General features: G+C 46.2%; 1 long non-coding RNA gene across 1 annotated transcript; it reads left to right on the top strand.

Annotated features, from left to right (window-relative positions):
* The first annotated feature begins 24,180 nt into the window (after window positions 1-24,180).
* LOC106740471 (uncharacterized) lies at window positions 24,181-59,115 on the top strand. The gene is made up of 3 exons (XR_001374017.3): window positions 24,181-24,289; window positions 25,431-25,569; window positions 59,009-59,115. It is a non-coding gene; the product is annotated as an uncharacterized LOC106740471 (long non-coding RNA).
* The last annotated feature ends 2,450 nt before the right edge of the window (window positions 59,116-61,565 follow it).

Below are 61,565 nucleotides of genomic sequence, written 5' to 3'. Positions count from 1 at the left end.
CTTTCTTGAAGACAGGCATGACATTGGCCCTCTTCCAATCATCGGGCACTTAACCAGAGCACCAAGAGATCTCAAAGATCCGTGCCAGGGTCTGAGCTATGATGCTTGCCAGCTCCCTGAGTACCCTTGGGTGTAACCCATCAGGGCCGGCTGACTTGAAGGTATCCAGCTTGTCAAGGTGTTCCTTCACGAGGTCAGCTCCGATGGAGGGCAAGGAATCTCCCTCGCCTGGGCTTCCTGACCCACAGTAGGCAGGGCCGTCCCATGGGACTGGTGAAAGACTGACGCAAAGTACCCATTTAGCAAGTTTGCTTTTAACTGGGTGTCAGTTGCCCCATCTGGTTTAGCAGGGGTCCAATGTTGCCCTTGCTTTTCCTCCGGCTCCCCACATATCTAAAAAAGGACTTTTTATTTTCCTTGATATTTGTAGCTAGCTGGAGTTCCATCACAGCCTTGGCTTTCCTGATTTGTTCTCTGCAGGTCCGGACCAGAGCAGAATGTTCCTCCTTGGTGGCAGTTCTAATCCTCCATCCTCTGTAGGTCTTCCTTTTAAGACGCAGGAGGTCCACCAGTTCCCTGGAGAGCCAAGGGGGCTGCTGTGCCCTTTTTGCTGCCTTTCCTCCGAGATGGGGTGGACTTTCCTTGTGCATCTAGGATTGTTCCCTTGAGGAGCAACCACTCGTTCTGAACTCCCCTCTCCATTGGGTTGTGGCCTTTTAGGGCCTCTCTGACAAGCCTCCTTAGCTTCTCAAAGTCAGCTTTCCTGAAGTTGAGGACTTCTGTATTACTGACTGACTTGCCAGCTTTACGGCAGATGGTGATCAGCTCATGGTCACTGTCACCCGGCTTCCCTTCGATTGTTAGGTCGCTGATTAGGTCATCCCCAGTTGCCAGTATGAGGTCAAGCAGCGCTTTACCTCTTGTCAGCCTGTAGACTTCGTGTGTCAGACAGAGGTCGTCCACACACGAGAGAAAGCTTTGCTACCACCCGGATTTGGCCGAGCGCTCCTTCCACAAGATGTCTGGGTAGTTAGTCTCCCATGACAACCATACACTGGGATCATGCGGCCTCAGCCAATTCCCTAGTGAACTCCTGGTCAAGGTCTTGACTCTGGGTAAGGGGTCTGTAGTAGACCCCCACCATAGTATCCCCTGTGCCGTGTTCCCCACGGATTTTAACCCAGAGGGTCTCAAGTTGTCCATCCTGGGTGCCAATGTCAGCTTGCAGGGACACGTAGATTTCCTTGACATAGAGAGCTACGCCCCCACCCCTTTTGTCCACTCGATCCCTCATGTACAGGGTATAGCTGTATATACCCATGGTCCAGTCATGGGTAGAGTCCCACCAGGTCTCTGTTATCCCAGTGACATCATAGTTATTTGCATGTGCAGGAGAACAAGTTCATCCTGTTTATTCCCCAGGCTCCTGGAATTTGTGTATAGACACGCAAGTGTCCCCATGGGGGCCCTTGCCCTGCCTACATTTTGTTTAAATAAAGCTTTCCTCCCCTCCCTCTCTGGTAGTGCATACGCATTTATTATTTCCATTAATTTCTCTGACTGCCAGTACCATTCTCTGTAGTTGACTGTATATAATATAATCCACCCTTTTTAACCTTATCTTGGGGTTTTTTACCAGCGTTGCTTTATTTTCACTGGTACCAGACCACCAAGATGTATGGGTTTGTAGGGGGTCTGTTAGAAAAGCTAGGGCAGATACGGAGCTAGGGCTAGCTTCCAGGATCAAAGATAATAAAAAGTCCTTTTTTAAATATATAGGGAGAATGAAGACAGCACCGGGTAATGTGGGGCCCCTGCAGGATATGCTTGGCAATCTGTTGGTTATGCCAGAGGAGAAAGCAGACCTCTTTAACAAATTCTTTGCCTCCATTTTCCTGTGCAGGGGCTGGGACTCCCCAGCCAGGATTCCAGATGGACTCGGGAGAAAAGCCTCCAGGCCTAAGGTCGGGGAGGACAAGGCTAGAGAGCTTCTGGAGGGGCTGGATGTGTTCAAATCAGCAGGTCCAGATGCTCTCCACCCCAGGGTGTTGAGGGAATTTGCAGGGGTTACTGCGGGGCCCCTGGCATGGCTTTACGAGCGCTCGTGGTGCTCTGGCCAGGTGCCAGATGACTGAAAGAAAGCCAGCGTGGTCCCCATCTTCATAGAAGGGAAGAGGGAAGACCCAGGCAACTATAGGCCCATTAGTCTTATTTCAATCCTGGGGAAACTCTTTGAGAAGATCATCAAGGAGCACATCTGTGATGGGCCAGCAGCAGAGATGATGCTCAAGGGCAACCAGCACGGTTTTATTAGGGGCAGGTCCTGTCAGACCAACCTGATTGCCTTCTACGATCAGGTCACAAAAGCATTGGACACAGGTGTTGCGATGGATGTAGTCTTTCTGGACTTCAGCAAGGCCTTTGACACTGTCTCCCACCCCATTCTCATCAAAAAACTAGGTGACTGTGGCATTGATGCCTACACAGTCAGATGGATTGCTAATTGGCTGAAGGGTCTTACTCAGAAGGTAGTGGTGGACGGGTCTTTTTTGACCTGGAGGGAAGTGGGCAGTGGAGTCCCCAGGGCTCAGTCCTTGGGCCCGCACTGTTCAATTTCTTTATTAGTGACTTGGATGACGGGGGAAAAAGCAGCCTGTTTAAATTTACTGATGATACCAAGATTTGGGGTGAGGTGGGTGCTGCACTTGGGCAGTAGGAACCAGCAGCACACTTATAAGCTGGGAAACTCCCTTCTCGAGAGCACGGTGGCAGAAAGAGATCTTGGAGTCATTATTGACTCCAAGATGAACATGGGCTGACAATGCGAGGTCATGATCAGAAGGGCTAACTGTACCTTGTGTGCATCCACAGATGCATCTCAAGCAGGACCAAGGAGGAGATCCTCCCCCTTTATGCGACACTGGTCAGGCCGCAGCTGGAGTACTGCATCCAGTTCTGGGCACCGCACTTCAGGAGGGATGTGGACAGCGTTGAGAGGGTCCAAAGGAGGGCCACTCGCATGATCCAGGGACAGCAGGGCAGACCCTACGAAGAGAGGCTACGGGACCTTAACCTGTTCGGCCTTCACAAAAGAAGGCTGAGAGGGGACCTGGTGGCTGTGTATAAACTCACCAGGGGGGACCAGCAGGGTTTGGGAGAGATCCTGTTCCCCCTAGCGCCCCCTGGGGTAACAAGGAATAATGGCCACAAATTGGTAGAGAGTAGGTTTAGACTAGACATCCAAAGGCATTACTTCACAGTTAGGGCAGCTAGGATCTGGAACCAACTTCCAAGGGAAGTGGTGATGGCTCCTACCCTGGCGGTCTTTAAGAGGAGGCTTGATGTCTACCTGGCTGGGGTCATTTGAGCCTGGTTTTTCCGTCCTGCCCAAGGCAGGGGGCCAGACTTGATGATCTACAAGGTCCCTTCCCACCCTACTTCTATGAATCCATGAATCTATGATCCCCACTTTGAACAACCTGTGCCAAGTGTCGCTTTTCCAGGTGGAGTTGGCTGCATCTTCTCTGTTCTCTCCCACCGATTTCTGGTAGTAGGACTGGAGTTCACCCAGAAACATTTTAATACAGTCTGTTTCCTTGAGTTCTGTGTGTCTATACATCAGGAGGTTCCTGCTCTTCCACGCGGTGCTCCTGATGCCTATCCCAGTCTTCCTGGCAGTCTGCTGGATGGCTTTTGCTGCCAAAAGAGGCTCCATTTTCCTGCCTCTGAGCCTTTTTCTACTCCCGGGCTTCCACTCCGGGGTGGAACTCTTGGAAGGAAGTGGTGGGAAACTGCTTTCCAACTTTGAACTAGACCCAGTCTCTTCAGTCGGAGGCTTCTTTTTCCGCATCTTCTTTCCTTGTGTTTTCTTTCATTTCTCTCCCTGGGTTTTTGCCTTGCTCCCCTGCCCACTCCCTGCTCTGTCGGCTTGCTGCTTACTTTCTCCTCCTCCCCCAGTTCCATGTCCGAGTACTCAGACACTCCCCCCTCCTCCTCTTCTTTTCCCAGACTGCTGTCCTGCTTCTATCACTGATACTGCGCTACTTTCTTTCTCCTTCTTTCCCCCCTCCCCACAGGGTTTCTTCCACCACTTCCATCCCAATGTTCTCCCCTTCACTTCTCTTCCACCTCCCGCTGTGTCTCTGGGATCTGGCTTTATTTGCATAGGTTTGGGGACACCTCCAATAAATGTGTCTCTCTTCCCCCAACTTGTGCACTTAAGGATTTCTGTACAGTTGGCAGTCCTGTGCCCCATTCCCTCACAGCCAAAGCACACAGTCAGAGGGCAGTGTGCAGCTAGATGCCCCCCCCACGTTGCACTTACTGCGCAGCTTAGGCTGCCCTTGGTAGATAATATAACCCCAGTGTGACCCCAGCTGAATCACCAAATCACCAGCAGAAGGTGTTGCACTCCCCCTGGGCTTGACTCGCATGCAGTTAGGATCACTCTTACCCTTCATGATCTGGTCCATATTCCATACTTATCCTGTACTTTCTCCACTCACATCTCTGTTCTCTGCACATGTTTCTCCATCTAGCTCTGTATATCCTCAGCTTCTAAGACATCTGTGAACATTTAGACAGTTGTTACTCTGTCTCGTATTTTCGTCTGCCAAGGAATCCTTTTTAGTTCCTTCTGCCCGCCCCCAATACTTTTTCCAGAAGTTATTATACCTTTCTCTGTTCAATAGGACAGTACCCCAGTCTTTCTGTTCGGTTAGGCTATCTGGCTGTTCAGGTATGCTGCCTGCACCTCCAAAATATCAAAAAGTACCTTCTCTGTGAATTTGTATCTGTCCATCTTGCCACCTGGCTGAGTCCCATCATTAATTAACACCGCTTTAATTCTCGGCCACTCTCTTTTCTTTTTCTGTTGTAGCTGCTGCTGCTTGCTGCCTCTTCCTGCCCTGTTGCTCCTGGTGGGCCAGCCTTCCCTCTTGTCCTCATGGGTTGCTGCCTCATGCTGGATGCTTCTTCTGATGCTTTTCTCCCCACTGCCCTGTTTCTTCTCTTGGTGCTTCTGCTCTCCACTGTTGTGATTTCATTCCTTTTGTTGGAATCCTTCTTTCATCTGCTTCTGCTCCTTCTGCTGGTATCTTCTTGAATGCTGTTTTTCCCCCCCTCAGTTTATTACTGTTGTCCATTTTTTATTCTCCTTTCCAGTTTCTTTTTTCCCTTCTATTTCATGATTGTAAGCCTCTTCTTTCAGTGTTTTCTCAGCTGGGGCTTCAGCTCTGTCATTTCCATCTTTTTACCCAAATGCTCTATCAGCCTTTGCTTTTTTCTTTATAACATTTCATCAAAGTAGATATAGTTATTATACTTGATCTTAACATAAAAGAGGCTGCCCAGAAATCTATAGTAGCAATCTTGTCTGCTTGAATAGAATTCTAATGACTTACTATCAGGAGTGTAAGTTGTAGCCGTGCTGGTCTAAGGACACAGGCAGACAGGGATCTTTGGGTTAATCTGGTATCTTTTATTAGAGTAACTCAAACCATTGGAAAAATTCTTCTTAGCAAGCTTGTGGGTACAAACTTTTTTTTTTTTTTTTAAAGGAAAATTTTTCATGTCCTAAGTCAAATCAGCCAAATCGATTCCAAACCTGTGAGTCAGTCAGGAACTGTATGTAGTCCTGCTGCTGACAGACATCCTTCATCCTGCTTGGCGCTTCAGATGCTTCCAAATCCTTTGGCAGGCGTCCTATGTGTAGGCCCAAGCCTGGAAGCTTGGGGTTCAGATGCCTCCAAGTTTCCCTTGTCCACAGCTGTAAGGCTGTAGAAGCAAGCTAGGGAGGAGTTCCCCATTTTCATAAAGTTGGCATGCAGCCAAGATCCTCCCACTGGAAGCTGGCCAGTGGAAAGCTAACTATGAGACTCTCAAGTCATACAGAGTCCTGTCTGGAAGTAGATAAGGTTGCAACCTTCCACTACACAGTGCCATTTTAATTGTATTAACTTGGTCAGGTTACTTCCTCTGCAATCATGGTCATAGTATTTCCGTTGCCAGATAAGTAAACTTTTAGGTACAAATTTATTTATTTTTTGGGGGAAAATTTTGCGGGCATCCTAGGTGCAGGCCCAAGCCCAGAGGCTTGGGGTTCAGATGCCCCCAAGTTTCACTTGCCCTCAGCCATATAGCCGCAGGAGCAAACTAGGAAGGAGTCTCCCATTTCTATAAAGTGGTCGTAAAGCCAAGATCTTTCCACTGGAAATGAAAGTGGGAGGTGTCCCAGCCACCAGTCAGGGGTAGAAAGGTAAGAAAGGTTTATTGACTTAACAAACACACAACTACGCATAAATAATAATGCTACAATGATAGACAATAATAATTCGCGTTGACAGCTTATCGGCAGTCCCCTCTGATGCCTGATGTATGACAAGTTTTTCTTCTGCAAAGCTCAGTGAAGTCAGGTGTCCCCGATCAGCGCTGTCCGAGGGGTACTGGGAAGGACCCTGGTATTCAGTCCTCAGGCTCCTCGAGATCCATGGGACCACCAAATCCAGGTCAGCAGCTAACCTTAAATCAGCAGCTTTTTTTTACAGAGCTGCATCTTCCTTCTAACTGGTTTCCAGATGTGCTAGCCAATTTATAACTTTTGAGCTATGCTGATAACTTACAGCCATCCAGATTCTCCCATTTTATAATTATTTTTAGGACTGACCAATAGCAGTACAAGCCTTGCATTTTTTCATAAGGTTAATTTTTACTACGCCACACGGCCTACTACTTCTACAAGGCTTTGTTAAATTTACTAGGCCTTGCTACATACAAGGCTTCATTAGTCTTTAACTTTAATTAGGCTGTCCATGAGTGCTACCCAATGCTAGAAAAGTAGTTCTCCCCAGTGACTAGGAAAACTGCTTTAGTGGTCATGGTATTGCTTTTGGGCACAAACATTGTTTGCTTTTTTTTTTTTTTTGAAAAATAAAATTATATATAATACTAATACACACACACACACACACACACACACACACACACACACACACACACACACACACACACCACCATGTTGCATAAAACTTAAACCACATTAAGAAACTATGCACCCGTTACAATAAATGCACCTGCTCCCCTGAGTCCCCGCGCACCCACCCACTGCCCTTCCCTAACCCAATCGCAGTTCCTTAGTCCAAGCCCTGATTTGGGGCTTACATTCTCAGCTCATTTACTGTCTAGAAAGGCAGCCCAGCCGCGGAGCCACCCCAGACCCTCTGAGTGCCTAGGGCCAGGACAGTTCATTCACTGTCCTTGTCACTGTCGATGTCGCTGTCACTTCTGCTGCTGCTGATCCTGTTGCTGTCTTCCTTGCTGTCTCTGGGTCCAGTTGCGTCATTGTCCTTTTCATTCTCCCTGTCCTCATCCCCTCCCGGGGGGTCTTTGAACACCCTGTGCCAAGTGTCCCTTTTCCAGGTGGAGTTGGCTGTGTCTTCTCCATTCTCTCCCACCACTTTCTGGTAGTAAGAGTGAAGTTGCTCAGAAACATTTTAACACAGTCTGTTCCCTCGAGCTCCATGTCTGTACATCAGAAGGGTCCTGCATTGCCACGGGGCACTCCTGACGCAGGACACAAACTGGTCAAAATGGGCTGTTGGAGCTAGTTCCCTGTCCCTCTCTGCATCTCCACATCCTCACTGGGAGTACGGATTGAGCTGTTAGCCAGTTCAAGTCTCTGTGGTCCTTTCGTAGGTCCTTATGGAAGATCCAATCTCAGACGGCTTGGCAGTAGTCTTTGGGAAGCATCTCCACAGTCGATAGCTTGCAAATCCTTTTCACATCTTTCTGGTATGGGCAGTACCAGAAGAGATGGTGGATTGTGGTTGTTTCCCACCAGTAGGATTGCCTGGGGAAGTTGAATGGGCTTCTCTGCCCCACATTGTTTTCCCACACTTGCATTAGGAGGGTCTGGTAGGCTACTTTCCATGTCAAGTCTTTGTGGTCCTGCAGGTCTTTGTGGAAGATTTGTTGCCACACAGCCTGGCAGCTGTCACCAAGTCTATGGGTGATATGGTGTCTCTTGTCCTTACCACCTCTTACATTTTGCAGTGGTTCGTCAGGGTTGATGGGGTCTCATCAGGCAGTTTGTATTTCTCCTAGAAGCATTTCAGGACCTCAGACCCATGGGGACTCCATGGTCCATGGGCCTGAATTGGTCATCCTGTGCAATTGCTGCTGTTGCAGTAGTTGTCCTACAAAATACTTTACAAAGAGGATGGTTTGCAATTTTGTTCCTGTTGCCAATTTGCAAATCCAGCTGATGTACTTGGCCCAGAGGAACATCAGGACATCTGTTTTGCTTTGTCCAGTGTGGTCCTTGCCACTTTCTCCTGTGTGGAGTTCCAGAAGGTGCTCTTTGGATTCTGTGGATGACTTGTTCTGTGCAGGGAGAAGACTAGGACATTGGTAGTAACACCACCTTCATGAGTGCTATATGCCTCCCCATTGACAGGCAGTGCAATTGTCATAGTCCCACTTTTTCAGAGGCAAGCCCTCCAAAGAGAACAATGAGGATGTTGACAATGATGACAGATACGATGCCAAGTGAAAGGACTGAACAAACAGGAGGAGGATTTGGGAGGAGGTGGTGACTGAGGTAGGTCTTTGCATAATTGTGATGGTTTCAAGGGGAAACTGAAAGTGATGGGTGTGCAGTCACACAGGAGCACAGGTTCATGGTGTGGTCTTTGTAACGCGACTAAGAATGAGGTAATGGGACATCGTGTTTTTGGACGACTGTCAAGTGAACCATAGCAGTCACAAAACAGGTTGTTAGAGTTACAGTTTTATTTTTATATATATATTAGCAAAAAAAAAAAAAAATCCTGCAGAGGTCAGATCACCTTGAATGGTATTGTGCACTGAAGGGTGGAGCCCTGTCCAATGCACTGCAAACAGGCTTCCCCCTCCAAGAGTTTACTATAGCCTCCCAGTGGATGCATCTTGGTTACGTGCATATTTTATGGAGATGTGGGAATTCTTCCTAGCTTACTCCTTTGGCCTGTTGGCTAAGGGTAAGTGAGACTTGGGAACATCTGAACCCCAAGACCTCTGGGCTTGGTCCTGTATGTAGGATGCCTACCGTGAATTTGGGAGTATCTGAATCCACAGACTGGAGTCTGGAAGGTAAGATACTTGGCAGTGGTAGTGCTGTAGGAGTATCTGAAGCCCCAAGCTGAAGAGTCTGGAAGGGAAGATACTTGCCAGTGGTAGTGCCACATAGATTTGAATGATTGAGCTCTGCTCAGTTGATGGGATTTGGAATGGATTTGGCTAATTTGGCCTGAGACGTGAAATAAATAACAATAAAAACAAAGAACAAAAAACCCTTGAATAGTGGCAGCCTCCTTGAAATGATTGAGCTCTGCTCAGTCAATAGAACTCAGAACTGATTTGGCTAATTTAGCCTGAGACACACAATGTAAATACATTTTAAAAAAAGGTGTTGTGTGGATAGGGCCCCTATCAGCAGTAAGGGGCGGGGGCACCAGGGCCCCTCGCTCAATCAGAGGCATGGGGAGGGGCTGCCATGATCAGCCTGTGAAAATGGCGGCTAACTTTGCAATCTCCCTATGAAACTGGCCGGCTGCCTCCTCAAGTTGGGTAGACCCCTAATCATAGCCCTCTCTCAAACTTAAAGAAGTGCTTCTATCATGCCCCTTCCCCTTTGAAAGCCCAATCTTTATTGTGTGAGCTAAACATCATTTTGTTCAGACTGTTTTGAAGCAAGCTAACAGAAGCAGACTTCACAGTTTCCTGGAAAGGGCCATTAGATCACTTGAGCTGACCTCCTGTGTATCATATACCATAATGTTTCATCTTTATATTAAGTCCAAAATGTGTAGCCTGCAGTACCTAGGGGACTAAACTGTGTTCTCCAGGCAAAAAACAAGAGATCAGTACCTGGGTTAGATAAAAGAATGATTTAATGTCAGAGACCCCTGCACTAGCAGGCAATTGATTAGGTGAGATATACCCAGGTGTTTCCAGCAGGCAAGCAATGACCCCAACTGCTGAGAATTGAAAAACCATGAAGGTCCCTGCCAATCTCAGATCAGGGAAAATTCCTTCTTTGACTCAGATGTGGGATTCAGTATGTCCCTGAACATGTAAGCAAGATTCATCTGCTAGGAAATGGAGTCTTGTCTACACTGCATATTGTATCCAGGGTGGCCCCAAGCACACCGTCCTTTGCCCTACCCACCTGTGTTCAAAGACATATACTAAACCTAGATGTTCATTGGTAAGGTTAAAAAATATCCTTCTCTGGTTGCTCTCCAGGCCTCAGTGTCCAGTGATCTTGAGAATGTCCTCTGGGGGTGATTCTGGAGCAGCTGTATCAGTGTATTTCTGGGCTTGGAGCGTGTCACCAGGTATGGGTGGATGAGGTGTGGAAAGAGCTTACTCAGGTCCACCCTACTGCTGTGGTGTAGATAAGCCCCCAATGTACCATGTCAGGCCATTGTTCCACCTCATCCAGTGTCCCATCTCCAGCTGTAGCTAATCCCTGATGCTTCACATCATAGGCACAGATTTTTATTTTTGCCGGGGGGAGGGGACATGTGGAACACATGCATTTACATATTTCAGGTGACAGCCCTCTTCGCTAGGGGGGAGGGCCCCCGGGCCCCCATGTACTTGACTTCTCTGATTCAGATTAAAGTAAAAAAAAAAGTATATTTAAACAATTATGCACTGGGGGAAAAGTCCTTCTTGATCACCACAGGAGACTGTGAATCCATGAAGCATGAGATTGAATGAAATCATTATTTTAATGCAGAACTGTTGGGAGTATGTTGAGGGCAACGCAAGCAATCCTGTTCTCCCCAAAGCCCATTTCTTCACATATAGAAAACTGCCTCCTATTTCCATGTTGAATTTCTAATCATTGGATCTTGTTATGCCTTACCAGTTCGGGAGCCCATTACAGAAAACTGTATGAAGGCTCACATGCAAAAAGAATGAACGAACGAACTCTAACCAGAACAAAGAGGCCCAAACTGCTTTTTTATCCAGTATTGCTGTATGTTTTTTTCATAAACATTGTCTGACTGTATTCTTCTACCTCCCAGCCACTGCGAAGTGACCATCTTTGGGTGGGTGGATGCGGCTGTGTGCCAGAGTGAGGATTTAAGGGCATTCTGCAAATAGCAATATGTGCTAAGATGCCATTGGATCTGTCAACAAGTCAACGTATACTCAACAATTATGGGCTGAAACTGAATCGGTGTTTTACTGAAAATTTTCCAGTTCTCTAAGCCATTCAGACACCCTGTTCTTATGTTTTAGGAAAATTAGAAGTCAACCCAGAGCAAAGAAGTCAAATTCTTTATTGAAAGGTCATTGAACAACATAGGGTCTTTTAAAACTAAAGGATTTTGTTTCTCAGTTTCTTCAAAACATCTTGTCCTCTTCCTGATGCTAAGTATGACACAAGAAATGTGATAGTTGTTGCGAAACATCTATGCAAGACTGCTCACAGTTGTTGTGAAACTTCTATTTGAGGCAGCGCCACGTGTTTGCCATTGTATACATGTCATGAAGGTGGGATAGAAATGACAAGCTGAACCCAAAAGTAACTAAAATTTCATAATCTAGTGGATTTCATTTATGCCTACTTTGACGAGATGCTGAACTGTTCCTGTGAGCTGTCCAGTGCACTCAATTCCTAGTCAAATCAGTGGACGTTAAGAGTGCTTAGTATTCTGCAGGAAGGTGCTCCGTATCACAGAGGATGAAGCGCATGGTGCTGACTCTGAACATCTTACTGATTTGACAAGTTCCCTAGGAAGAAAGAAAGGTTGAAAAGGAAATTATATATTTTTCACATCATCATAAACCCTACAAACACTGATATATTTATGATGCTTGAACATGAAAATGTTGTACGTAGGTGTGAGCTTTGAAAATTACTGTGATTCAGAGAGCTTCAGGCATTGTTTTTGTAAATTTCTTGTAGCTTCAGAGACAGAAGAAGCGATAATGTGAAAAATTATAAATAGATCTAATAGAGTGTTATTTCAATATTCTGAACTGCAGAAAGCTTTGTCAATGTGCGTGACTTATCTCTCCACTTTTGTAAGACACGATGCACAAAAAGCTGTCTAATGTGACTGTAAGTCACAATATTTAGTTGCTTAAGATATAGTGTGATCTATAGCACCACACATTTTTTAGTTTTACAACCTCTCTCTCTCTTGGATTTGGAATTGTGAGCCTTTAAAAGGAGATTACATACCTAGTTATTCTCAAGTAATATGTCATTTAAAAATCATTTGTAACTGTGAACAAAATGTATTAAGAGTACATTTTTAGAATGTACTCTTAATTCATAGTTTGCCTATGAATTATATTACAGTTTTTGTAGTGTGTGTAACACCAGAAGAGTAAATCACCTATCAGGGTAAATTCAACTATAACTCTGAAGTTGTAATAGTTCCTTTGTACCTTTCAATATATGCTACTGTAGGGGTGGCCAACCTGTGGCATGCATTCCACAAATGGCATCAGCAGCCTTTCTATGTGGCATGTAGCAGATCAGGAAAGGGATGGGCACCACAGTAGCAGATATAGCAAAAGCAGAAAACAGAACAGCAGATTGGGAGAAGAGCAGAATGCAGAGCAGCAGATCAGCCAGGGAGCACAGGGCATGGAGCAGAAAGCAGAGCAGCAAATTGGGCAGAGGAAAAGGATCGGAATAGCTATGGTAGGGGGTGGTAATTTGTGGCAAGCCTGCCAAAAAAGTTGTCTTTCACTGTGCTTTTCTATATCCTGTGATAAAAGGAATTTTCCTTTTTGTGTGTCCTGTAATAGGGAGTTTCAGAGAAGAAATGTTCCTGGAATAGTTTCTGTGGTTCACCCTTAACTTCAAATGTCAATAGGCCAGAATGTCATCTAGTATAAATCAATGAAGTTTCACTGATTTCAGTGGACTATGCTGATTTATGTCAGCCAAGGTCTCTGACCCTTTGTTTTCTGTCACGACTCATATTTTCGTAAAGACAAGTGTTGTCAATTTCCATTCTGAAAATTATTTTTGGTTCCTAAACTAAAAGGAGTGTACGAAGAAAGTCATTGAGCTTGTGAGAAGTGTCAGTTAGACAGCTCAGGAGATTAAACTTCTCTGTCTGTTTAAAGTCCAGGAAGGGCAGAAGCAGTAGAAGCCAATCCTGTCACCTTGCCAGTATAGATCAGTATTTTTTGGAAAAATCTTCTCCATAGATTCAGACTGTAAAGCCAGAAGGGACCATTATGATCATGTGGTCTGATCTCCCATATAAAGCAAGCTGCTCAATTTCCCTGAATTCTTGTTTGAACTAGATTGTATCCTTTAAAGCATTGATTTAAAAATTGCCAACCTTTGGTAAGTTGTTTCCATGGTTAATTATCCTCACTGTTAAAAAATTGCATCTTGTTTCTAGTTGAAATTTATGAAGCTTCAACTTCCAGCAGTCAGATTTTGCTAGACACCTGTCCATGAAATTGAAGAACCCATTATCAAAGTTTTGTTCCCTAAATATGTACGTATAGACTATGATCAAGAGACATTCCTTTATATTCCCTTTGATAATCTAAATAGATTGAGCTTTTGGAGTCTTCTCTCCCTGGAGAGTAAAGAAAGAGTAATGCGTTCTCCAGGCTATATCAGTCAGTGGCCTCTCTAATGAGGTTATCATTGAAGATACCAATTAAGAACTACATGGAGTTCTTATTTCTCAAAAGCCACAAAACAACTATGAGAGGGTGCGTCTACATGAGATGTTTACTGCAGCGTAGACTAATTAGCTCTGCAGTAAATTTCTCGTGTCCACCCTGTTGGGCTGCAGGAATTAACTCCGCAGCACCGCATATGTAGACATTGATGTGGTTGGCTGGGGCACAAGAATGCTTCAGTGTGGGGGCTTTATGCTGGCTAGCCCCACACTGGAGCACTCTTGTGCCCCAGCCATCTCCGCAGCATGTGAACCAGGTCAGAGCAGCCTCAGGCTGGCAGACTGACCCCCGGGGCCCCCTGCCAGCTGGGGCTGCTCCGACCCCGCTCAATGTGCTGTGGTCCTGGCTGTACATGTAAATGCAGCTCCCTGAAGCAATAAAGTCTGGTGCAATATGTCCAGTAATTATTGCTTCATATTAATAGTGCATGTAGATGCACTCAGAGACTAATAATTTTTGGACACACAACCTGAACTAGATTTTATGCTGGCAAGCTAAAAGTGAAGGGACTTTATTGCTGATTGCCAAGTCACCCATTCTCACCAGGACAAAAAATGAAGCTTGGTCAGTTGGATCCTGTAGCATAGAAGTTGATAGGAGTTTTGCCATTTACTTCCCTAGGAGAAGAACTAGGCCTTAGAGCTTTTCTGTATTGCCTCTATGAGCACTGCCATGAATACATCCCACCTGCTCCCTGCTGCAGAGCAAACTGAGCATGTGCCTATAAGCATACCCTGACCTGAGCATGTTTATGCGGGGTCGGAGCAGCCCCACCTGGCAGGGGGACCAGGGGGTCAGTCTGCCAGCCTCAGGCTGCTCTGACCTGTCTCACGTGCTGTGGAGGGGATGGCTGGGGCACAAGAGTGCTCCAGTATGGGGCCAGCCAGCATAAACTGAGCATGTGCCTATTAGCATACCCTGACCCTGTCCTGCCTGACCAAACTGATTGCCTTTTATGACCAAGTAACTAAATCCTTGGATGATGGTGTTGCCGTGGACATAGTCTTTCTAGACTTTAAGAAGGCCTTTGACACTGTCTCTTACCCCATTTTCATCAGTAAATTAGGCGACTGTGGCATTGATGCCTACACAGTTGGATGGGTAAAAAATTGGCTGGTGGGGTGCACCCAGAGAGTAGTGGTGGACGGGTTGTACTCAGCCTGGCAAGATGTGAGCAGTGGGGTCCCCCAGGGCTCGGTCCTCAGGCCCACACTGTTTAACATTTTCGTCAGCAACTTGGACGAGGGGGTTGAAAGCACGTTGTCCAAGTTTGCTGATGACACTAAGATGTGAGACGAGGTGGACACACTTGAAGGGAGAGAGAGGCTGCAACTAGATTTAGACAGACTACACAAGTGGGCAGACGAGAATAGGATGGGGTTCAACATAGACAAATGCAGGGTGCTGCACCTTTGGAGAAGGAATCCACCGCATACATGCAGGCTGGGGAGTTCCTCTCTTGAAAGGCGGAAAGGGATTTTGGAGTCATAATTGACTCCAAGATAAACATGAGCCACCAATGCCAGACGGCAGTCAGCAAGGCCAGACATACCTTGTCATGCATCCAAAGATGCATCTCAAGCCGGTCCAGGGAGGTGATACTCCCCCTCTATGTGACACTGGTCAGGCCGCAGTTGGAGTACTGCATCCAATACTGGGCGCTGCACTTTAAAAAAGGATGTGGCCAGCCTGGAGAGAGTTCAGAGGAGGGCCACCCGTTTAGTGAGAGGGCTGCAGGACAGGCCGTATGAGGAGAGACTGAGGGACCTGAACTTGTTCAGCCTCAGCAAGAGGAGGCTGAGGGGGGACCTGGTGGCTGCCTACAAACTCGTTAGGAGAGATCATCAGCAAATAGGAGGAGCCCTTTTCTCCCCAGCACCACCTGGGGTGACAAGGAACAATGGTCAATATAACAATATTCTCTGAAGGAGAATAGGTTTAGGTTAGAGATCAGAAGGCAATATTTTACAGTTAGAGTGGCCAGAATCTAGAACCAGCTTCCTAGGGAGGTGGTCCTCGCCCCTACCTTTGGCAAATTCAAAAAGAGGTTAGATGATCACCTGTCTGGGGTCTTGTGAACCCAGCATTCATTCCTGCCTGTGACATGGGGTCAGGCTAGATGATCTGATCAGGCCCCTCCTGACCCTAGCTGCTATGATACTATGATACCCAAGACAAAGTCAGAGCTGGTGCTGGGCATGCACTCGGGTCACTCTAAAGTGGCTATATTACTCCCTCTTTGGGAGTTGGCATGTACAGAGCAGGAGTGGAAATGCAAGGCACATACAGCAGGACTCTTGGTTGCAGCATAGAGGTGGTATAGACATGCTTGTAAGACAGGGGTGGGCAATTATTTTGGGTGGAGGGCTTCTTACCCAGTTTTGGCAAGCTGTCGAGGATTACATGGGTAGCCCCGCCCCTTGACAGGTGCCCCATCCTCTGGTCACCATCTTAGGACCAATGTCCCAGGGCCAACACTGGTGAGGCCCAGAGCAGGGCACAGGCTAGCAGGGGTCTGTGGATCCAGGCCGGGCTGCACCAGCAGGGAGATGGGGGAGCTGGCCTGGCTCCATAGGTTCTGCCGCCTGGGACCCTGTACCCCTGCTGCCCTGGTTTGGACCCTGCTGGCGCTAGCCCTGGGACACCGGTGCGGGCCCTGTGCTCCCATGCCCGCTCACTCCCAGTGCTCCCCCAGCCCCATGGGACAGGTGGGGGGCAGTGCAGAGCCCCAAGCCCCTGCTCACTGGCAGGGAAGGAGCTAGTGCTGAGCACGGGAAAAAGTGGCCCCTCACCCAGCCCATGGCCTGCACTCCCTGCTGCAGCTGCTCACAGCCCGTGTGGTGCTGTCCTGAGCAGCGACAGGCAGCCCCACGTGGGCTGTGAACGGCTGCAGTGCAGGGATGCTTTTCCCCATGCTCAGCACCATCTTGTAACCTGCCCCTGCTGCCAGCCTGGGCCCTTCATGGGCTCCTGGCTCACCTGTCAGGGCTGCACCGCAGCAGCAGCTGTGGCACCCCGCACTTAACACGCTGGGCAGTGTTGGCTGCTGCTGCCTGCCCAGAGCTCGCATGCTGGGCAGCACAGGGGCAGTGGTGGCAGCCCCACCACAGCCTACCGCGGCATGAGCTCTGGGCGGGCAGGAGCAGCAAACACTGCCCAGCGTGGCAAGTGGGGGGGCCGCAGCTGCTGCTGCCAGGGCGCAGCCCCAACAGGTGAGCCTGGAGCCGGCGTGAGGCTGGGTTACAAGCTGGTGCTGTGTGTGGGGGAAAAGCAGCTCCTGCCCTGCCCTGTGGCTGGCGCCCTGCACTGCAGCTGCTTGCAGCCCTCCTGGGGCTGCCTGTGCCTGCTCAGGACAGCCCTGCGTGGGCTGTGAGTGGCTGCAGCAGACAGCACCAGCCACGGAATGGGGGAAGGGCCGCTTTTCCCCATGCTCCGCACCAGCTCCTTTCCTGCCCTTCCCCCCGCCCTTACCTGAGGTCCCAGCACTGGGGCAGCCATGTGGTCCCAGGCCAGAAGCCCCTGCTGGGGCTTCCAGCTGGGGGGTGGGGCCAGGTGGGCCCTGTTGCAGGAGCCCACCGAGGCTTCCCTTGGGTCCTAGATTCATAGATTCATAGATTCATAGATGTTAGGGTCGGAAGGGACCTCAATAGATCATCAAGTCCGACCCCCTGCATAAGCAGGAAAGAGTGCTGGGTCTAGATGACCCCAGCTAGATACTTGTCTAACCTCCTCTTGAAGACCCCCAGGGTAGGGGAGAGCACCGCCTCCCTTGGGAGCCCGTTCCAGACCTTGGCCACTCGAACTGTGAAGAAGTTCTTCCTAATGTCCAATCTGAATCTGCTCTCTGCTAGCTTGTGGCCATTGTTTCTTGTAACCCCCGGGGGTGCCTTGGTGAATAAATCCTCACCAATTCCCTTCTGTGCCCCCGTGATGAACTTAAAGGCAGCCACAAGGTCGCCTCTCAACCTTCTCTTGCGGAGGCTGAAAAGGTCCAGTTTCTCTAGTCTCTCCTCGTAGGGCTTGGTCTGCAGGCCCTTGACCATACGAGTTGCCCTTCTCTGTACCCTCTCCAGGTTATCCGCATCCTTCTTGAAGTGTGGCGCCCAGAATTGCACGCAGTACTCCAACTGCGGTCTGACCAACGCCCTATAGAGGGGAAGTATCACATCCCTGGACCTATTTGTCATGCATCTGCTGATGCACGATAAAGTGCCATTGGCTTTTCTGATGGCTTCGTCACACTGCCGGCTCATGTTCATCTTGGAGTCCACTAGGACTCCAAGATCCCTTTCCACCTCTATGCCACCCAGCAGGTCATTCCCTAGGCTGTAGGTGTGCTGGACATTTTTCCTCCCTAGGTGCAGCACTTTGCATTTCTCCTTGTTGAACTGCATCCTGTTGTTTTCTGCCCACTTGTGCAACCTATCCAGGTCTGCCTGCACCTGTTCCCTGCCCTCCGGCGTGTCCACTTCTCCCCATAGCTTTGTGTCGTCTGCAAACTTGGACAGAGTACATTTGACTCCCTCGTCCAAGTCGCTGATGAAGACATTAAAGAGTATCGGTCCAAGGACCGAGCCCTGCGGGACCCCACTGCCCACACCCTTCCAGGTCGAGACCGACCCATCTACCACGACTCTTTGGGTGCGACCCTCTAGCCAATTTGCCACCCACCAGACCGTGCAGTCATCCACATCACAGCCTCTTAACTTGTTCACCAGTATGGGGTGGGATACCATATCGAAGTCCTTCCTGAAGTTTAAGTATACGACATCCACCCCTCCTCCTGTGTCCAGGCGTTTCGTAACCTGGTCGTAGAAAGAGACTAGGTTGGTCAGGCACGATCTGCCCGCCACAAACCCGTGCTGGTTTCCCCTCAGCATAATTTGCCTTGCCGGGCTCTCACAAATGTGAGCCTTGATAATTTTTTCAAAGACTTTACCAAGGATGGAGGTGAGACTGACCGGCCTATAATTGCCCGGGTCCTCCTTCCTCCCCTTTTTGAAAATGGGGACCACGTTAGCCCTTTTCCAGTCTTCTGGGATTTGGCCCGTGCGCCACGAGCGTTCGAATATTCCCGCCAGTGGCTCTGCAATGACGTCGGCCAGTGCCTTCAGCACCCTCGGATGGAGCCCATCCGGGCCTGCTGACTTAAAGGCATCCAGTTCTTCCAAGTGACTCTGCACCATCTCAGGGTCTACGCATGGAAGTCTGGCGCCTTGCTGCTGCCTCTCTACAACCCCAGTGAGAGACTTGTCATGTCCCTCGCTTAGGAAGGGACACGACAACTACTGCCTCTGGTTCCTGTTATTTTTGACAGGAACCAAGGATAGATACATTTTATTTTTCAAAAATTTTTTAGGGGCCCCGCAGGCTGGATAGGATGGCCTCATGGGCCGAATCTGCCCACGGGCCGTAGTTTGCCCACCCTTGTTGTAAGATCTAAATGCTGCCAGGTATTTTGGAGGTTTAAAGCCCAGCCCAGCAGAAAACATATCAGTGGGCATATCTACACATTCATTAATGTGCCATAAGTACAGCTCATTAAGTTCAGTACCAGGTACTAAATACACCGTAATCAGTACTACTGCGCATTAGTGCAGATGAATGCTTTTTTGTGATGCTAATGCGCAATAGACTAAATCTACTGCACACTAGTGCATTAGCATGGTTTTTGCCAGCCACACTAATGCGCAGTAGAATTAGTCTTCTGTGCATTAAGCAGCTTGTGTAGAAGCATCCAGTGGTTGTGTAAAGATGAGAAAGGTTTGTGCCAGGGTGAGGTAGGATAGATTCCCCTGGGAACGCAGGCCTAAGTGGAGAAAAAGGAAAATATTTCCCCCTCCCCAAATAAATCTGAGGAAGGTTATTGTTGCAAAGACTCTGTACTTGGCCCTGGATTTAGTGGCTGCAATGTAGATTGGGAAAATGTCTATATATTTCCCTTCTCTGACTTGCTTTCCCCTTCCTTACTGTTTTCCCATCACCTTCACTTATCAACTGTTGGGTCAATCTACAGCTGTTGGTGAAAAAGTGAGTTTCTCATTGCTCTCTGAATGCTGTTAATCGGGGATTCATTCTGCCCATCTGGAGCAGTGAGTTCTGCAGTCTAGGGTCCTTTCCTTCAGCTCGAGGGGGTGTATATGCTTTCAAAAGCTAGGGTCGGTGCCTGTGCTAGACGAAAGAATGATCTAGAGATTGGTGGTGGCAGGCACTAGTCACGCTAATTAGAAGTCTAAAGCTGTTTGGGTGATTCCTAGTGTAGCCAAGCACCCTGGCTGGATACATCTAGTTTATAAATAGGAATAGGAATGAACCACAGGGGAGCTCAGTGGTGGATCAGTGCAAGGATAGGTAAGGTCTACTGTAAGGACTGTGTTCCAGGGACTTTGACAATTCACTTGATATAAGCTGCAGGCTCCTTTGCCCCCCTGGAGAAGAGGGTTGTAACTGCTGCAGACTGTAAACCTCAGACTGTTATCGCAGACTCAGATGGAGCTCAAATGAAGCTGCAGGCCTAGCACTTATTACCCAGATTTTAAGAAGATTGCATGATTTATAGAGGGTTTGGCTGACATTCCACAGATAGTGAAAGGAGTGAAATTCTGCTGAAGAGCCTTAGGAGAGCACATGCAGGTGCACACACGTGCAAATATATGTGCACATACACACACTCCATTATGTTGTGCATTTGGACTTGTGATAGTAACAGGCACTAGAATTTGACCAAAGCACCTTCCTGGGGACATCTTATGTGAGGTGTTATTGACAACATTCACACTTTTAAAAAAATTATGATTAAATATTTACATTTTCATGAACACATGAAGAGTGTATGTGTGCGCGCGTGCACACACACACACACACACACACACACACACACACAGGTGCTTTTCCTGTAGTGATTATACCACTCCTTCTATCAGAGATTTATCTCTGTATAATGTAGAGCAAAGACTAAACCCTGGTCTATGTCACAGGAGGAAGATAAAGTGAAGTAGAAGGGAAAAAATATTATATCTGATACTACTATGTTGCCTTCCTCAGTTCTGTTCCACCCTGTATTATGCAAAGGCATCTATCAATTGTAAGTAGTTTTATGTGTTTTTTTACACAGCTATAACTCAAAATTATCAGAGTAGGTTTTTTTTCTAGATTTTATAAATAAAATAATAAATATAGTAATTAGCCTTCTTGACATTAGGTTTTATATGTAAGGCCAAAATGAGGGAAGGGTAACTGAGAGGTTATATACATTTTTAAGGAGTTTTAGAGCACAGATGTGTGATATCTCCAGACATGAGCCAACTCTCTTACAGTGCTGAATTGCATCTTCCATTACTACAATCAATACCCCAAACAGCCCTATTTTTCTCGAACAAAAAGCATAGCATACATCTGGCATTCAGAGGAAAGCAGGTGAATAAATCAATAAGCAAACAAAAATGTACTTAATCATATTTATTGTGGACAGATGCAAATGAAAAAATCTCTTGTAGTCTTCATCCACTCTTTGTTATAAAGGGTCAGAAATGAAATTCCTTGTATTACTTAACTGATAATGCCTGGTGTTGCCTAATTTTGTTAACACAAAATCTATGTAAATTGTATCCAGATGTTGAATTGGGGTGCTTCAAATACCAGTTAATTGTATATCCACCAGCGTGAGATGAATCTATCAAACTCAGTTTTTTATATAATCACTGTTGTCATATCTCAGTTGAAATACAGACCTAACCAATTCTATGTGTATTTTATAGTTAGCCACCATAAAGCAGAAGTCATTTCAGAGACTAGGTGTCTTGCTCAAGGCTACAGAGGGAGAAGGAGAATTCTGGATTTCAGTCTCAGCTCCCAAGATCATTTCTGTTGTCTGCCCATTTAAAATGATAGGAAGCACTGACTGGATCTCAGGACTCCCACTTCCCAGTGAACATTCAAACTGCTAGGCTAAGTTATGATCCTGCACCTAGTATCTCTTCCTAGATGTTTCAGATTTTGCATTCCTTTCCATACAGTGGCATAATACTAAGAGGAAGGGTGGAGAGGATGCACCTCCAGACCCATCTAGCCTATAGCCTGGTTAGGACCTTCTTCTGGGAGGTGAGATACAGGTTTGAACCCACTCAGATTGAAGAGGGCCTACAACCCAAGACTTCTGTTTCCTGTGCAAGTGCTCTAAACACAAACTGTAATGACTAGAGCTGTGTTTTAGGAGTAAAGCCTCTACTCATGTATTTTTTTCAGGGGCCAGGTCCTGTCAGGGGTCATTAGACATGTTCTAATCATGCCTTCTCAGCTGGGCCCCTGAGGGTGCCCTGCCCAGTCTGGGCAACAGAAGGGCTCAATATCCAACCCATGATATCCCCTCACCAAATGGTGTTTCAAAAAGCCCTTTGGGGATGGTACGGAAGGTCTTTTGAAAACACAGCTTTACTTCTGCTCCACTCCAGCTCAGTGCAGTTCAGTGTTACTTGAGCTGCTGAGAAATAGCACTTCTTTGCATCCTGAAAGTCTGATGCTCATCTCAAATGGGCAGTGTGCCTTGAGATTATACATTTATCCACAACTGGAAGAAACTGATGTTTTCAACAGAAATGAAAGACGTGCAGTGTGGGTTAATAGCTGTGACACTCCACTATCGCTCCGTTAGGAGTTTGATGGTAAGGTGCCTGACATGAATGTTCATACAGGAAACAACTCCCAGAGTAACACTGATGTCAGGAAGAGAAAAACACCAGCCAGCCGCAGAGAGCTTTACAGCTGTTATTACTGTGGAACAAGGGAGGGATTCCTTCTCATCAATCTTGTCAGGATACATCTCTAGACCAAGTTTTCTCAAATGATTGAGCCTGCCCGGTAGCTGGGATGGGCCTGCAAATTTGATCAGGCATGTTTTATTTATAATCCGAAAATTAATGTGCAAGTGGCTTCTTGGGATTTCCTGCTTTTTGCTACTTTATTATGGATAGTAGGGCAAGGGCTAAGATTTGTCTCTGTTGATTCCTCCTAGCTGTGGGGTGCTGCAAAAAGAACAAGGAGAGTTTCTTTGCAGTCCCGGTCTTCAGAGACAGAAGCTGGGGTAGAAGCAGGCAGGTACTTGGGGTCTTACTAACATGGAGGTAAGCACAGTCTGGGCTCTCAGGGGATTAAAGACTATCTTCAAGCACTGCCCTCCTGTTAGACTCCCTTCAGCCTCTGTTCTCCTCACTTGCTTTCCAGTTTCACTGCAGGCCTGTTATTCCACGGCTGGATCAGGCTCCTTCAGCTCACCAGCATGTCAAGATAAGAGCTATTATTATTGTAAGAGCTGTAGCCTCCCCGTGTTTAATTAACAGCTGATATATAATATTGCATACATAAAAAACTTAGTCTTCATTGGAAAACTATGTTTCATATTACAAAGGCGAACACTTGAAAGCAAGGAGCTGTCAGATGTGTAGCCCTAATTATACTGTCATGCATGGCTAGCTGGGGTGCTGAGTAAGACCGGTTCTGTGGTGGGGAGGAAAAGTCTGTGAAACCATCAGTCAAGATGGTTTCATAATGATCTAGGGCAGGGATAGGCAACGTTTTTTGACCAGAGTGCCGAAAAAAACCACAATGTCTACCTTGGAAGGTGCCGAAGTGCCGACACACTTCCAACAGCTGTTTGCAGCTTCCTGGCTACAGCCGGCCCACGGAGCCCAGGCTGCTTGCAGCAAGGCTTGCAGCCTCCCAGCTGCCTGCTGAGAGCAGCCTGGGCTCCGTGGCTGGCAGCAGCTGCTTGGAGCCCGGGCTGGCAGTGGTGTGCCGAGCAAACCCCCCAGCACGCATGCCGGGGGTTGCTGAAGGGCTTTGAATCGAGGCAGGTAGGTGAGCATGGGCGGGTCGAGGGGTTTGAATGGAGGCAGGTAGGTGGGCACAGGCAGGTCTAGGGCTTTGAATCGAGGCGGGTAGGTGGGCACAGGCGGGTCCAGCATTTGGAAATGGGGGGAGGGGTGAAGCTGGTGACCTGCATCCTCCCATACAAAACACGGCACAGGTATCTCTCCAGTTAAAAAGAAGCCAGGATCTTTATTAACATGCTCGGGACCCCGGGCAGAAGCAACAACCGCGGGAGCGAGAAACAATGCCCAGGGCTGCGAAACAGGAGCTTCCTGGCCAGGAGCAGGGGGAGCCCGCAGAGCTCTGGACAGAAGAGGCGGCCGCTCAGGCCTGCGGGATCGGGGTGGGGGGCGGAGAAGGGCTCGGGGAGATGCTAAGGAGGCGGGAAGTGAAGTGCCCGCCTGCCAGGCGCCGGGCTGGGTGCCGCGGGAGTCCGAGCGGATCCCGGCCCCCTCGGCCGGGCAGCGCTTCCAGCCGCCAGGCCTCTGTGCCGGCACGCGGCGGCGGGGCTGGGCGGGGGCAGCGGATGCCGCCTGCGCTCGGCAGAGGGCGCCGGCAGCGCCGAGCCGGGAGGAGCCTGGTGCGCTCGCGGGGCTCGGGGCCGGGCCGGGCCGGGCCGGGCGGGGAAGGGAAGGGAAGGAAGCGAAGCGGGCGGCGGGGCTGCCACGTCCGCGGGGCTGAGCAGCGGCGGCGGCCGGCGCCCACGTGCATGGTGAGTCGGGGGCGCTCCGGGCCGCGGAACAACTTCCCGCAGACTTGGCCCTGGCCCCCCCGCGCCGCCAAACTTTCGGCCGGGGAGAGGAAGGGAGGGGAGACTCTGTGCGAGCGGCCGGGCCGGGGCCGGGCGGCGGGGGCTGCCCCCTGCTCTGCGCCCCCCTGCACCGCGCGGTTGTGCAGGTCGCGCCGCGCTCGCTGCTCCGCACGTGGGGGCCGGTGGCAGTGGATCGCGCTTGTGGCCCGTCAGGGACAGGCACGAGGGTGGCTGCGCCCGCCTGGCCAGTCCAGGTGCCTTCCCCGCTTCCCGCAGCTATAGTTGCTTTTTTTTGCATGTGTTGCCGGTCTCGATGCACTGCGGAGTCACCTCTCCATCGAGTCTGGATTGCTTTGCCCGGCTGAACGCCCCGGCGATTCACTGATTAACATACGTGTGTCTCTTTACGGAGCCGCGTCCGTTCAGGCGACGTTACAGGGTTCTCCCTCTCCTTTGTCTTGGGTTCAGGGTGCAGGTCACTACTTATTTTGCAGTTGGTTTGTGCTAAAAAAGTTGAGTTCTTAGGAAGAACAAACGTCAAAACGTGCTTGTCCCTTGTACCTGGTGTACCTGGTAGCTGTGTTGGTCTGAGACAAAACAACGTACAAAAAAACAAGAACTCTTGGTTCCAAAATGATACCTTAATCCCGAAAGCTTACAGAAAAGGACAGTTTTCTTGCTGTTTTCCAGTTGGTTTAATAAAAGGTATCATTTTGGAACCAAGAGTTCTAGTTTTTTGTACGTCTTCTTGTCCCTTGTGGGTTGTTTGTCAGTTCTCACTAACTGCATTGTAGCGAGCGCTGTTTTGGAGGCCCGGTTACGACATATGCCACTTGTGGTATAGCTGAGAACCTAACATATATTAAATAGGTTTCTTAACCGTGTTTGAGCTTTGGACTTTCATGTCACATCTGCGGTGTAAAATGCCAACGTCACAGTGTCGTTCACACAGCTTTAGTTGCAATTTTTACTTTGGCTTGTGGGAGATTTAAAAACGCCTCCTGGGAAGGGAAATCTTGGGAACAGAGAACAACTTTTCTTTATCCATCAGGATTCTCCAGTAATTTCCCCGAGAAATTCTGATAGCAGCGTTTTTTCCCAGTCTCTTTTTTCAACAGCTTTCTCACACTACTCAGCGAAAACTCTCTTGCTGAAGCTTTGGAACAATGAGCACAAGGTACTACTGGATATTTGGAAGCTAAGATGAGAAGCTGACATCTGCATTTTTCAGCACTGTCCAGGTAGGCGTCTGTATGCCATATAAGCAAATCTGCATGAACACAGACTGGTGGGACTGAGTTGTTTGAGACCTGGGACCTGTAGCAGTGGCTACATGGCTACATTCAGCACCTTCATACTCCTGTGCTTGGCTACTGCTGATATTGCAGTATAATTCCAGAGCAGCAGAATGGGTGGAGATTTCCGTGTGACCTTGGCTACTTTGGACAGTGGCTGGCCAGTTAGGCACCGGTATGTGGTTAGATAATGCCCAGTAGTTGTTGCTGTTTTAGAGATGAGCAGAGCAACAGATGGGAATGGCTATGTGATTGTTTCCCCAACACTTGTGGCCTGGGTAAGTTTGCTGGCAAAATATGCCAAAGAATGTTTTTCTGCCTCAGATTGTTTTTCACACATTAAATAGAAAGACAGTGAAATGTGATTGCATGCAGATAAGAGCAGCATGCTAATTAGGTGACACGATCTGGCTTATGGGACGATCAACACAATGCACTATAAATCTTTTGGCCATGGTGTCTGATACAGGGTGTATTGCAGTGAAATTATTATTTTATGATTGATTTTACAGTGCAGTTTCTGTGTTTGTTTCTATCCCCTATCTTCTCATTCACCGTCATGTCTCTGCTGCCTCCAGGCTGGACAAGTGGCTAGCTGCAGTACAGGCCACACCATGCACAGCACTGGGAGCAGCAGCTGAAAGTAGAGTCACTGCCCAGGGGAATAACCTCCATTGAGCATTACAGAGAACAGGGCTGATGGAGAGAGGTAGCTGCCGTTTGCAGTGTGGGTGAGAGCGACTGGGGACCACCAGAGCAAGGAGACATTTCTGCCTTCAAAGGAGGTTATATCAGTTATTTTACAAATGGGGGTGATGGTGTTCAAAGAACTATAGGGATATCTAGGGGTGTAAGGTCCAGCTCTCTTCAGAGATGAAAAGTTCTGCCTGGCCCAGGACTGGTAAATTGGACCTCAGCAGCACATATGATAACAACCAGCTACTGACCTGGTCTAGAGGGGTTCTTGTCCACTAATTCCTGCTCCCTGCCCTGCATCAGTTTGGGCTGCATTTATGTTGCTATAGTTGCAGCCCTGTTCCCTGCAAAGAGCTCCTGACAATGTCTTTGTCACTTCCTTATCCAGCGTCTTTCTGTGGCTCACAGAGTTGAGCGGTCTTCTTGCTTCTCCCCCTGTACTGCAGGGTGCATCCAGAATGTCCAACAGCACTTGGGCTGTGAGGAAGTGTGCACTTTAAGGTACCTGTGGGAGACTTCTTGGGCTGGAAACACTTGTCCCCTTTGTGCCTCCATAAACATTTTTATGACAGTACAAAGTGAAAGCAAACAAACATCCATGCCCTTTGTTGTGCCACAAAGGGTCAAACTTGGACCGCAACAAAAAGTATTAATTTGTGCTGCTATTTTGCAGCAGACATCTGTTTATTTTAAGGGAGGAGTGTATGGGCAAACCAGAGCTGCCTGCACTCTCCAGCTGTCCTGAGCAGGTGCTCCAAAGGCTTCAGGGGCCTGATCCAGCATGGGGAATTCCTGGGGATTGGGCCTCTGAAGCCTGAGGAGCGTGCTAGGGTTTCCCTCCTTGCAGAGATGTACATGGGGTGTGTCCCTGCAAGCAGGGAAACTGGGAGCAGCAGGGGCCTGACCCTGCAAGACAGTGAATTAGGTCTGGTTCTCCCAGTGGAGTGAGATGCATCCTGGCTCAGCTGAGCCACTTCATTTGGCAACTTCTGTTTATAGCCTTGGTTCTGTAGGCAAAGCTTTTGTATCCGTGTCAGTGGTGGTGCTAGGAGGTTATGTGGCTGGCTGTGACCAGAAGTGGGGTGGGGTGGTCCATTTGGCTCAACTTTAACTTGCCTTCTTAACTCACTTTTTTGAGTGCTTTTCTTCTACTTCCCGTGACACTTGTGGGGTAGATGTGTCAGTTCCATTATGGTCTTCGGACAGGTGGCAGATGGCCAGATCCTTGATGAGGTGTCACACTGGGAATATTGAAGGCTAATTCATGTGCTTGAGTGAGGGCATGAGCTGGCCACTGCAGGAACTATTGTATTGCCCGTCCAACCCTGGTATGCCTGTGCTGGGCACAGCGATACTGTTAGAATGGTAGCAGTTCCTAAAATAGAGACATGGGCCTTTATCCATAGATGGCATTTTACATGTGAGAGGTTCCCTTGTGTGTGGTATTCTCTAGCCCAGGGGTTCTCAGCCTTTTTCTTCTTGAGGTCCCCCCCAGCATGCTATAAAAACTCCACAGCCCACCTGTACCACACCAACTGTTTTTCTGAATACCCAGTATGGGGGGGTGGGAGGCATAGGTGATGTGTTACAGGGGCATGTGGGGGGTACATGTCCTCTCAGATTTGTGTGCCAACAGTGCACGGGACTGCAGCCTGGCTGGACTGGCACACCAGCGAGCAGGACATAGCGCAGGAGGGCGGAGTGGGGCATCAAGACTTGTTGCCACCACTGGGACCCTTGCATCAACCGTGTCACCAGCAGTGGAAGGCATAATGGTCTGGGGGCATGGGGGCCACTGCTCTCACTTCCTCCTGTCACCAGCCACTTGTGCACCAGGCTACGGCTCTACCTTGCTGCCATAGCCTGGCTACTGCTGCCGCCACTCCCCTCAGGCCACAGCTCTACCCTGGAGGGAAGGTGGGCTGGGGGGCAGTGCGGACACCCTGACACCTGCCTGTGGCCCCACAAGGGGCTGTGGATCCCCAGTTGAGAACCGCTGCTCTAGCCATGTCGCTGCCTTTGTCTTTTTGTATTACCTTTTCATTATGTTCTTGGCAAAGGTGAGTAATTCTCTTGCTGTGCACCCTATGCAGAAGAGCAAAGTCAGCGGGTGAGACCCACTGATGATCCCTGAGCTCATAATCCAGCAAATATTCTCATATGGAAGGGCCTTGCTGTCCACAGCTCTGGAAGTCTAAGAGCTAGTCTAGTATAGGGAAATCAGTGCTGGTATGACTGCTTCCACTTGGTTGTAAGCTCCTGTGTTTGTATGGGTGAAATTGTATCCATGCAGTTAAGGTGGGGAAATTTTTTCCTGATCTAGACAAACACCAGAACAACTGCTGAACATGAATGAAGGATGATGAAGTACCTTGGGTGCTTGTGGGGATGCTTTTCATTTAGTCACAGAAGTTGAAATCAGTCTTTCTGGGGTTTTTTTTGCTTTGGGCCTTCAGGTAGACCTGAGTCTTGAGGGGCTGAGAATGTGGTATGCTTTAATATTGGTCTGATTCCCTCTACCCACCAAGTCATTTAGTTTTGCACTTTTTTGCTTTTTGTTTCATCTGGTCTGTCTTACTTTCCCCCCCTGCCCCCCCTTGTTCTTTTCCTATGTCAGCTTTATCATTTGTCATGTGTACGTGTGTGAGAGCTTTGTGCTTTAAAAGTAAAAGGGTCTAAATGGTCTCAAACACTTCAGCCATTAAAAGCCTAATGGTACCTTTCACAGAGTAGGTGATGCCCGAAGTTGTTCCCTGCTTCAGTTTTGATAATACCAGTGTTTATATTTAATAGATTTGGCCAATTCATCTGTTAATATTAGCCAAAATCTAATCTGAATAAATAACTATGTTGTGTTGATTAGATTTTCCCTTGAGGTTTCAGGGAGAGGTAAGATCACTTCTTAGTCTAAATAAGGTATCCTACCTAAGTAAAAAAAGGATACATGCTGTTTAAATGAAGAATTAGCTGCAATTTGGTGTTGTCGTGATGTAATCTTGTAGCATGTGTTGGTAAAGATGCTTTGGGATCCTTCAGGTTGAAAAGGCCATTGAATGACCTTGCTGTTTATTTTCTTGGTGCTTTTTTCTGGAGGAGGCACTGTTGCTGGGATATGCAGTTTAGCAACTTAGAATTAAAGTTAGCTAAGCTTTCTGTGTGGGATATTGATAAAAGCTATACTAGAGCCAGATTAGGGTGGGTGGGTAGAAAGCAATGAATAGGTGAGCTTTCACACACCGCATTTTTAAAATGCCCTTCAGTCCAGACCTGTAGCTGCTGTGACTTGATTTTTGGTTTTTCCTGAGTGGAGATTGCCAGTAGCATCATTTTTTCCACATGTATAATATTAGGTACCCTCTCTGTAACCTAAAGGAGGATTTATTTCCTGAACCTGCTGTCTAAACAGGTGGTACAGATCAGATACACAGGGAAACTCAATGGAAGTTTCTGTCCTACAGAACAGTTTATATGGGGGTGGCGGCAGGGCGCTGCCTGAGCGTTTGCTGCTGTGGTTTGTTAATGGTAGACTTCATGAGATAGCTGAGTTCAGAAGGAGGATACAACTGACTAGACAGTGGGTGCTTGGTTAGGACAGGTAATAGCTAGCGTGGCGGATAGAACAAAGAGACAAGTACACACAATGGCTTTGTGATTTAGCCAGATGGGCACTGGGAAGGAAGCTGAGACTCACTCGTTATCAAGGCTCATAACATGTTTGATGTAGGCTGGAATTTGAGCTCGTGACTAGTACATTAAGCCATTGTCCCAGCTAGCCTCTTATCTTTGCTTTCATGATCTTCATTTCATCTTCTGTGTGAATTGCACATCTTTCCATTAGTCTTTTTTTCCTAATGATCCTTTCCTCTGCACTCTAATTGTGTTCTGGGTTTCCTTCCCATGGAACTTCTCCCCAGAACTGTTCTTTGTCACTCCTCTTTTCATTTGATTTTTCTCCTTTTTTTTTTTTCCTTTTAGGTGTTGTTTACACTTGCTCTTTCTTTGCTTTCATCTTCTTATATTTTCCCCCTTTTAACTCTTATCCTCAGAGGGAGCCAGTTTCACTCTTGGAGTCCAGCCCTTCCCTATTGATTGCCAGCTGCTTTTATTGGAACTAATTTGCATTCTCTGCTCTCATTGTGCTAGACAGAGGACTAGTGATTTTGAGTAAAGCTCTTTTCCCAAAGGCTTTGCTCAAAATTGTCTCTGTATTTCACAAAAAAGAGTGTAGACTAAAGAGCAGCATCAGTTGTAAAAGCTGCTTCTGCCTCAACCAGTGTGTTTGTGTCTTTGTCCCAAGAAAAGTAAGAATGTGGCATCCTTTGCTCATGGCACAAATAACTTGATGGAGGGATGAAGGCTGTTGCCTAAGGTTTTTATTTCCATTGTGCCCTCCTTGAAAGTCTAGCAGCTGCTTATCCAAGGCACTTTGACTGGGACTGCTCACTGCCCCACTACTGTTGTTTACAAGCACTTATCTAGCTGATTTTTTTTGGCCATCAGCAGTGCTGAAACCAAATCTATTATGGTGCAAATATACTAGGGTTAAAGAGCTGTGACTGCACTGTGGTACACTTAAAGAAAATCAGCACAGAGCAAATATTACTTTTTTCATGGTGCCTACAGCATTAAAGGCTATCATAGGTCATTACTTCCTTTGAACTTTATCCTGATTCTCATATATATATATATATATATATATATATATATATATACATATATACACACACACTTTTATTTAACCCATGTGAATTTTGGACTTCCCACTATCCTGAGTGAATGGGTGGCCATGCTTTGGACCTGTTGGGATCTTGGGTTTGGAATTCAGAGCCACGTGTCAACATCACCCTTCCATGTTTATAGAGTAGCCTCCTTATATCTTTTTTTACTGTCACTTTGTTCCTGCTTGTCACTTTCCAGGGTAGTTTTAGAGCTCAGAGAGGAGCTTTAATGTACAAAACTTAATTTAACTCACCGACCTGAAGGGCTTGCAAATCAGCCAGGCCAGGAAATTGATGCCAGTAATATCTTGCATAGTTATAGAGCACCTTTGTGTCTGGCTCTGATCCTGCAGGTATGTACAAAGTAGCCCTACTTTGAGCAGCATTACCATATTTACTCAAATCTAAGACATTGTCCTTTCCCTCTTGACATGAGTGGGAGGGGTCCCCTCATCTTGGATTTGAGTGAGGGGGAGCAGGCAGTTTATCCAGCCTGGCCCTGGCCTCAGGTTGGCATTGGAGCCATAGCCTCCGCTTCAGCCTCTGCCACCTGCCATTTGCCCCTGCCACCTCTGTCCCCCTCCCCCAGCCACTTACTCTCAGTTGTGGTTCTGGACCAGTTGTGGCAGCTCTGGCCTTAGTCCTGGCTCCAATGCCAACCCGGTCCAGGAGCTGGGGCCTGGGCCGGGGCTGCTGCCACAGTATCTGCTACTCCCTGGCTGGACAGAAAGCCAGAGCCCAAGCCCCAATGGATAGTAATTGGCAGGGGAAGGAAGTGGGGGAGCTCAGCAAATGGAGCAGGGAAGGGGGTGCAGGCATGGCAGGCGAGGGCAGGTGTTGAGAGGGCACAGGCGCTATGGGGGTCAGGTGGCAGGAGTGGCAAGTGGTGGGGGAGAGCAAGGGGCACAGGCACCTTGGGGAGGATGGGGGGGACATGCCACCCTGCTGCTCATCTCCTTGCTGCTGTTTTCCTGGCTGCAGTACCGGGGAGGACAAATTTAAGGTGGCCTTCTAGTAATTACATTTTATACCTAGCATTTTATAATAAAATTATATGTTTTTCATTTTAAAAGACTAATTATTGGAGGGGGGGAGGGTCATCTTTGATTCAAGTAAATACAGTACTTACCTGTGTCTTTACAGACCTGGGATCTGTTTGGAAACTGCAATCTACTCAGCTGCTACCAGAGTGCAACCACCCTGGAGCATAAGATCAGAGCTGGTTAACTGCGTGTAGTAACCTGGCAGGTTTTCGAACAGAACCTGAAGGATATACTGACCAGTAGGAGAGAGCTTGGGGAATTTAGGTTGGCAGACTGTAATTACCGTCATTGAATTGTAGACAATTGTTAATCAGTTTTCTTATATTCAGTCTCTTTCTCTTGGCTTACTTATTCAGTGGTTAAGCCTGATTTTGTACAGTTAAATCGCAATGTCAATCCAGTAATTGTAACCCTGCCAATTTCACCCCCTGATCATGGGGCTATAGTGTTAACATCTTAAGGCAATCGAGGAATGTAGCCTGTAACTCTTATTGCATGTGGGATTATCCCTGTATATGCATTTCAGGAAGAAGTGTGTGTGTTCGTTTGAGGAGCAAAAATGCCAAATGTGGCAGACCTATAACTGCTGAGGGAACCATGTTAAATTTCCTGTGTCAAATTCAGTCTCAGGCAGAGCAAGCCATTCACTTTTCTTTTTGAACTATCAGTTTAAGTCATGTTCCTGACTGAACTTTGCAAGTTAGACACAGATTTACTAGAAGACTTGGGGCAGGGGATGGAGACACTTCCTCTGTTTGTTCAGTTTCTTTATGCATTTGAAAAAGGAAAGGTAATGGGAAGCTCTTTTTTTGTTGATCTCGAAGCCCTGTCTGCTATATTCAAGCTATTGCCAAGTGTAATCAATGCAGCTTCAGTTGGTCTCATCTCTCAGGATTACATGGGGCAGCAGAGTAAGCAGGGTAGGGTGAGAATAGCATCAGCCCTGGGTACCAACTTGGAGGGAGTGATAATATGACCCTCTCTCCCAGGAGTCTTTCCACAGCATGTAGAACCGTGTGGCCTGGTTCATAGGGAGCTGGGCAGGGGCAATGCCATACCAAGCAGTGTACCTGATTGTGTGGAGAGGGGGTGGAGTGATGCCCCTTCCCTCTGGGAGGCTTTGCCGTGGGAGAGTCAGCCCTTTCTCCAGGATGGAGGGCAAATGGGGTACTGGGAGGAGCCTTGGTGCTGCAGCCTGTCCCAACTTGTGCTGTTAAAGCAGCAACAGCAGTAGCACCTGCCACCCAAGCAAGGTGAGCTCAAGACTCCTTTCCAACTCCCTTCGTGCCCCTTTCCCCCCATGTTCCCCTTTTGTGCTCCAGGCACTGGAAAAGCTTGAAGTGCCTCTGCATAGGGACATGTTCTGATTAACATAGAGCAGGGGTACTCAACCTGTGTCCTGTGGCCCCATGTCATCTAGACTGTAGGACTGTGCACGGGTCCAGAAATGTTGCGGCAGGGAAGTGGTAGCTCCACTCCCCTGCTGCCAAATCTTTGGATCAATGGAGAGCCTGGGGCCCTGTGCTCTGGATCTGGTGCAGCACCAGTGCCTTCTCCTCTTCTCTCCCGGGTCCCAATCCTGACATGCTGGGGGCAGCACCAGGCCCCAGCACTCAATCCCAGTGCACAGGGGAAGGCTACAGACCCCCTGGAGCCCATTCTGGCATGCAGGGAGCAGGAGCGGGTGGCTTCAGGCCCCTGGGACCCAGTCCTGGCATGCAGGCTATGGAAGGGGCAGTGTTGGACCCCAGGGCCCGATCCAGTCTGCAGACAAGCCCTTCATCACTCATCTGGCTCATGGGGCCAAAACGTTGAGTACCACTGATAGAGAGAGTGCATTTAAGTTTTCATTTGCCTACGTGGCAGGGTTTGACGCTGATATGGCTATCCCTGATTGATGGCTGCAGCTTGTTACTGTTTATTTCAGGCAGCAGACAAGGCTTGAGCCAGCTTTACCCCTTGGTTAGAGTCTTTCCCACAGTGATAAGGAAGAGAGAAATACTTAACAAAGTAGAAAACGTTGGCTGTGAAATCTGGAAATTTGGCAGGCATCCTAGGGGGAAGATGTGGTGCCTGAGACTGTTTCCCCTTCCACTTCACTTGGGTTTAAATTGACAAGATTTCAAGTTAAGCCACTGATAAGTCTCCTTTGTGTTGAAAATGTCTGTGGCGTGTTAATTCTTTTAAGTCCTGCATTTTAATAAGCATTTTTTTGTTGTGTGTAAAATGTCAGGTATAATCAGCTTGATATTTACTTGTAAATGCTTATGCTCATGCAAACCTCCACCCCCTCCCCAAATGAAGCAATATTCTGCTGAGGTGAGAGAACTAGATGGCAAAACTTACTTGTCAGTGGCTAAGCTGACCGAACTGCAAAAAAAAAAAAAGTCGGGAAAACAATACACCTGACTTGCAAAATCTGTATCCTATTTGCAGTGGAGTGGGCTGTTACTAATGCACTCGAGCTTCTAAAGCAGGGGTGGGCAAAATGCAGCCTGGGGGCCAGATGCGGCCCACCAGGCCATTCTATCTGGCCCACAGGGCCCCTAAAAAATTTAGAAAATTAATATTTATCTGCCCCTGGTTGCCTGTCACGCGGCCCTCGGTGGCTTGGCAAAACTCAATAAGCGGCCCTCCGCCCGAAATAATTACCCGCCCCTGTTCTAAAGAAATGAATCTTTGATTTTTATATATACTTAAAGAAGGATTTCAGAGTCCCAGGAGGCAGTTAGGTGTGCCCAACTTGCAGTGGGAAATGCTTACATAAATGCCTTATTTGCCTTTTAAAAACCTCCCATCTTTCCCCTGTAAGAGAGATGTGGCAGTGCTTGTCTGTTTGACTAGTGTGCATGACAAAACAGCCTTTTGCTCTATAATTTCTGGCTGTAACATCCTTTTTTCTGCCTTTACGGTGACACTGAAAAGAGCCCAGCAGCTCTTCCTCCTTTGCTGCTGGAGGCGCCTCAGCATAAGTTTCAAATGTCCATGTTCTTGCAGGGGTCTGGCTCTGGGTTCTTCTACCTCCATTTCCCTAAGTGGGAATTTGGGACACCTGATCAGTGAAGTTTCAGGCCCAAATGTGATGGGGGGTATACAGTCTGGAAGGTTTTTTGGTTTTTTTAGTATTAAAATCCATTCTGCAGATGATTTAAATATAGGGTGTGCTGTCAGCCTGCAGCTTCCTTTCACCTCTCCTTTCCTTTTTTCATCCAAGTACCCTGGGCATTTATGAGTCAGTGTCACCTTTAGGGCACCGCTGTCAGGGCCCCTGCATGCTGAGTAAGCCTCTTCTGAAACATATGTGGCTCTTCATGCTCAGGTTGCAAAAGCAAACATTAAAAATAAATAGATTTTAAACATCATCTGTTTGGAATACAGCATCATTCTATACAGGAGCTGAAGCATTTTTAAAAATGCTTATTCTAACTCTCAGGAGGCAAGGTCGAGTCCATTTAAAGGCTGCCTATTCAGACCTAGAGCCGTAGCACTTTGAAAGAGACAGCACTTGAAAAGAGACCAGGATCTTCACAGCTATGGTTCTTGCAACCCCATACAAGTACCAGTGAGCATCAGAGGAAGAATTCAGGGGAAGAACTGGATTGTGAGTGGCCTGATTAGTTAAAATGAACCTTTCCAGTTCCCTTTTCCTTTGTAATACAAAGAGTGGCAATGGCTGGAGCATTAAGCCTTCCCAGGGCATTAGACTTGAGAAGCAGACTTGAAAACTAGATGAGGGTCCACAAGAGGTATCCATTAGACTTGAGACGCTGTCTGAGTGAAGGAAATGCAGTACATTTTCAAAAATGTATTTTAGGAAAGCAGTCAACAAAATATACGCCTTCCAATGGCTAAAAATATATATTTGAACATATAGATTCCAATTTGATGCAAGCCTTTAAAAATGTATTCACAAATCCCATCACAAGGTAAGTATAAATGTTTTAATTCAAACTGTATTTGAATTAAAAAAACAACCTGTGTTGTTCATTTGCTGGACACTATTGTACTGGGTTCATGGACGGCGAAGCTGGATATACACCTCGGCTTTGTTACTGTCTTATGCTCAACATTGAGTTTCTCTGTTAAAAAATATGTGGGGTGAATTTTTACGAGTGAATGTTGTCATTAAATTGGCGTACAAAATGTAACAATGATGGATCATTAAAAAAAACTACACAACCTTAACTGGTCATTTACATATATTGTGTTTTCTCTTGGGCACTTGCATTATAACCTACTTAACTTTTATGTTTCTGGGCTATTTTTCACACTATATAATCCTGGAAAGTTTTGATCCAGTCACTTGAGAGAGAGAGTGTGTGGGAATTGGGGCATCATAATTTGTATGGAATTGTGTCTGTCTGTTCCCCCCAGAATTTTCTTTTGAAGGAGTGGGCATCCATTCCCCAAATATGTGCTGAGGATGTACTAGAGTATGGAGATGGGGAAGTAGGTGAGTCTCTGCTACTTCAGTGCTGTGTCTTTCTTCTCCTGTATGGTTTGGGGGATCTGCAGGTAGGGTTGCTGCAGCTTCCGTTGAAAATCTTAAGGCGTCCTAAAGTGCCCATTAAGTACCACAAAACTTTAAAGAGCTGTTAGCATTCAGAAGCTACCACTCTTCTGGGAGCTGTTAAGGTGTCCAGAATTCCTGAGCGGTGTAGGTTCTCCACTTAAGTCTTTCTGCCGCCTGGGATTCAGAATGCCAGAGGGCCACTTCCATAATATGGGGGGCGGGGGGGTGTTAAAGTCCCTTTGAATTCTGTTGCCAGCAATAGTACAGTGAATATAATGTTTTTGCTACAGAGCCCAGCATTACAAACATATCCAATTTTGTGTGTCAACACAACAGTGTCTGCTATGATTTGGCCAAAAAAAGATTTGACTGTAGTCAAGTGGAGCTCTGCTAGGTCTGGTTTAGGTACAATCTTAGAAATCCTATTTATGGCATGTTAGATGGGCAATGGCGGTACCGGGCCCCCCACAATCAGGTCACTCATAGTTTCTGAAATGGGAGGTTTGAGGGTCCACTTACCTACCAGGATGTACCAGGCCCCCCAAATTTCTCTCTCAGGCCCTGGCCATGGCTTGAAGCTCAAATGTTCTTTCATCCCATTAAAATCCATTTACTTTAAGACCTTATTTACATAGGTATAACAAATCAAATAATAGAGTTAGAATGGTAGCTGTAGAAAGCTAGGAAATCTTTGGTTCAGAAGACGTCATAGTTGTTTGTGGACTACAGGCGATAGCCACTCAGTACCTCGAAATAGTGGCGTGAATAAAAAACTCAAAAAAGGAGTGTTCTGAAAGTCAAGTCTTCATTGTGTAAGCTAAGGAAGACTCTTTGGCAATTAACAGTATAGGACTTATGACAGTTGCATAGTTCTGAGTGAATTAAGATTTATTGGGGCCCTTGGCTCCAGCTGGGGGAGGGACCCCTTCCCCTCCTGGTACTGCCAAGGGTGGGTTGGGCCTCTGTGCCCCGCGGGGGAGGCTGGGTGGACCCAGCTGAGCTGGAGGTGGGGTGGTACATGCCTTCCTCTCCTCCCTGCGCCCTCCCCTCCCCCAATCTCCCCCGCCATGGCCAGAGCAGAGCTGAGTGGGGTGAGGGTGGATGCAGGCTTGGTGCTCTCTGCCCTACTGCCTTTGCCCTGTGGGCCATGTGTCTCCTGCCCACCCAGCAGTGGCACAACTCACCGCCCCCACTGTGGCTGGCATGGGGCCCTGGGGCCAAAGGCAGCAATGCGGAGAGCCCCGAGCCCACAGTGAACAATCCACATCTGCCCTGTGCACAAATTGGGGGGGGCATGCTCCCCATGGGGGTGTGCACAGTGACAGGGAGCCACCTGTGGCTGCATCCCACCCCAGCCCTGAGTCCCACACAGCGCCCTTGCTGGGCAGTGCCTCCAGCCCCAGCCCCACTGCCTCCCTCACTGTGGGGGGCCTCAGTCTGCCCCTCCCATGCCACCTCCCTCCCATACACTTACCTGCAGGGAGCTGCTCTCCACACTGCCCAGCTGTCTTCCAGGCCATGTGCATGTGGCGCCCCCTGTGTCTTGCTCCGGCAGCCCCCTGTAGGTTGGAACACTGCCCACCTGCAAGGGGAAACCTGCCATTTCCCATGGGAACCCAGGCACCAGGGGGCCTCTGATTGGCAGGGGCTCCTGAGCCCAGGCCTCACCGGCCTGTGTATAAGGCCTTGGACAACCGCCAATGGGTATAAGGCCTCAGACAACCTTCAGCTTGTCTCCTGAAACTGACTAGATTTCAAATTGACCATGTCCCTGTATCACATCATGATAAAAATATCGAAGTGTTCTTTTTGCATGTTAATGAAACTCCCTTCTTGAAAAGGTTTAATCGTATAATGAGGAAGAGTAGTTTGGGGGAAATAAGCTTGAGCTTTTGAGTGCTGAAAGACAAGAACATGGAGTAAACATGCTTCTTTTTCAAGGCTTGGAGTCCTGTGAAGTTGTTCCTTTAGTGGGGAAAGAATGATGCCAGGAAGGGCAGTCTCCCATCATATGTTCTGCATTTTAAATGAGACCGATTCTGTTTGTGGATAGAGGAAGTGGTACACCTGGAATAAACTAACTTCAGATTTTCAGAAAAATCCGAGTGTGCAGTATGAAATCGATCTTTCTCAAGGCTCAGTTTTTACTGAGAGGTCAGTAGCAAATAGTGAATATGCTGACTGCTCATTTAACTTGTGGCTTTCCATTTGGTCTTCCTATAGGAGCGTAAACCGCAGTAGCCAAAATCATAATAGAATGCAGCAGAGGAAGGGTATAGTATATATTGAAATAGAAATTATGTGATTCAAGCTCTGCATGCAGTGTGATCTGACATCACTGAAACGCAAGGAAGCCTATTAAGAAATCTGATTAGCTATCAGATAGAGTTAAAATCTGTCAGGTATAGTGCCCAGTGATTTCTAACTGGTAGCTTCTCTAGTAATAGTGCCATCTCCTTTTATAGAGAGGTGCTTGCTCTGGCAGGTCAGTGAAGCGTGTTATTCATTGCAGCCACATACAAAGTTGAGCACTCAAGTGATACTCTGTAATATAAAAATCTTTTCCTTATTGAATCCAGCACTGACTCATTCTGCTGTCATCCTTCCATTCAGCAGGCTCCCTGTGTGATTTTTTTTTTCTTTTTTCTAAATGTATTATGTAAGCAGTAATATACAGGGGGGGTGGGATGTATTTTATGTAAAGACAACACTGCAGGGTGCACTGTAGGATGCAAAGTGCATAGCTGCATGCAATAAGCCATCCAGTCGGGCTTATTTCAGCAATTACAAGCCCTGGAATATCTTGTTATAGGTATACATAAATCTACGGTATTTTGGAAAGTAAACACGAATACCATTTTGAAGGTGATTTTAATTTATATAGCTGTTTGTCTCATGGCTGTGTTGCTTTTTCCTGTTCACTTTGAACAGAAAATCTTGTTAATTTTCCCCACCCTAAATTTAATTCCATTCATCCTTTTTGCCATCATACAGCTCAAGTCCAGCAGACCACTTCATGAACAGGAACCCTTATGACCATGTCTAAACATGAAGTCACTGCTCTTCAGTAAAACAGCTGGAACATGTTGCAGGATGAGGGCCCCACATTCTTCTTTCAATATATCGCTGCAGTCCCTGTGTATGGCTCTGCTGAGTTTTTCCTGTATTTTTAGATGTCTCCTGTCTGTAGTTGTTTTACTTCCATTTGTTTTTATTCACCTTGTGCTTTTTTCACTTGACAGAGATGAATTTTGATTGCATTTGACCCAGTTGTTTCTTAAATGCTTTCTACTTCCTACTGTTGATTTTCAGTAAGTTAAAGGTTTCTTTCACTTATTTTGTATTCCTTGTAAGTTTGCTTTTTCTGGAATGTTAGATATGTTTGGTGCTGCTGGAGAGAGACTAAGACCAGGGTTTCTGGATGTTAGGAGCTTTTTAACCTTCTCTTAACTCATGTGTTTTAGAGTATATAGCAGGGAGAGGAGGTAGGCAGACATCCAACCACAAGTTGTATCTTTATGGATGCTCTCTCTAGTGGGTTATGGAATAGAGAAGATCCCACACAATTTACTGATTCGTTTTGATGCACTGGCTGGGGGAGTGGTTAGTTGATTGCATGATTTCACAATGATTACACTCTTAATTCATACAACACAATTTTATTTTAAAATTCTTTGCTACACATATAACACTGCTTAGCTTTAAGAAATACCACAAACATTAATAACACAATAATTACATGTATCAGAAACAATGCTCCGAATGCACTTCCTTCCCAAACAATGTTATAAGAATTAGTATTACAAAAACAACTACAATTACAACTAAAAGTTAAATTTGAATCAATATTATTATTTTCATAATATACTTACAATCCTAGAATTCCGAGAAGCCAAACACCTAAATATGGTTTCATTCCTCAGTAGTACAATTTAATGGGTTGGCCTCAGTAGTATGGTTCAATGGGCTCGCCTCAGTAATACGATTCAATGGGCTGGCCTCAGCAGTGATAGGACTAAGTCCCCTTCAGTCCCTTTCGGGCGCTCTGCAGCTTCAGCGTGAACTAAGAGGTTCGTGTTCACGGAGAGGGTGGTTCAGGTGATCAGTCTGATCTGGCCTACACTTGCGATTCTTCCTTCGTTGTTCTGCAAGTGAAGTTTACCTCCAATATTGGGACAGTAGGTTACAGTTTTTATTGAGTGAGTTGCCGTCCTGGGCCCCTCCTACCCAAACCTGTCACTACCCCCAAATTTGGGCTCGGATCTTACTTTACAGATTCTTTTGCTTGGTAATTAGTTTCTTTTGTTGATCATTTAATTACTTTGAGGAACTTCCATACCACTGCAAGTGACCTTTTCTTTCCAATTTTTTCAAAGGCCCTAGGGTTTGATCTCTTGGAATTTGGGATATTTGCTTATGGGTCATTTTTAGGTTCTCTTTGTTAAAGGCCTCTAAAGATAAAATTCAAAAGTTAAGACTTTGAGCAAAGTCAGGACCTTCCACACGTAGACCAAAACAATGGCCTAGATAAGGAGATAAATCTTGTCTTCTTCCTAAAACTGGCTAATGGGCAACTATTACAAACATTCAAACTATTTCATTCAATATGACAGATGCTTGGTGAATCCATCTAATGGTAGATCAATTTATTTGTCTAGCATGGCAGTGCAGGGAGCCTCACAGGAATTTCCTGAACTGTGTATGCCCTGTGTAGCCTTCCCAAATGCACTTCTTGCAACCTCATCGGTGCTGTTGCACCATCATGCCCAGGAACTGAGGCAGCTGGGAGTAGCTAAGGTTTGCTCTTAAATTTAGATTCAGCAGTGATGAACGTGGACTGAACACCTTGATTAAAACATTATTATATCTCTCTAAAATCAATTTTCCCCTTTTCATGTTATGGCACTTCTGTTTATCTCCGAGTTAAATATTTTTTGGCTCCTATCACATTCTTTCATTCTGTTCCCCTTCAGATGTTAGTAATAATTTTCTAAGAAAAATAATGTACTTGCTGTATTCAGCCACGAAATTTGGAGACTCGCATGACAAGATTCCCTTCCTACATCTTATGAACTGTGAAATGCATTTGAAAATACCCTTTTGCAATGGAAATTGTAGGGGTTTTTTTTTTAACTTGGCTGTTGTACCAAACAACAGGTTGCTTTACCTCCTCAATACATATTGGTCTATCAGGTCAACACAGGAGCCCCACATAAATCAGCCTCCATCCTGTGTTAATTCCAGAAGAACGCCTGAGATTAATATTTATACAAAATGCTTTCATGTTTCTACAGTGAAATTGTCTTACTATCAAAAGAAATGGTGGCTTTCTCCTGCTGAATCAGTGTGAAAAAGATTGCAGAAGCTTTTAGCAACACTGCAGCTGAGACGGGCATCAGCAGGAAAACCAGGCTCGTCTTTAATTCGGTGTTTCATTTTGTGAAATTGCTTACTCTGAGAGAAATAAAACATTTACATGTATATTAACCAGTGTTTGTCAGCCATTGGAATAAAGCCAGTTCTCTCGGGGCCAAACAGACACTGAGTGAATGAGTAATAATCTCCTGTTGTCACTCCTAATTTATGGATGGGAGGCAGAGCAGCATTTGCCATTTTGAGTTTTTCTTGTTGCTCCAAAACTAGAAACGATGTACATTATCAGTAGGCTTGGAAACATAAAACATGGCTTGCATGCCTCTTTTCTACCCCCTAGGTGATTTATTTGGCATAGCAATTGTGATGCATCAGCAGGGATCCTGGTTTTCTCTGATTTCAAAAAATCCCCAATTCTTGCTTTTAAAAGTGACCCCAAATCCACATTTTTCCGTGATTAAAATGAAACACCGCTGTATACATGTATGTATATATTAGTGGTGATTCATTTAAATCATGATAAAATATGGATTTGGGGTTTGTTTTTGTTTTTTTTTTTTTTTTACCAAAAATTGGGGATTTTTTAAATAGGAGAAAACCAGGTTCCCTGCACATCAATAACCTTCCCAAAGGGAGCAATGGAGAAGGGGAATGTACCTGAGCTGCAGGAGATCTGGGATGAGAACTGTGCAGTTTTCACTAGAGGCTAGGAGATGTGGAGGAAGAAGGGTCTGCAAGGGAGGAAAAATGGGGTTGTGCTTTTTTTGATTTTAATGTCCAAAGAAGTCCTGGTGATTTGTGTCCCTTTGCTTCCCAAATAAACATTTGCTAATTTTCAAGGTGATGGACCAGCAAATGACAGCAAGTTTAAAAAGTGGAGAGTGGCCTTACAGTGGAGCTGCTGCTTCATAGGAACTGTCTGCCTGTTCCTTGCTGTAAGGGAAGCTATACCTGTTGCACTGAGGGGTGTATTTCTGCAGTTTGGCTCAGCTCACTTATCATGGGATAAGTGATGGACTGCGGATGGACAGTAACCCCATGCCCTACCTTTTAACTCACTATAAACCATTTATCTGTATCGGAAGCATTTGGAATATCCTTATTTTTGGCAGGCTATTGAGAGAGAAGTGGGAGTTCTTTCATTTCTCAGTCTGTGAGGCAGTGATCATAAATCTCTCCAAGATTTCCTTCCCCCCCAATCTGTTTTGGTGTTTAAATTGCATAATTCCTGAGGAAAATCAAACAAAACCCCATCCTGCAAACTTTCTTTTATGTGCTTAACTTGTGTCTATCACACCAAATCAAACAGAAGAGTAAATGTTGGCCAAATTGGGGCCTTTTCAACACTGACTAGAATGCTTTCTCCATCCTTATTTGTGAAGTCATAATTCTGGTAGTTTTCCTGTCCTTATTATCTTTATTCTCTTCCAATCTTTCTGTAAAACTTAGTTTTGCAGTACTGGTTAGATAGCTGATGTGCTGGGTTCACTGGCCACCATGCTGGCCGGTGTTGTTTCCCTGTGCTCCCTTGGCTTGTTTGTATTTATCAGTTGTCACCTGTGTTATACAGATGGGAAGCTCTGTGCACTGGGAACCATCTTTCTGTTTTATTTATGACAGTATGATGAGGTCCTAGTCTCTGACTGGGTACCATGGTAAGAAAAAGTCATAGGTATGCAATGAGGTCCCCATTGCCATTTGTTTTTGGATCAGGCTCAAAATTTTTGTAACTGAAGATGCAAAAGAGGGTGGGTTGGGCATGTAGTGAGGTGTCCAGAAGAGCCACTTACTAGTTGATTCTCTTAAGTTTTGCCTAAGGTGAAGAATGTTTAAATAGTTACTACTGACCAACTTTTGATGTGGTATACCTTGCACAGCAGTTTTTTTGGCATGCTTCTTGAAACCACTGTAGCTTACAGAGATTTTTTTGCACCATCGGAATGAATCTATAAAAGTAGGAAAGATGTTTGCTTAGATCACAAAGCAGTTGTTTGCGCTATTATAAATAGAAAGCTATAGGAGTTGAGGCACTTATTAAATTTGACTTTATAGTGGTTTGAAAAATAGCAGTGGAATGGAAACAAGAAAAATTACTATGGTCTCTGGCAAAGAAGTGACTTAAATGACTATGCTCCCAGAGAAAGCAAAACATCAAACACGGTTGAGAGGCTTTAGGAATTAAGTAATAGTCAATTATTGGAGTGAGGATGAGATCTTGAACCCCTCCTGCTCCTAGTGTGGAGGATCAGGGTGGGGTGTTGATTAACTCTGAAGAGCTTGATTTGCTGGATGACATTTGTATATTAAAGAAAGACATTCACATTTCAATATTACTACTTTTCAAGAAGTCTCCTACTGTTGTCCCTTCTAGTGTTGCAGGGGTCAGGTGTGTTCTTGACCTGCTGGGGTGCTGTGACACAGCACCAGTCCTGTCAGAGCCACACCAGTGGGGTACTCTTTAAAAAGTGTTAGCATAGCTTGCGAGTATGTGCACCCCCTGAACAGCGACTGGAGGAGTGCTTTTAAAAATCTAGCTGCACAGTTGAATTGGGCAAGGAGTTGAACACAACATACTGTGGAAAAAGCTAAAAGTCCTGATAGGATAGAGTAGGGATGGGGATTCAGGACCCTTGAGTTGTATTCCTAGCCGTGTTGTGGATTTCCTGTGCGATGCATTCAGAAGAGTGTTTTAAATAGCATGTACACTCCAAATACTCTGTGTGTGCGCATGCGTGCACGTGCACACATGCTAAGGATTCCTGTGCTTGTATACAGCCCTGAGCACTTTTCCTTACTAACTCAGGTGTACACACAAATGTGTGTACACACTTGGAAGAGTTTGCATCTGAATTTTCCTCCTTCTGCAAAATGGGGATGAAAATTGGATATATCAGGCTTTAGAGACCAGCTGGTGGTTTTAAAGTACTTTGTGACCTTGGTGTCTGCCTCAGAGAGTTACTAATACAGAGGGCTGTTGGTTACATGGGGGGATGTAACAGCTTGCTCTTGTATTCTGAGTGGCTGGGTCTTGAGATGAATCTGTTGTTGCTTCCTGAAAACTGCAGGGAAACTTCTCCAGGAGGCTTTCAGAACCACCTGCGCTTCACATCCTTGTTTGTAATGGGCCAGTACATTAATCACATGGCATTGTAGCATCTGTGACTGCCACTGGGGTTTGTTCTGCTGGAAAATCCTGACTTAAGTACTCCTCACTAAATCAGCATGTGTTGTAGAAGCCAGTGTTGCAGAACTGATTTGGCAAAATTATAGCAGCAGCAGCAGCAACCTGCAGCCTTCCTGGGCCTGGTCTGCCCATGTTAGAGGACCCTAAAGCAGCAGTTGGGTTTGGTGGGGGTGGGGGGAAGGGGCTTCTCTTTGGGTCAGCTTCTCCTTTTGTCTCTGTAATTTTATTAGGGCTTAATTTAAATGCAGAAAGTTTTAATTAGTTTATATTAATGTCACACTTACGATGTGTAAATTGAGGTAAACTAACAGGAATTTGATCAGCCTAAACCAGCTCTATGTAATTATGGTTCTTCTTGTTAAATAATTGGAAATGGGCTCTATCAATCAGGACAGAAGAGCTTCATGCTTTTACTACATGGGATTGTTTAGAAGAGCATGGTTTTAAGCTAGGAAAGTAGAACATGGTTTTAAGCTAGGAAGGACATAGACTGGAGATGGTAATAATCAGTCTGGTCAGTGGAAGAAAAGCAAATGAACAAAAGGCCCTCATGAAAACACCAACATACTTTTTGGTGTACTGAAAACACCGTTGCCATATGGGGAGGCTGCCGTCAGTTGTGCGTGATTGTGTCCCCTGAATTCTCATCGGAGTGGAGTGGAGCACTGTCTGATCTGGCATTGGTTTGGGGCAGTTTTCTCCCAAACCTATTGAAATGTGAGGTTTCTGGGTTGTACATGTAAGTATGGGGCCACAGGAGTGAGGTAGGGTAGAGGAAGGCTATTTATCTCTATCATTTGTAGATTCTTTTCTGACTCTAGTAGAGTGAATGCTCTTGAAAGCAGGGCACAGGAGAAAACCAATGAGGCCATCATGTTGCTCATGTTTATAATGTCCATCCTGCTTGCAGCAGCAGGGATTGGGCTCAAGTGACTGTGGAAGTCCCTGTTCCCTGGGGACTGGGAAGAAGAAGTTTGTCAGCCCAACTCGCCCATATCAGTAATTGTATTGTAAGGGAGGTTGCTCTGTATTTAATTATAATTTGTACTCTGCTTGTATAATGTGCTAATCAGTCTCTCTTGGCATTTGTACAAGAAAGAGCAGACAGGCACTATGCCAGCGAGCCTTGGCTTCAGCCACCTATTGAAAAGCCATAGTTGAAAAAACAAGGCCTGGTTTTTAACCAGGTCGTGAGATCAGGACCCAGACCTAGAACCAGGACCCTTTACTGGCAGTGCCTGAGCACTACACTCGCCTTGCTTTATACCTGTGAGTGCCTCTGAGACGCTTTGTAAAATGAAAAGAATTCAAGCTTTTGGGCCATAGCCATCTCTCTCCCCTCTGCCATATTGAAGTCCCAGGAGGATGTAAGGAGCTTAATTCTTCAGTTTCCCCTTTTCCAAGCTGTTTTGTAACTTCAAGCCACAAGAGGTTTTACCTACTTTTTTGGCTGTAATAGAGCAAACAGACTTCCCCAGATAAGTTCGATCCGGCATACATACCCAGCTGGTGTAGGTCAGAAAAGGTATAGCTAGTATGCTGTTGGAACTTGCTCTGATACTTTTGGGATTACTTCCTCAGCTATGGGGTTCCCCTCCCCTTCTTCCCTACCAACCCAAACCCCTAATTCATTTTTTTTTTTTTTTTAAATGAATAATCCAACCTGCTGTGGACAAAGATTTTTATCTGCCAAGTTTTAGCCTGGATGGGATTTTCGGTGCAAAAGTTTTAATGACAATAGAGGGGATTATAATGAACAGCATTGACGGTCCTTCAGTTGTAGTGTTTGCATTACAGAACTGTAAAATCAGGCTTCAGATTTCCTGGCATTTTGCCTCGCCTGAGCCTTAAGAATTTGTTGCAGACGTATATTTATAATTTGGCTGTTTCATAGAGCAAACTAGCTGGGAATGTAGGCATTGGAATGAGAGAGGGAGCAGTCAGAGAGCACAGACTAGGTAATAGGAAACAGAGCATTTCCTATTGAGGATTGCACTTGTTCAGTCTTAGTTAGGGCTGTTCAGTTTGTGAGATGCGTAGGTAGCGGAAGTCCAATTCCCAGTGGGCAAGTGACCCTAACACAGCTGTATCAGAAAGCACTAATGTTATTTTCGCAGTCTGTTCCCTTTCCTGTTCATTCTCACAAAGGTTGGATGCCTGTGACCACTCTTTGAATTCAGTACAGTTTCTGGCGTGGAGGGTTGCTATCAAAGACTATTTGTATTTGTGTTTTATTTTTGTTGCTGCTGTTTGGAAACTAGCTGAAGACAAGCAAATGTACAAGCCAGGTAGTATCTTGTTTCCAGAGGAATCTTGTCAGGAATAGCAGAAGAAAATTGCACTTTGAGAGAACACCTGAGCAAACTTGTATTATCAAGTCATTTGCCGGGTGTTGCAGCATATTGCATTTAGATTTGAGAAGAACAGTGGTTTTATAAATGGGAAGTGGCAAATTCTGCTTTCTTTCCTCTTTCTCTCTGCTTCCCTCCCCCTCAACCTTCCCCTAAAATTGAATATATTCTGTGACAAATCCACATGTTTATTTTTAACTTACAGGACTTCTTCATATATTGAAAATGTCTTTATAGTGCAACCTGATTAAAAAAAAAAAAAAAGATTTCTTGGTGCTGATCTTTATCTACAAAAAACCCTTTGTTTGTTCCACCATTAACAACTTGGCATGAAATGCTTGTCCATCATTCTTTTCCTCGTGGAATTATGCTCAGTTGTTGGGATGGAATTGTACAACATCACTGTCTTGCATACCAAAAACGGTCCTTTGTTTAAGCATTACACCTTTTGAAATGCCAAATTTCTACGGGGGTTTTTTGGGTGAGATTTTCCCTCTTAATAAAGATTCTGGTATGCAGACTTCAGAGCTGCTACAATCATATAGCTCTTTTCTACTTTGACAACTTTGTTTCCTTTGACATTCTGGCAGAATGCAATGATGGCTTTCATTTTCCAAATGCAATGAATGGTGTAGAGGCTCTCAAAGCTGCACTTACAGTAAATGGGATGCTCTAGTAATGGTGGGTCAATTTTGATTTAGATCTGTAATTTGGCAAAAAATACCTTGCTTAAAGGATAGTGTTATACTGGGATTTCATGCACTGCCTTAATAAGCCTCATATTTTTATGCATGCAACTAAAAGCTTTTACCCTTGAAAACAGGGTTGTTAGGAGTAAATCGTGATAAATGGGCATAGGTAAACTCTTGTAATACAAAAAAAAGTCTTTGCTATGATGCAAGAGCAGATGTTTTCACTAAGTTGAACATTTGCTTTCAGCATAGGCTTTAATTTTAGTTCCTCATGAAATCATGTGACTATTCCATAACGGCCTGCATTTGCAGGGAACAGATAAGAAAGGCTAAAGCGGTGACTGAACTTAGATTAGCAACGGGAATCAAGGACAACAAGAAGTCCTTCTTTAGGTACATAGGGAAGAGGAGGAAAACAAATGTGAGTGTGGGGCCATTGCTCAACAACTCAGGAGAGCTGGTTACTGGCACCCAGCAGAAAGCTGAAATTCTGAATGACTACTTCGCCTTGGTCTTTCACCAGACCAGGGAGGAAACCACACCAGGTAGAGTAGAGAATGAGTATGGTAGGAATAATCGCTTTCCTACTATTGCTGTAGAATTGGTGTATGACCAGTTAAAAAAATTAGACATATACAAGTCAGTGGGACCGGATGATTGTCATCTGAGAGTGTTGAAGGAGGTGGCTGAAGTCATTGTGGAACCGCTAGTGAAACTTTTCCACAACTCGTGGCGTTCTGGAGAAGTCCCTGAGGACTGGAAGAGAGCCAGTGTTGTGCCCATCCACAAGAAGGGCAGGAGGGAGGACCTGGGTAACTATAGGCCAGTCAGCCTAACTTCCATCTTAGAGAAAATCCTAGAAAAGTTCATCAAGGAGCCTGTCTGCGATAAGCTTGCCGAAGGTAAGATTCTGAATGACAGCCAGCATGGCTTCATTGGGGGCAGGTCTTGCCTTACCAACCTCATCTCCTTTTATGACCAGGTAGCTCGCCACCTGGACATGAGCAGGTTGACATCATATACCTTGACTTCCAAAAGTCCTTTGATCTAGTATCCCATGATGCCCTCGTGAGAAAATTGGAGAATTGTGGGCTTAACTCCGAGACAGTCAGGTGGGTGAAAAATGGGCTGCAGGAAAGGACCCAGAGAGTCATAGTGAATGGATCTGTCATTCTGGTGAGCAGTGGGCAGGGTGTCCTGCAGGGTTCAGTGCTTGGTCCAGTACTTTTCAACATCTTTATTAATGATTTGGATGTGGGGGTGAAGAGCTCACTGGCCAAGTTTGCAGACAACACCAAGTTATGGGGAAGCGCGGTCATGCTTGAAGATAGATCCACCTGTAACTATAGCCTAGACAGGCTAGCAAGTTGTGCGGATTGGAATCTGATTAAGTTCAACATCGAGAAATGTAAAGTGCTCCACCTTAGGATGAGCAACCCTTAACACACCTACAGGCTAGGCAGCAACAAACTGACTAGCACCACAAAAGAAAGGGACCTGGGAGTAATAATTGACCACAGTTATGAATATGAACCAGTAGTGCGATGCTGTAGCTAGTAGAGCAAATAATACTCTGGCATGCATCAATTGATGTATCTCCAGCAAAACTAAGAAGGTGATTCTTCTGCTCTACTCAGTGAGACTGCAGCTGCAGTAATGCATCCAGTTCTGGGCACCGCACTTTTAACAAGGACACGGACAAGATTGAGAGAGTCCAAAGAGGAGCCACCCATATGATCAGAGTCTCACACAGCAAGCCATACAAGGAAAAGCTGAGGGATCTAGGACTCTTCAGCCTAAAGAAAAGAAGGCTGAGAAGGGACCTGGTAGCAGCTTACTGCTACACTAGGGGAGTACATCAAGGGCTTGGTGAGCAACTTGAGCACCGGGGCACCCAAGGAGAAAACCAGGAGTAATGGCCACAAACTCTTGGAAGATGGATTCAGGCTCAATATTAGAAAAAACTTCTTCACAGCCATAGTGTCCAGACTGTGGATTAAGCTCCCTCCAGAGGTGGTGCTGTCACCTACCCTGGAAATTTTCAAGAGGTGACTAGAAAGTCGCCTTGCTGGGGTCACCTGACCCCCCCAGTTATCTTTCCTGGTTGGTGCAGGGGGTTGGACCTGACGATCTTTCAAGGTCCCTTCCAGCCTTGCAATCTATGAATATTATGATATCACAGGACCATGAGAAGCTAGAAATCCCAGCCAGTGATTTCTGTACCTTCAGTAGTATGTAAGCTCAGCTGCCTCTGTAACTGGAATGAGCCATATGGCGGTCACGCTGAATACTGATTTGAAAACTCAGGGGTAACTGTGTTTTGTTGCTGCCTGTCATGTTGGGTTAGACTGCATAGCTCAGGGACAGGCAAAATATGGCCCACGGGCTGGATCCGGCCTGCCGGGTCATTCTGTCTGGCTTAAAAAATTTAGAAAATTACTATTTATTTGCCCCTACCGGCCTGTCAGAGATGACAAGGTACCAGCAGCAGCAGGACCCAGGGGGAGCTGGCGGCAGGACCCAGAGGCCGCAGCAACAAGGCCCACCAGCCCCACCCCAACCCCAGCCCCTCCCACCCCCAGCCAGAAGCTTCTGCCTAGCAGAGGCTTCTGGCCTGGCAACCTTGGGGCTGTTCCCCATCTCCCTCTGCCTGAGAGCAGAGAATCAGATAAGAGTGCAGGTGGGGGGGTGGGAAGGATCACCGGTGCAGCAGGAGCCAGCCTGGCCCAGCCAGCACCACGTGTTTCCCAGCTGGCTCCTGCTGCGCCATGCGATCCTAGCCTGGCAGCCGGGAACCGCATGCTGCTGGAGTGGCAGGTGGGTGGGTGGGGGAACAGTGGGTGGGTGGGGAAGGAGGAGAAGTGGCAGGGGAAAGGCAGTGGCGGCAAGCATGCCCTGGGTGTCAGGGCCAGTGGCAGCAGGGAACCGCGGGGGCTGGGTTGGCTCCTGCTGCGCTCTGCAGTCCTCGCATTGCAACCTGGGAACTGCGAGCTTCTGAGAGGTGCTTGGCTGGGCTGGCTGGCTCTGCCGTGCTGCAAAACTCAGCAGGAGCCAGCCTGCGCTGGAGCTGGCTGCCTTCCCCACCCTGTGCTGCACAGGCCCATGGACTCCGGTGGGAGTGGAGGGAGTCCTGCTTCCCTGTGGAGTCCAGCACAGGGCTTCTCCCAGTATGAATAAAGGAGCTGCAGGCACATGGCATGGAGCCCCTGGGATAGAGGTAGCCAAATGGACTGTGCTTCTTGGCCCCCGTGTGCAGCGGTGGCTGGAGCCGTTTCCTGCTGGGCACCTGCATTGGGCACCAGCTCCCTGAGTCCCATGCTTGCTGCTGCTTCTGGCAGCGGGGACTGCACACCATGTGGGGGAGTGTATGGGATCCCCTCACCACCACCCTCCCTCACACCCCACAAACCTTACACATCCACACCCTGCCCCCACAACCTCCATCGACATATACACACACCTAGCATACCCAATGCCTCTCACACAGCTACACTGCACCATACCCCCCCCACACACACACAATATAAAAGAGGGAGACTTTATTTTTGAGTTGTTATGCAGTCCCTTCTATAGATAGTACACAAACACAGATCATGACAAATATTTTTTGTAATACTATTACAATATATTTTAGTAGGTGTTTGGACTCTAGCATATGATTTGTTTTTTTTATGGTTCTTAGATGGCAACCCCCCTCCCAAAAGAAGTATTTCCGGAGGGGAAGGACTTTCAGTGGCAAATCTTAGGGGTTAGGGGGTGGGACTTCCAGTCCCAATATGGCAACCAGGGGGCGGGCAACAATTAAGAGGCGGGGCTACCCATGTGACCCTTAATGAGTTTTGGTGAGCTGTCAAGTGGCCCTCCAGCCACTTGAAATAATTGTCAGTCCCTGGCATAGCTCTTACTGGGGAGGACCTGCTGACACGTGTGCGGGACCTCAGATTGGAGTAAAGATTGTACAGTCCAGCTTGTGGTATTTCTCTATGTAAATAATTACTGTCATGGGGTGACACGGGCTCGTTTTAGATCTACTTGCCTGTATTTGAGTAGCAAAAGGTTCACTTATGTAATTGGAGCCAGCATTTGAATCATCACTGAGATGCCTTGATCTTGCTGAGAGGTGGGCCGGCCCCCAGGGAAGGAGGGAGTGGGTTAATGGCTTTTCCCTTATTAATCTCCTCTGCAGATCAGCTCTTAAGGATTATGCTGCCCTAGTCAAACTGGCAAATGTGTGTATCCAGCCTTCTAGTCACCCACACAAGCCATTACAGAACACTTTGCTGCCTGAGGTACTTGCTTAATAATAAGGATTTTTAACTGTATAATTTTATATTTAGTTTAATTTTCAAGTTTAATTTAATGACTGTGTTTGAGCATGGCTGGAATCCTGCTTTGCCCAGTCATTCTCCAGGAGTCCAAACTTACAATCAGGCTTTCACAAAAAGTTTTAGCTTAGTTAAAAAGGCATTACACAGGCACTTGCATGCCTGAAGCTGCAGGAGAGTGCCTAGGAGCTGGCATCTGAGGGTTAGACACCTAACTAGCTTAAATCCCACTAGGAGCCTTAGCAGTAGTAGTGATGAACTGAGTTTACAGTTGGCACTTGTCATGAGCAGATTTCAAAGCACTTTACAAAACTTGGTCAGTGCCATTCGGTTTGTTTTCACGGAGGTGAACATTGAAGCACCTGGCCAAGGGCACCCTCTTGGGCAGCGTATGGGACAGAGGTCTCTGGAATCCCAAGGACATGTTGGCTGCTATTATACATTTGACCCCCATATCTCTGTTGAATAAAATACACAGTTGGCTTTTAAAATCCTGGTCTGGCTCCATCCCTCCTTATCTGACCAGCTCAGGTTTATACATTTGTCCCTTTGCTGCCCTTGGCCCAGCAGCAGGCATTCCTCTGAGCTGGAGGAAAGAAAGGTGCACAGACCTAAGGGCCAGTGTTTTACCTTGAGGTGGAATCAGCTGTTATCAAAGGCATTAACCAACAGCTTGCTAAGTGGATTAAAAAGAAATAACCTTCATTAGGCAAACCCCTGACAGGAAGAGAGAGAGCAGGGGCCAGAGAAGGTGTAGAAAATAAACTTTTTTTTGTACAGTCTTAAAATCTTCAAGTAAACTCTGCATGTCTACAAAGCATGCACCAGAGATAGGAAACAGAGTGGAAGAGGGGGAAAATGTTTACTGTGCTTAATGTTTTCTGAAACCTGAGAAGACACGTTCTGCTTTTACCAGCTCTTTGGCCCCCCAGCTACAATGCAGGAGGGTGCCATGGCAGTCACATGTTTCCTGGTGCTCACCGTGGAACTAAGCTTGATCTATAAGCTTATTATACTGATGTCTGTTTGAGCCACAGCAGAGTTTAACCTGTCATGCAAGCAGGTTGTGTTAAATATACGCCCCCATCAAGTATCATGTGCACCGTGGCTTATGTCTTGCTTTGGGGTATTGCAACTAAAGTCAGTTTTTCAGTTTTCCTAATAGAAAATTATGGTCCTGTTCTTAAAGTTAGGCAGTATCTCCATTCCGGTGGTGAGGTATCAATCACATAGGTGGCTGTTATCACTAAATAATCTGCAGAGGATTGTCTGTGCAAGTGCCCAGTGGCCCTTCTCCCCTGCTGTCAACAGTCTTCACTGCAGCAAAACCTGCTCTACCACTGTTTTTCTGTGTTGCTCACTAACATGCAGGTGCCCTGGGGGTAACCTAAAACAATAAAAATGAGTTCTTACCAGACTGTGCATGTTTGACTTTCAAGATGTTTTGTTACTCAGGAAACCTTATGGTTTCTCCAGCAGGACTGAGAGGCCGGGTTAATCCAAATTGGTTTGCAAACTGTTTTCATTGTAGGTAAAGAGAGAAATTATGCATCTTAAAATGGCAAATGAATTTGTGGACTAAGACAGGCATTAGTAAGTTCTTCAGTCATCTAGACGCATGATTATAGTAAGCGCAGATAAACGGTGGCTTTTGTGCACGTATTGCTTGTAGAGAGAGATGCAGAGATTGTGGCATTTAGCTGGCATTAGTTGGCTGAAGTCAGCTTTGCCTTTGCTGTCTCTCAGCAATTGGATATGGTTTTTTTTAGCTATGCAGTGATAAGTGCTATGTTGCAGTGTGTGTAGTAGAGAAGAATGCTTCAGCACTGCACAAGCAGATACTGGTAGTCTGTATATGCGTACTGTGGCTTTGTAAAAAGGATTTTCATGTAGGGAGCCGAGCCTGGCACTGCCAGCTCTCTTAGTCTCTGTCCCACGCCTGTCGGGTGGGGCGGCAGCCAAGTCTTTGCTGGCTCCAGGTACTGTTGCTTCTATCTCATGTGCAGGGATCCTAGTTTTCTCTGATTAAAAAAAAAAATCCCCAATTTTTGGATTTAAAAAAGTAACCCAAAACCCACATTTTTCCATTTTTCTGCTCCAAAGCAGTTGGTTTAGTTAGTTTGCTGTTTTTACTTCTAGGCTCAACAGAGGTTTAGGTGAAGATGAGCAGTTGCCAGCTATCAGAACCAGCCTTTGGGATACTCATGGCTGCAGCCTCCAGCCGTCTCCTATTTGGGGATTTACAAATGTAGAGGAGAGGCTCAGCTTTCATTTGGAAAGGAAAGGGAAGTCTGGGATTCTTGACTCTGTGTAAGAAAGCTGATTGTGAGAGCTGATAATGACTGACTATTAGGCCAGTTTCTGATTGTCATGGTCTGTCTTTTCTCCCTCTCCTCCTTATAGTCATTCTGGGCAGGCAGTCCTTAACATCTGTGTAAATAGTGGCCAGAGATATTACCCCTCCTCCTCCCTCCCTGTTTTGGGAAGGACACTGGGTGGGCCAATGACCGCATTGGAGGTTGCTATCAGCTCTTTCTTCCTTCACCTGAATTCAAGCTTTTCTGGCCAAAAGAAGAGATAGCTAAGTAACATGAGACAGTTCTGCCACGGGCTAAGCGTGGCACTGAGGACAAGGGGCTCTTGTGCTCTAATCCCATCTGTGCCCTTGGTCAGAGTCACTTAATCTTTTTAGTTTCCTCACCTGTAAATTGGAGATAGATAGTTACTTACATTCCCTCCTCCTGACCTCACTGTGCGAATGACTAGTCACAAATCGCAAAACCAGAAGGACTTGTATGATTACCTAATCTCCATCACATAACACTGGCATAGAATTTCACCCAAAGACTGTTGCAAAGAGGGGGGTTATTCTTTCCTCTTCTGAAAATGAAGGTTGTCTAGCTTGAGCTATTGCCTAGTCACAGTGTGCAAAGTCGTATGCTAGTGTATGTTACATCGGCATTTGGAGGCAGCCTGTCTTGGACAGCACTTTCTTGCAGAATTTATTTAATAGTCAGTTCTGCACAGACCCGCAGAGCAGGCCAGAGCAGGGGCTGACAAGTGCCTGACGAGGTTGACCTGCCCCAGTTTGTTTGTTTTTTTTTAAATAATGTAGGTGACATCCTCCAGTTGCCTTGCTATCTTTTTTGAAATCCTCAGGTTCAACTTTTTCTTAAGCTCAGCATTGCCAACAGTGAGGCCAAATGACCCAAATCTTTTTGGAAGCATGTTTGTGTGTTGATGCCAGGCTCCCAAGCTTGGAATTGGCAACATGTGATTCGAACAGTCCTGACATTTATGGAAAGGCTTTCTGTTCCACTCCTTCAGCTGTCAGCTAGTGTATGTAATTAACTTAGTATAATTTAGTTTCAGGATGAAATATTCATTTTAGAGAGGTTATAAACAACTGATGTTTTCACTCTGAGTAGCTAATGATGGTTTATGCTGTACAGAATGAGGCATACATTTATTGTTTGAGAGAGAAATTGGTTTCATTGCAACTCCTGTTTCTTACTGTGGAATACAGAGAGTCCCATGGGCTTTTCCTATCATTTATTTCCCTGATCTCTTAAGTAATACAGCTGTGAAATCTGCTGACTAGTGTTAGCAGTTGAGACAGTATTTTCATATTGCTTGATCTCGGCAGGCTGTAACACCAGGTCACCTAGTTATTCTGCAGGGCAGCCGTTTGAGCGAAATAATAAAGCTAATTATCAGACAAAGGGACGAAAGTGATTTTTTTTTTTTTTCTTGCAGAATTTGTTTACTATGCACAGTTCTGCACAGAGCCACAGTGCAGGCTCCGGAGCAGGGTGCTGGCAGGTGCCTGGAGAAGACCTGCCCCATCTTTCTTCTAATGATTTGGGTTTGACATCCTCCAATTGCCTTGCTAATATTCTGTGAAATTCTTAGGCCAGACTTTTTTTTTCTACCTGAGATTTGAAGGAAGCAAAGTTGAGGCAGTAATAAGACAGCTGGAATGTGAAAGCCTCTCATTCCTACCACCAGTGGTGGGGTATGTGGAGTTGGGAGGGAGGGTCCTTCATATGAGCTGTAGAGAGCTTATGTTGTGAGGGGGAGTTAAAATCAAGAGCAGGATCTAGAATGAATGGGAGTCCTAGAAAGTGAGTGACCTGAGGGTCACAGTAATGTAGAATTGCCCCCATCCAGATGTTCATCCCTGTTCTTTGTGGAGCCATTGCACATCAGGAACTCAAGGCTCCAGAATGCTGAGACTAGATTTCCTTCAAGACTCGTGCTGAAGTGTCTCATTTAGTGAGTCATCCTAATCAGGGGCTCTGACTCCTGATAAAGCAAAAGAGTGAAAGAAATGAGCTTGTCTCAAAGTCCAGACTGAGTTGGCAAATGTGGCATTTGGAAGAAGCATTTTTTAATTTGTAAAGTGAAAATGCATGACATGGAATCAGGGCATCACACTGAACTCATGCTATCCATTTTCTTTCTGTCTCTGGGTGGGATGAGATTGAGGATAGAAATATTTGCCAGTTGAGTAATATTTAGTTTTCCTGGTTCTACCTGGTTGCTTTGCTGTTCTAAACACTTCCATAAGCAATGGAGAAGTAGAATGGGATGCCATGTCTACTTTAATCAGTGAGACTGTAGGTCTGGATGGGGAACCCAGCAGTCAGTTTATTGTTGTGTTGTGTGGGGAGCCAGGACGATTCCTTTGTAGTCAGGCTTCTCACGTAGATGAAATAAGATGACTTTAAATCAGAACGATTTTAGCTTGGTTATCAGAATAACAACTGGAGCTGGATGGGAGAAATTGTGGAGGAAGAAAAAGCATCTACTTGCAGTAAGCGAGATAATCTTTTTGTAATTTGCTGCATCCTTCAGTCAGTGGGGAGACCGTTTATGCAGATTTCTGTTCCGTCGTCAGGAATTTACTGGCATCTTTAGTGATGCTGTGTACCTTAACGTGTAGCAAGAGTAGCAAATGGATAGAACTTAGCACTATTTTTTTCTGTCCTTTTTTTTTCCCCCAAGGCTACAATGAAGCAGTCTCACAACCTGCCATTGGTAACATCCAGAGACACAAACAGAAAGGTTAGGCATGTTAAACCGGAAGAGGGTTGCCCCTTTGCTATGCTGGGTTCCTGCTGCTTACCTAGAGCAGCTTCTGCAGGAAGGCTGTTAAAACCATCAGAGATTTAAGCTCCAGATGGAGATGCTGGGGACTGAACCTCACACCTCTACATGCAAAATGTGTGCTACGCCCCTCGCCTTTCATGTTCTTTATGTTAAAAAGAGATGATAAAAGAGAATTTCACTTATTTTGCTTTCTTTATAGTCAGATCTAATAGTAAAAGATGTTGGATTCTGAATATGATGGTTCAGTAGAGAGATGGACATATTGTGATGCACGCTTTGCTCTGGCTTGCTATCCAGTGAGAGCCTTGCAGCAAGCATGGTTCAGTATCCTTCTGTACCCTTGTTGAAGGCTAGCCAGAGGGGAGCACGTTTCACAGAGTTAGCAAATCTTTGAGCAGATTCCAAGATGTCAGGATGCTGAATCACTTACTGTCTTGGGTTAGCTTACCATAATCATATGAAAATGTGTATTAATTGGGGATTTATATGTAAATTGGGTATATCTGTCATACATCTGTACAGACCTAAAGCAGCTTTGCACTCTTAGGTAGCGGGACACAAGTGCAGAGCAACTTGTTATTACAGACTTGCATTTTGTGCAGTGTTCTTTCACCTTTATAGGTACCATGGCTTAAGAACTGGTCTAGTAGAAGCTTCGCAGCAGCTATCAATGACCTCTTGTGTAGAACAGTCTGCTTTGCTTCAAGGATTATCACATGAGATGATTTCCTCCTTCTGAAGATGCCCAATTTAATAAAATGACAGACATGCTATTGTTTCATTGCAAGTTTTAGTATTTTTCTCACTGCCAGAGGAATAGACTTGTACTTTAATCAGATCTTTCCCGTTCTTTTTTTCTATTAAGGGACCCTGCATTCCAATAAATGTCTTGTGGTGAGGATAAAGATTTGTCTTAGAATATGACAAAGTGCGTGCTTACTCTCTGGGCCATCTGCCTTACAAATCGTGGGAAGCTATAGACCTCTGGTTGGGAATGCCTGCTGTTACAAGAAGAGGCAGCTGGCACTATATATTGACACAACACTAATTCTTACTCTTTTCATTAAACTAACTCTTACTTTTTCATTAAGTCTTTAGCTCTGTTATCTTGTTTCCTTTGATGCCTGGAGTATATGGTATCTGGCAGAACGCAGCACAGGTTCAACGATCTTGGACAAGTGTATGCATCGTGATGAACTGCCGTGATTTTTCACATGGAGAGCATTGTTAATGAAGTGAAAGTGTGTTCTGAGACAGGGCTTCATTGAACATAGTTGAATAAATCTTGCTGTGCTTTAAATGAGCTATATCAAAGTATGTGTGTAGAGTATGCACTTATCGTGTCTGAAAGATTTGGTTGTTTTTCTCCTCTTACAAGTCTTTGCAGGAGCAGACATCTGAAGCAGGAGGGCCTTTCCACGCCTCTCCAGAGACCTTCCCTGGCTTGTCTTTGGCAACTCATTTTTTGGTGAACAGAAGACTGTAGAAGAATGAGGCAACTAAAAGGAAAACCCAAAAAGGAAACCTCCAAAGATAAAAAGGAGAGAAAGCAGGCAATGCAAGAAGCCCGACAGCAAATCACCACTGTCGTGCTTCCCACGCTGGCTGTTGTGGTGCTTCTAATTGTGGTGTTTGTTTATGTGGCAACTCGCCCAAATACAACTGAATGATGCAGCTTTTAAAACTCTCTAACTTTGGGTATTGATACTCATCCTTCATAAAAAGCCAAAAAACCTTCTTTCAATCTCCTACTTTTTTAATATTTTACAAAGGAACCTGCTGTCATCTTAAGTCTTTTTCTTGATTAGAGTCTTACAGTTTCTCTTTAGGAATGTAACATAAAACGTATTAGTAAATGTGCCAGTACGTTTTATGGTCTAATTCACGTGCCTTTCAGACTTTTAAAATGGTGTTTTTCTTAAATCTGTTTGAAGTTCTATATTGTAAAAGAAAATGCTGTTGTGCTTTAAATTTGTATAAATCAGCTTTCATCTATTATCACTGTTATCTGTAATGTTGTTCCCCCAAGTTCTTGTATGTCTATTTCACAACTTCCAAAGCAGTACTTTTCTTCTTTGTGCTTATTGTCATTTGAAATACTCTGAATCAAAAAAAGATATTTATTTTTGGAATAAAGGAGATAAATCTTACTTAAAATCTCCATCTTATTTTACCAAAAAAGTGGCTCTATTGTGAAACAAATGCTACATTTTTTATTAAATGCTACACAGAGCACTTACAGAGATTGCTTCTTCCCATGAGGCTTGAACATTCAAAGTGAATAATTTAAGATCTACCAGAAGGGTCTTGCAGAAGTTGGAGAGATTCTGCTAGTTTGTCATGATAAATAGCTAATAGGAAATGATAGAAACACAAATAGTTGTTTATATGAATATTAAATATTTAAACGTTCGTAAGCAGTAGCAATGAAGAGGCTGGTCTAGACAGAGCCCTTGAATTTCTGAAGAAAATATGGAATAATGTAAATAAGGCTTCCAAGTACTTTATTCAAATGTGAACTATCCTTATAAAGATTCCCAATTTTTAAGAAGCTATTGACATGAAAGCAATTGCCATGTCTGTTTAAGAACCCAACATCAAACTGTAACAGTTGCACTCTAGGAAATTATATATAAATAACTGCCCCCCCAAGTTGTCAGTGTAATCTTGTAATAATTCTGTGCACCTTTTCACCCAAAACTCTCAAAGCACTTGGCAGCCAATAAATCTGAGTACTTTGGGGGAGGTATTTTTTAGGGGTGCACCGATAGAGCTTTTTGGGCCGATACCGATAGCTGATTTTTAACAAGTCGTATTGGCTGATACCGATTGGATTGCTGATTATGCAGCCAGGCAGCTTGGAGCACAGCCTCCGGTTGATATGTCTGATGTGGGGGAAGAGGCAGGGGGGAGTTAAGGGTGTGGGGGGGTGCAGATTGAAGCCCTTGTGGTGAGGGAGGGAGTGGGGCTGGGGCAGGGGCAGGTGCTGCCCATCCAGAGCAGAGTGCGGCACTGGATGGAGACATGAGTGGAGGGGGTGGCTCCCACGGCTACACACACCCCAGGAGGACATGGGGGGGGGGGGTGCCCCTGGATCTGCGCAGGGCAAGGGCGGGCTGCCACTGTGGGCTGGGGCCAGTGCCAGCCTCTTCCTGGCAGGGGACTGCGCTTGTGGCAGTCGGTGGCAGTGCTGGAAGCGGGGCTACAGTGAATTTTGGGGAGGCTGCAGCCCCTGTCCCCCCACACCCTGTAGTTCCCCTCCCAGTACTGCTACCGTCTGCCTCGAGCACAGCCCTTGCTCAGCCCCCTGCCAGGAAGAATACGGTGCTGCCCTGGCCCCAGCCCACAGTGGCAGCCCACCATTGCCCTGCGCACATCTGGGGGCACACATCCCCTTGTGCCCTCCCAAGGTGTATGTAGCGGTGGGAGCCGCCCCCCAGATGAGCCACTCATGGCTCCGTCCCGTGCCTTGCCCCTCCCCAGCTGGGCAACCCCAGCCCCACTCCTTCCCTCACTGCGGGGGCCTCGATCTGTCCCCCACGTGCTCTTCCCCCCTGCTTCCCCCACAGCAGACTTACCAGCCACACATGACTGCTCTCCATGCTGCTGGGCTGTGCTCCTGGCCCCTTGCGTGCGGTGCTGCAGCTGCGCAGATGCACAGGGCATTTATTGGCAACATTATTGGCCACATAAGCCAAAAAAAGTCTGATTACTGATAATGTTAATTTTCCTTATATTGGTGCCGACCCGATATAGGACCGATGTATCAGTGCACCTCTAGTAATTTTAGGTGTTGACAGCCTAGAGGCCAAGTTTCAGGCCATAGCAAAAGTGCTTATGGTGCGGCCCTGTCATATTCCAACGAATCTACAAATTCTGCTAAGTGCTTTGTCACAAGGACGTGAAAAGGAAGGAAAGATACAATAGTTCAGTGG

Source organism: Alligator mississippiensis, chromosome 1 (assembly GCF_030867095.1).
Source record: "Alligator mississippiensis isolate rAllMis1 chromosome 1, rAllMis1, whole genome shotgun sequence".
Lineage (NCBI taxonomy): Eukaryota > Metazoa > Chordata > Crocodylia > Alligatoridae > Alligator > Alligator mississippiensis.
The sequence above is the reverse complement of the archived record's forward strand: the minus strand, read 5'-3'. Positions and strand labels throughout refer to the sequence as shown.